At 41.7% G+C, this 72089-nt stretch overlaps 3 protein-coding genes, 1 long non-coding RNA gene and 1 pseudogene across 4 annotated transcripts; 4 read left to right on the top strand and 1 right to left on the bottom strand.

The window, feature by feature from the left end:
* Positions 1–10297: 10297 nt before the first annotated feature.
* Positions 10298–13857, top strand: LOC112844692 (uncharacterized). Its single transcript, XR_003217422.1, has 3 exons — positions 10298–10338; positions 10592–10653; positions 13661–13857. It is a non-coding gene; the product is annotated as an uncharacterized LOC112844692 (long non-coding RNA).
* A 4283-nt stretch (positions 13858–18140) lies between these two features.
* On the bottom strand, positions 18141–19502 carry LOC112846012 (putative nuclease HARBI1; annotated as a pseudogene).
* Positions 19503–26686: 7184 nt separating this feature from the next.
* On the top strand, positions 26687–51375 carry LOC112844659 (butyrophilin-like protein 10). The gene is made up of 3 exons (XM_025904290.1): positions 26687–26921; positions 49121–49450; positions 49521–51375. The coding sequence occupies exons 1-3, from the start codon at positions 26780–26782 to the stop codon at positions 49562–49564; spliced, it is 516 nt and encodes a 171-aa protein (XP_025760075.1). The 5' UTR covers positions 26687–26779; the 3' UTR covers positions 49565–51375.
* A 1973-nt stretch (positions 51376–53348) lies between these two features.
* LOC112844642 (butyrophilin-like protein 2) lies at positions 53349–57859 on the top strand. Its single transcript, XM_025904259.1, has 5 exons — positions 53349–53828; positions 54924–55274; positions 55688–56014; positions 56285–56412; positions 56601–57859. The coding sequence occupies exons 1-4, from the start codon at positions 53798–53800 to the stop codon at positions 56392–56394; spliced, it is 819 nt and encodes a 272-aa protein (XP_025760044.1). The 5' UTR covers positions 53349–53797; the 3' UTR covers positions 56395–56412; positions 56601–57859.
* A 7733-nt stretch (positions 57860–65592) lies between these two features.
* LOC112844640 (uncharacterized) lies at positions 65593–67459 on the top strand (the record flags this gene model as incomplete). The annotated part of the gene is made up of 2 exons (XM_025904255.1): positions 65593–65651; positions 66664–67459. Coding segments are annotated over exons 1-2 (855 nt in total), but the record flags the coding sequence as incomplete, so codon positions are not given.
* Between the last annotated feature and the right edge of the window lie 4630 nt (positions 67460–72089).

Genomic DNA, 72089 nt, shown 5'->3' with positions numbered 1-72089 from the left:
GCATAATGACTTAACTTCAGTTATAGTACACCAACATCTCTTAAACATTAGCATTAAGGGAACACTGAATGACCTGGTGGTTTTTGTCCATAAAACTACTCATCTAAGATTACCACAAAGTAAAAGATCTCTCAGCAAAATTATGCAACATTTTAGGCACACTTTTGTCCCTATCAAATCAGTGAGCTGGGATTTTTTTTATTCTAAACATGAATTACTGTTACAGCAACAGACATGGACTACTGGTGTCCCACACAACAACTCAATGTCCACTATGTGAAGGAGCCAAAGACATGCTTTCTCCTCTCGTTAATCTATAGCGCCAAAACATCAGTCAGTCACCTGTGACCTCGCCTCTTCACCTCTGTCTGAGCTACAACATGGCAGAGCTGCCTCTGTCACCTGATAAATAACAGTGAGACATTCCAAATACATGCAGTCACACATGTGCTTCAAATACAGTAATGAACCACCAAGTCATCATCCAATTTCATCTGTGATCTTGTATCACCATTGCTGTCTGAGCTTTTTTGTGTTGGTTCTTCTGTCATCTGACAAATAGGACATACATGACAATAAGAATAAAATGTGTAGCTGCTTCAGTGTTTCTGTCAATTTGTGCAGATCTTGACTCATCAGTAATGTTTGTAGGATGAGTGCATTTTTAAAACAATTTGTGCAAACTGCACTACAAGGTGGAACATTTGCAAAATCATGACTACCTCATGATATTTTGTCTCAAAAATAAACCCTATGAATATGTCAGTACCATTAGGATGAAATGACTGTGCTTATTAATTAGGGCTGCCACAAACGACTATTTTGATAGTCGACTAGTCACCGATTATTTTTGCGATTAGTCGACTAATCAGATCATGCATCCGTTGGACAAAAAACGTACAGCTTATTGCACCAGCATGCATCTGCTCTTATATAACTATCATTAGCTTACAGCTTTAAGTGTTTAAGATATGTGCTAACTAAAAATAAAGACAAGATGATAGTTTATTAAATTTTAATGAAATTTGCAGATTGTTTCGGTCAAGTTTAATAAACTCCTTGCTATCTAAAATATAACAGGACACCGGAGTGTCACTCGAGCATCTCACACTTCTGATAACCAGTTGTCTGCTTGACGTTTATTCAGCTGTGTAAAAACTATAACTTTAATCTCAGCCAAACCAATTTACTCAGGAACAAATTAAATACTAAAAAAAGCCAAACAATAACATTTTTAAGTTATCTAAGTGACTTATGTATGTTAAACCTGAGTAGCGAAAGACGGCGGTGGGTTTGAAAACGATTTGCCGGAAGTCCGGTGTTCTCAACGGCGCTAGTGAGCCTTGAACCCCAGCTAGCTATTGAGCTAGTGGGTAACAGATGTCTCCGAAAACGTCGGAGCGCTTTTGAAAATATGTGGTGTCTTGATAAACTGACCAGATATTTGAGGTTTACACAGTTACATTCTCGCCTGAAAATATGTTAAACGTTTATTTTGTGACCCAGAAAGAATAATAACAGTAATATTAAAACTAACTAGCTGCCGCCATTGTTGGAAACTGAGCTGGGCTGCGCTATGAATTCTGGGACAGAGCCAGTGTTGCCAACTCCTCAGTAATGAAAATCGCTATTGGCTGTCCTAAAAGTCGCTAGAAGTCGCCAAATGACGTCATCGCCTAATTTGCATAATTGGTCATGCTAATGTAATTGTAACCTACGTTGTTGGAGAGAGAAATAACATCGTGGAAGAGACATAAAGTGAGTAAAAAACGTCCTAAATGCATTTAGAGTTTATTTAGAGCTACAAATTAAATTTCTTTTAGCAATTATTGTTTTTTTTAATGTCACAATTCCAACCTTGCACCTTTATCCGGGCTTGGACCGGCAAAAGTGACCCGAAATAGGCACTCTGGTGGAGTTACTTTGTGTTTGTGTGTGTGTGTTCATAAGTAGTTTTAAACCTTGTGATCCACAAAACAGCATAACAGTAAAAGAAGAACTGACTGTGTTTGGCTCTCAGCGAAGGCGGTCGCACTTTTCTCCTCTCCTGCCCTTATCTTCCCTGCTTAGCTTCTTGTGTCCTTGTCTTGTCTGTGTTTTATTGCTTTCCCTGGAACACTCTCTCACAGTCTGTGTCTAAAACCTAAAAGAGAATTATGGATTTGATCAACTGGTCTCTGAACGCTATTGACACCATCTTCTCAACGAGAAGCCTGGGCTCGGGAGAGCCCGAGTGCCCTGGAGGGACTTTCCCTGCCGGATACACGATGGACGGGTGGCAGAACTGGAGGGTCGTGTGCCTGGCGGGACTGTCGATCGAGGACGCTGAAGATATCTACCTATTCGGAACCATGGTAACAGGGTTCTTGCTGATCGGAGCTGGCTTGGCCCTGGCTTATCGGAAAATTGAGAGAGCGGAGCCGGCTGTCCAAATCCCCACAAGGCTGCCCGCTGGGATTGAAACGATTGGACGAGGTGCGAGTTCTCAGAATGGGCTCACTGAAAGCAGCAGCATGGTTAAGAGCTTGGAGGCGCTTACGACTGCAGTGAATGCTCAAACTAACACCTCTGAGCGTATGTTGGATTACATCAGGAACGAATCCACCCGAAACAACAACTCAGGGAGGAAGCTGGACTACATCTCGAATCAGTTGGCTGCGGTCGTGAGGTCTCAGGATCTGCTTTGTGAGCAACAGAGTGACAAGATCTCGGGATCGATGGCTAATAACATCTTGGAGAAACTCGAGGCTATAAAAAAGGAGATTGAGACACCAGTGTCGGAGTGCTAAAAACAGCCTGAAATTCTTATGAGTTGTTTGCAAAGGAAAAATCACCATCATTATACGGCTACCCCCTTCGGCGCCAGCTGCGGGCTCAAGGCTGGAGCCGATCAAAAACAATCCCTGATAACGACTATGTTGTGACTGTTCCTTCCCATCCCATAAGGCCACCTGGGTTGGCTGGTAGACTGTTTACTTAGCCTGGCAGGGCGAAGGACACTGTCTCCGCTGAACTATGGACACGCACACACATACACTTACACTGATAAGCAAACACTGATCCCTCTCCCCTTCCAAACGCCTTCGATGCTTGTTTCCTGCGGGGGAACACGGCGGGCCTATGTGCCGCGCTGGAATGATAGCGCTGTGCAGGGCGGCTGCTGTGTTCGCTTCGGATAACTCCTCACCCCCCACCCATCCCCGTGGCTTGTCATGTCCTTCATAATGTTGTGCTGTGGACATTCATGTGCTTTTTGTGCAGAGGAGTTTTTTTGTTTCCTGTTCTCATGCTGTCCTACCATGGAAGCACAGCATGAGTAGGGGTCTCTTTTTTTCCTCTTGTACTTTCCCATTGTAATGTACATTTCAATGTTTTTCTCTAATGCTACCAATCTCCGACCTGTATCCCCATGTAATGTCTGTGTTTTATGTGTAAGGTCGGGGGGGTCCCATTTCACTGCAGGGCAACCTGCATGTGACGAATAAAGCTTTGATTGATTGATTGATTGATTACAGTCAGTGCGGGAGCAGCGGCTTCGCTCATGCGCGATTCATTTGCAGTTTGGACGCATAGGTTTAAACGTCTCCTGCCCTGATAGAAGCTGCGTGAGGACTATCCTCCGCCTGTGAGCCCTTTGGCACGGGCGAGGTGCCCATGGCAGCACCCGCTGCTTGTTGAGAGTAGGAGCGATACACGCTTTCACATCAAAAAGTCGTCATAAATAAGTCTCCAGTAACACCAGAAAAAGTCGCCAGATTTGTCGCTAGTCGCTTTTTAGAAAAAAAGTCGCTAAAGGGGTCTGAAAACTCGCTAAATATAGCGACAAAGTCGCTAAGTTGGCAACACTGGACAGAGCTACTTCTTCTTCTTCTTCTTCGGGGTTTAATGGCAGCTGGCATCCTTGTACATGCAGTGCTGCCATCTTCTGTTTCAGTCCGTTATTACACTCTTAAATCCTACTACTTATTCCTGCGTCTTTTGTGATCTTACAAAGCTTCAAACGACACGTCGACTATTAAATCAGTCGTCGACGATTTTAATAGTCGACGTAATCGTGACTAGTCGACTAATCGTGGCAGCCCTATTATTAATAAATGGAAATCTTTCTGATTTGAATGCCTAAAACAGTAGAGCCATGCTTTGAGCCATCCTCAGTCTGTGTATGAGAGCCATGTAATGTCCATGTGTGCATGCTGACTGTGCTGCTCTGACCCCCCATCCTCCTTTCAGGGTGGAGCCTGCTGGAGTCCGATGGTTGAGACCAGGTCTGAGGAAGTGTAAGTGTGTTTTTTTTCTTTTTTTTTCTGCAAATATTTTTATTGAAAAAAGAAAACAACACAGTACTTGCAGTTACCGAAATACAACTAAGTAAATATATTTATATAGAGAAAAAAACAACTAAACAAAAACACACTCTAAAACAAAGAACCCCACCCCCAACCAAGTCCCACAAGGATCAACATAACCATCAAACATATTACAGGAATATAACAGTAAAAGGGGTACATTTAAACAGGCAATACCTCTAGACTAGTAAAATAAGAAATAAAGTATTGCCACTTGTGGAGAAATTTGGCTGTGCAACCTTTCAACGTATATTTAATTTTTAAAGTTTTTTTTTTTTTAAAAACATGACATCTTTAAGCCACTGGGAAATAGTAGGATACTTCACAGACTTCCAATGCAACAATATTAGACGTCTCGCTATGCTTTTGTGTAAAGTGAGCGATCAGGAATCCCGAATATAGCAATCAGAGGACAAGGATGAAAAGTTACCATCTGGACGGGAGATGTGGACAGATCTCGAAGTGTCTGACTGTTTCTCACATTCTTATAGCTTTGGCCCCCTTCCACAGTCATAAAACCTAAACATCCACATTTGTTCTCTCTCTCAGTGAGCCTACGTTATGACCTTAGCTTCCTGTGCAGTATGTTCTGTTCTTTTCTAATCAGACAAATAAGGCCATGATTCTCTAAAAAACAGTATTTCTTATAACTCAGCAGTATAATGCATCATAAAAAATATAATTCATTCACAATAAATCAGCAGTCTAATGTAATACAAATCAGATTAATAAATGTAATAGTTATCCCCTTCTTCTAAGTCAGGAGAATAATGCAAACTAAAACTACATAATCATTTCACAATCTTTAATTAGGGATATAACTAGACTTGTAGTCAAGACCGCCTAATCCGAGACCAAGACAAGACCAAGACCAAGTAGACGAGACCAAGACCGAGACCAAGTCAAGACGAGACCAAGACCAAGACCGAGACAAAAAAGTCTTTAAACTGCAGCGATGCTGCTACGTTTATGGGTGTCAGGCATATTTATGTGTTTTTGCTTTCGCACAGCCCTCCTCACCGCTGTCTACTGTCTCACTCACTTACTGAGAGGACAGACGGATGCTCCACTTGACTGTCGCGACTCTCACCCTCTCTGTTTTTCACCTAATGATATTAGCCTATATCCTCGCATGTGATTGGCCACAACATGGAGGGCTTGAAGCATAGCTAAGCCACTGTGTGAGAGCTGAGCAGCGAAAGGAAATTAAGTGAGGGTAGAAATGACTGAAAGATTATTAGGCTCTGTTTTGAGTTTTGTTCAAAAAAGAATGACTTTATATATATATATATATATATATATATACTTCTATATACATATGCAGGACACCTTAAACTGTATCAAGACACGAGGACTGAACCCCAATTCAACCAGACCCAGAACAGATCCGGAATTCAAACAGGACTACAACAGTTCAAAATCAGGACTACTTAGGACTTAACCAAAACAGAACCAGAATCAAAACTAGATGATAGTAGCATTAAAAATCATCACAGACCTGCACTACACTTATTTTTTAATTCTACCAAAGTCCACTATTTAGAAAAGATTATATAATTGTTTAGCCTTCATAAGTCTGCATAACTTAATAAATATAGAATTTGAAAAGTAACAAATGGTATCTAAAAAGTTACACTGTGTACTAAATACATGTTCTGATGAGTTTTGGTAAACAACCATTTGACTAACGTGTCTGTCTCACCTGCTTCTGTTCCATCTCTGTTCTGTCCTCATTCTCCATCTCCCTCTCTGTTCCTCTCTCTCCCTCTTTGTGCTGACAATCAAACCAAACACCAACATCATCAAATATACAGTTGAAACCAGATATTTACATACTCTTCAGATAAAAACACAAACATTGTAACATCAAATCAGACTAAATGTTTATTTTTTTAGATTGATAAATCTAAAAAACATATTTGTTAACTTTTGTATTTTGTATTCAAACTGAGCCACACTTATGGAGCTCCACGATTCTTTTCCTGGTGGTTTGGTTGACATCTCTTGATTTTCCCATGTCAAAGAAACAGGCTCTGTGTTTTGCCTTATATGCATCCACAGGTGTGCCACCAATTTACTCACATGGACTCTACTAACCTATCAGAAGCTTCTTCAGCTCAGAATGGAATCGTCTGGAGTTTTCTTATTAATTAACAATAAACTTAGTGTATATGTACTCCTAAATTTGATAAAAGTTATTAAAATAGACAGCTCCCTCTTTTTATTCTGACATTTAACTAATTCAAAAGATATTTCAATATTTATTTATCTAAAACAAAACAAGTTTACTCTGAATTGATGTTTAACAGTTAAAAAAAAAGTTTTTATGTTTTCTCCCTAAAGTGTATGTAAATATCTGGTTTCAACTGCGAATATACTGCTGTGTATTGGAATTCCTCTTGTTTTGCATAGAAATATACTGAACAACATACAAAGCATAATATATAAAATAACATCTACCTGAGTTTTTTCTTTTAAAGAAGCTCCTTATGTCCATTGTTGTGTACATCAGTAAGATGTAGACAACATTTCATATTCTCAGTAAGAACTGAAAATATGAAATGTAAGCTAAGACTCTCTAAAAAAATCAGCATTGTCGTTCGGCTTTTTATTTATCCATTTGTTGATTCACTCGAAGAGCAAGTAACGCAACCAAGTGATCAGTTTGATATCAATCTTTTGTGATACACCGTCATATTTACATTATTTGTACAGTACGGATGATTTGCTCTGGTACCTGGTCAAAGTTAAGCTCTGCTCTGTCTGCAGCAAACTCGCAGGCAGCAGCTTCTCCCCCCTCGCTTACATGTGTGCTGCGCTCAGTTGCCTAGTGCCTGAGCTCGGATCATACCAAAACTAGGGGGAATTTACAACTGTGCGCTCTGTGTTTCGTGTGATATTTTTTGTTTTATACAGTTGCCAGTCAGGCATCTAACTAATAAATTACACTCCAAAAGACCCCATGCTTCTGAAAAAATGACCCTGGCTTTAGCCCAAATGCGTTGAGACCAAGACGAGACCAAGACCACATAAAAGTCTCGAGACCGGTCTCGAGACATCCAACTCTAGGTATAACGTGGCATAAGATAATATAATAATCTAATACGGGTAAAGAGGAATAGAGCAAAGCTGGTATAGAAGAGCCCTTATATGAGCCCTTACACCACGAGGAACCAGAATATTTTGTAAGTGTGTTTTTAATGTGATTCATGAAAACAAAGCAGCACACATTCAAACATCTTCATCATTCACATCTCTGATGTCAGGAGTCATCATCAACGTGTCAATCAATGAACAGATGATGGATCAATAACTGCAGCTCGATTGTGTTTGTTCTCTCCATCAGATTCCTGTCAACTCACAATCGACACAAACACAGTGAACACAAACCTCCAACTGTCTGACAACAACAGGAAGGTGACACGTGTGGAGGAGGTTCAGTCATATCCTGATCATCCAGACAGATTTGATGTTTGGGAACAGCTGCTGTGTAGAAATGGTCTGACTGGTCGCTGTTACTGGGAGGTCGAGTGGAGAGGAAGTGTTTATATATCAGTGAGTTACAGAAGAATCAGAAGGAAAGGAGGCAGTAATGACTGTGGGTTTGGAGGGAATGATCAGTCCTGGAGTCTGAGATGCTCTGATAGATTTATTTGTTCTGTCAGGCACAATAACAGAGCAACATCCATCTCCTCCTCCTCTGTCTCTAACAGGGTAGCAGTGTATGTGGACTATCCTGCTGGCATTCTGTCCTTCTACAGAGTCTCCTCTGACACTCTGATCCACCTCCACACCTTCAACACTGCATTCACTCAAACTCTTTATCCTGGGTTTTGGGTTGGTTCTTATCCTCTTCGTTCCTCAGTGTCCCTGTGCTGAGTTGAGTGTAAAGAGTGTCCTCCTGTTTGAGTCAGAAACACGTTTTCAGATTCATGGATTTAATCAGTTGATGTTTTAAACTGTTCTAAATGATTCCTAGTAAACTTCTTCCTCTTCAGTCCTTTAAATATGGAAGCTCCCATTATTCCAGGATCCACATGTTGTTTTTCTATCTTTTTCCACTCAAAGCTTTACAGTGAATATCAGTATGTTGTGTTTCTCTGAAGCTCAGTTCACAACCAGCTCCTCTGCATTTTCAACAAGTCTGAGCTCATTAAAATGAATCCAAATTTCTCTTTCTTAATGGGATGTTTCCATCATGGCTGAATAAGTGGACATCCAATAGTACTATTAAACCTGATTCTTTGATCCACATGATAGAACAGAGAGAACCCGACTCAGGAGTGGTCAAAACATTTATATTTATCTTTATTCAATCATCTTCCGGAAGAGAGAGCCCTGCACAGCCCAAAGCCAGTTGCAGAATCTCTAGCATTAGAAGTTAATAATGTGTCTCATATAGGTGTTATTTTGGTCCTTCACACGTCACACGTCACACATAGTTTCGATATAAACAATTCCTTGTATGTTACCAGTTCCGCTTTTTTTGTCTAGTTTCCTGTATTTATTAATATACTTCTGCAGCTCTACCCTAGACTTCCTGTTTTTTCAGTCTGGCTAAGCACTTGGTTTATGAGTCAAAAATGGCCTTGCTTTACAAGCCTTTATTATTAAAATACATAAAACAATATAATCAGAAAATAAGCACTAAGAATATATGTTTATTTTGTAACATTCCCCCTTTTTAACTAATTTTATTAGTTAACCTAATTAACTGACTCCCTCAATAACTACTGTGAACTAAAAACAGATATAATTAGCTTTTTCTGGTAAAAGGTCCCAGATTACTTTTGTCAATCTGTGGAAACAGTCTCTATTGGTTAACCCGTTTCCTCTTTTAAAAATTTACTCCTGGTTTCTTCACCCCCTTTAACGGGTAGTGCATATCCGGCCTGAACACTGTGTTTGGGCAATTTACATAACATAGAAATCCTACAAACTTTTACTAAACTAAAGGTTTCATACAAAATTTTCATACCTTTTTAATTTCACATCGATCCTGTGAGTGTCATGGTACTTGACATGGGACTTTATCAGAGCTAACCAAAATAGATTTGCTTTCTTTACTTTGCTCCTTTCTTCCTCCAGTACCACCTCGTATCACATACCTTTACTGTTTGTGCTCTTTTTAATAAGTTACAGTTTTAAAGGGAAAAAAACTCGGTCCCTTGGATCAGTGTTTGTTATTCCATAACTGCATTTTGAATGTAATAAGTCTACCATTCCCTATATAACTCACAACTATTGCTTTGGTACTGACTATTTTCCTTCTATAAAATTTAATTGACTTCTACCGTGGCCTGCTTTGGTTAATGGTAACCTGAGTAATATCAACTCCAAAGCAAAGCATCCACCCTTCTCTTACCGACGTGATGAATTGCTTGTCAACATTTATTCATCCTAACCTTGGTCCAGTCTTTGTCTCAGTATCAAGTCAGTCAAAACTTTAGTCCACATCATCAGTCCATCACAGTTCAGTCACACACATTCACTCATTCACACACATTCACTCAAAAGAAAGGATCATCGAGTTCAGTTTCAGAGTCGGTGTGTCCACGGTGTGCCAGATCACCCCCCCCCGGTAGCGACGGCCATCTGGGACTGTCTAGTGGACGACTTCATGGCTTTGCCTTCACCTGGAGACTGGTGGTCCATCACAGAAGGATTCCAGGAGCGCTGGAACTTCCCTCTCTGCTGTGGAGCTCTGGATGGGAAGCACGTCCAGACAAAGGCACCCCATATATCGTATAGGAGATACATGTAACGGGTGTATTAAAAAATAATTTATATTTCACCAAAGATCCATCCTGCAGTGTTATTTTGCTTTGCCAGTATTGGTTATGTATATGTGTTTGTTTATATATCTTTATTTTCTGTATTTATATTTTTGGGAGCTTGTATTTTGTTTGTGTGACCTTTGACTTCCCGCGAAGTCACTTCCTGTAGCTGTGCGCTATTTTCCTCAGTCGCCTAGAGGTCCCGCTGAGGAGAGGTGAGTGTATGCCAGTGTTCTCAGTTACAGAGCGAATAAACACAGATAAAGTAACTAAAAGTAATTCAAACACTGCTTGTTCCCTTTGTACATTTTGTCTCACAGTTCTGTTCGATGTTTTAGTGTGAATTATTGTTTCTCTGTCGAGTACAGCACTTTATTGTAACATGCTAGTTAGCCATTCTCAGATGAGAGCATATGAGCATGCAGGTGGCTTCTCATGTGGTCCGCTATCCTTCTCTCTCCCTTAAAGGTGTACATGCAGAAGTCCAGTAAAGTGAAGTCGCTGTACTGTTTTATTTTTATTTTAAACAGGTATGTGAGCTCCCTCTTTTATTTTTGTGTCATGTGTACTGGTTATATCTTTTGTTTGTGATTCATGTTCACTGTTTCAACTTACTGTTAGATATATGTAACTAAAAAAAATATGTAAAATTGCCCCTGGTAAATGAAGTCTCCCTAAACTATAATTTTGTTGTTGATCATCATCATCATTATCATCATCATCATCAGCTTTATTTATAAAGCACTTTAAAACAACCACAGCTGACACAAAGTGCTGTACATTAGAACTGTAAAAAAAAAAAAAAATTACATTAGATATAAGTAAAAACCAAATAAAAGAAGAGTGAAATCATTAATTAAATAACTACTTCAATTAAAAGAGAAACTAACTCTCACTGAGGTTAAAAGCCAAGGAATAAAAGTGGGTTTTAAGACGCGATTTAAAAGTGGACAGTGAAGGGGCCTCTCTAATGTGCATGGGCAAATTATTCCATAATTTTGGAGCCACAATAGAGAAGGCCCTGTCCCCTCTGAGCTTCCTCCTGGATATCGGTACCTCCAGGAGCAGCTGGTCAGCTGACCTTAGAGACCGACAGGGTGTGTGGAGATGAAGAAGCTCAGAGAGGTAAGGCGGGGCAAGACTGTGAAAGCATTTAAAAACAAACATAAGAATTTTAAAATTAACTCTAAAAGACACAGGCAGCCAGTGCAGAGAGGCTAGCACGGGGGTTATATGCTCTCTTTTTCGAGTTCCTGTTAGGAGTCGTGCAGCCGCATTTTGAACCAGCTGCAGACGTGAGAGCAATGACTGGCTGACCCCGACATAAAGTGAGTTACAGTAGTCCAGGCGGAAAGAAATAAAAGCATGGATCACTGTTTCAAGGTGCTGCCTTGAAAGAAAAGATTTTACTCTTGCCAGTCGCCTTAAATGATAAAAACTGGACTTCACCACTGCTCTGATTTGGTTGTCCAATTTAAAATCACTGTCCAACTTAAAACCAAGGTCAGTAACAACAGGTTTAAAATAGACTTCCAGGTATCCTAAAACAACAGAGGAGGGCTCACAGGGACCACTGGGTCCAAACACCAACACTTCTGTTTTCTTTTCATTGAAATTTAAAAAGTTTAGAGCCAACCAAGCTTTAATGTCATCAGAAGACCCGTATGAAAAGAACATCGAGGGAACAGTTTACCCTGCCCGGGATAGGGTTACCGGGGCCCCGCCCTGGAGCCAGGCCCGGGGAGGGTGCCCGAGGGCGAGCGTCTGGTGGCCGGGCCTTAGTCCATGGGGCCCGGCCGGGCACAGCCCGAAGAGGAGACGTGGGCCCATCCTCCGGCAGGCCCACCACCCGCAGGAGGCGCCATAGGGGTCGGGTGCAATGTGTGTCGGGCGGCGGCCAGGAGCGGAGGCCCTGGCGGACCGATCCCCGGCTGCCAAGACTGGCAATAGGGAGATGGAATGTCACCTCTCTGGTGGGGAAGGAGCCTGAGTTAGTGCGTGAGGTTGAGAAGTACCGGCTAGATATAGTCGGGCTCACCTCTACGCATGGCTTGGGCTCTGGAACTAGTCTCCTGGAGAGGGGCTGGACTCTGTCTCAGTCTGGAGTTGCCCCTGGTGAGAGGCGGCGGGCTGGGGTGGGTATTCTAATATCCCCCCGGCTTGCTGCCGGTACGTTGGGGTTTTTCCCGGTGGATGAGAGGGTTTGTTCCCTGTGCCTTAGGGTCGGGGAACGGGTCCTGACTGTCATCTGCGCTTATGCGCCGAGTGGCAGTTCAGAGTACCCAGCCTTCTTAGAGTCCCTGGGGGGGGGTGCTGGAAGGTGCCCCACCTGGAGACTCTGTTGTCCTACTGGGAGACTTCAATGCTCACGTGGGTAACGACAGCGAGACCTGGAGGGGCGTGATTGGGAGGAACGGCCTCCCTGATCTGAACCCGAGTGGTGTTTTGTTATTGGACTTCTGTGCAAATCACAGTTTGGCCATAACGAACACCTTGTTCGAACATAAGAGTGTCCATAAGTGCACGTGGCACCAGGACGCTCTAGGCCGCAGGTCGATGATCGATTTTGTAATCGTATCACCAGACCTGCGACCATATGTTCTGGACACTCGGGTAAAGAGAGGGGCTGAGCTGTCAACTGATCACCACCTGGTGGTGAGTTGGATCAGGTGGCGGGGGAGGACGCTGGACAGACCCGGTGCACCTAAACGCGTAGTGAGGGTGTGCTGGGAACGTCTAGCAGAGGCCCCAGTCCGCGAGATCTTCAACGCACACCTCCGGCAGAGCTTCAACAGCATTCCGAGGGAGACTGGGGACATTGAGTCCGAATGGACCATGTTCAGCGTCTCCATCGCCAAAGCTGCTGCATTGAGCTGCGGCCGCAAGGTGGTTGGTGCCTGCCGTGGTGGTAATCCCCGAACCAAATGGTGGACACCAGAGGTGAAGGGAGCCACCAAGCTGAAGAAGGAGTCCTATCGGGCTTGGTTAGCCTGTGGGACTCCGGAGGCAGCCGACAGGTATCGACAGGCCAAGCGGAATGCGACTCGGGCAGTGGCTGAAGCAAAAACTCGGGTGTGGGAGGAGTTCGGAGAGGGCATGGAAAAAGACTTTCGGACTGCCTCGAAGAGATTCTGGCAAACCGTCAGGCGTCTCAGGAGGGGAAAGCGGTGCTCTACCTGCACTGTGTATAGTGCTGGCGGTGCGCTGCTGACGTCGACTGAGAAAATTGTCAGACGGTGGAAGGAATACTTCGAGGACCTCCTTAATCCCACTGACACGTCTTCTGAGGAGGAAGCAGAGTCTGGGGATGAGGGGAATGACCCGCCAATTTCTGGGGTCGAGGTCACTGAGGCAGTTAAACAACTCCTCGGTGGCAGAGCCCCTGGTGTTGATGAGGTCCGCCCCGAGTTCCTCTTGGTTGAGGTAATTGTCACTATATGGTCACGATACAGTGCATTTTCATTTGTTATATATGATTATAAATACGTTTTAGCAGTATTATTTGTTAATTGGATTTGTTGTGATGTTGCACCTCAGTCGCCTAGAGGTCCCGCTGAGGAGAGGTGTACATGCAGAAGTCCAGTAAAGTGAAGTCGCTGTACTGTTTTATTTTTATTTTAAACAGTTCTGGGAGAATAAATCCGTCCAGCTGGCAAAGTGAGAGCTGACTCCTCTGGTCATTTGCATAACACAACGCAGAGAGCTAACGGCAATCAGAGTTTAAGGCCAGACCGGCTACATACACACATTGATATACACTAAATATTTATTCCATTTCTTTTTTTGTGGTGCCCAAATTTATGTACCTGGTTGATTTTGTTTAAACAATTATTGCACACTTTTTGTAAATCCAGTAAACTTCTTTTCACTTCTCAAATATCAATGTGTGTGTGTTAGGATGCCTGGGTCGTTGACCCAGGGTTTTGAGTTTATTATATTTATCATTTCTAGTCTTTGGTTTCTTTGAAGTTCTGTCTGATGGTTTATGTCTCTGTGTTATCCTTAGTTGCTGTCTCCCCTGTCGGCTATATCCTCGTGTCCAGTCTGTGTCTGCCCTGTTCCCACCTCTGTTCCCTCTGTAGTGCTTGCCTGTGAGTCTGTGTCTGTAAGTTCAGTCTGTGTTACTTCCTGTTTTACTTTGAAGGTCCGGGTCTTATGTGAATGTGTCCTGCTTTGCTTCCTTGTCTCGTTAGTTCTGATTTCTCCCAGCTGTGCCCTCCTTCTGTGTCTCATTCCCCTCGTTACTTCCCAGTGTACTTAAACCCTGTGTTTCTTTGAGTCAGTGTCGCGTCGTCCCCCATGCTGTGTGGATCTTCCTGTGTTTCCCGTGAGTTTATATTGTTTCCCAGTTTAGTTTAGTTTGCTTTGCTTTGTATGCTTGTTTCCCTGTGCCAGCAAATAGAGCTGAGTATTTTGAGTTCATCCCTTGAGTCTGAGTCTGCACTTTGGGTCCACCACTCCTCCTTGCCAGCCTGCCACACAGCCAACCTTAACAGTGTGTCTCCTATACGATATATTTAACTGACATTTTTTATTGTAACAACCAACAATTTATACAGGAAAATAATGACTATTAACAAGGTTGCCCAAACTTTTGCTGTATTAGTATATTTACATGTGTCAAGTCGTGTGCCAACATTTGCTGTGTAGTAGAACTGAGACATTAGTCATTATAAAAATTTATTTGAAATAATAATAAAATTTTCAAACAGAAAAACATTACACATAAATGTATAAAATGTAAGTATTTACAGAGAGACAGGAATAAAAAGGACCCAGCTGCTCTCCAGAGCAGGAGCAAGGCTGAGGAGGAAATGCTCCATTGGAGACTGGCGTGGCCTCTTCAGGGACACCAGGATGGCCAGCTCCACCGCCGATGGACCGTCCTGGGACCCGTCCCTCATCTGCCTCGGAGCTGTCCTCCTCTGTGGGCCTGTAAAACAGCACAAAACACAAAGAAATGAGAAGGCTGATGCTAGATTTTCATGTCAACATTGAAAAAAAAAACAACAACAGGATATAATCAGATTGGTTGTAGATATTTAGTAAAGGTGATCACCAGGGAATCGCACTGAGTAAAAAGCTATCAGTGCTGCTGTACATCTGATGCTACAATTACATACCTGTGGGTGCAGCAGCAGGAGCTCAGGGACTGGGGAGCAAGGAGACAACAGGTGATGGCTCTGCTGCAGAATCAGCTGGTTCTATCAAGACAATATTAAAAGTTAACAGGTTGAATACAATAATCATAGAGAAAGTATATACAGTGGTCCCTCATTTATTGCAGCAGGGGTTGTCAGAATAACTAGCCCCTCACCATGCACTTGATACACTTTTTTCCCCACACACATGAACATTAGTCACAGTTCTCACAAGTTGATTCTCAAAGTGCAAACCTTTGTAGATTGCAAAACGTAAAAGTATTATGCCGTGTTTTGTCTTCATCTGCCTGCCACTTTCGTGCGCCTTTTTCCCTCGCGGTGCAGGTGTCTATTTCCGAATGAGGGTCATAGTTATGGGTGTTTTTGTGCTGTTTTTTCTATTGGATGTGATGGTTAGCAAAACAAAAAAGCTACCAAACAGCCATCATAATTCGTCATACAATGAGAACGGGACAAATAAACAATTGACAATATTAAAATCTGTTACATAATGTATTGTTTGGAGTTTAGTCTGTTACTGTTACTATTTTTACCATTTCTTCTTGGAGCAACTGTAACCCACATAATTTCCTTAGGGATTAATAAAGTATTCTGAATATGTTTCTGATTGTTTCAGTATACATGACCTGCCATTATCCAATGACACGTCTGCTTACCTGTATCTTTTGCTCGTTTCTCCTCCTCTTCTTTTCTCTCTTTTTTTTAAACTGAGCACCTGATGGCTTTGAACTTTTCTTGTCCATCTTGGTTTTAATTTTGCACTCCAGTATGAACACAAATCCCCCAACCAGAGGATCACCACAACATAACCTAATAGACCTACATCTTAGTTCACAGATTCACTTTCTCTAAGGTTTATTTCTGGGATTTCGCACAACCCAGGATTCAAATCATGAATACATAATGGGCTTGGATTTACAACATCATGAATGAAATGTGCTCTATTTGGAAGCAGCAGGGCCCTGTTTCAGAAAGCGGGTTTAGAAAACTCAGAGTTAAAAATGATACTCAGGGTTGAGTAACCCCGAACTGTCCAACTCGGAATATTTGGTTTCAGAAAGGCTGATAACAATTAGTTCAATCAATGCGGAGTTGCTTTAACACCAAGTTAAGCACGCACGAGGATACATAAAGCCCTGATTAGTGGAGCACAGATTAAGCAAGTCACCATGGAGACGGAGGGAAAGAAGGCGCGGTCAATGTATTTTACAGCGCTTGAGGCCGAAATTCTGATGGCAGCATGCCGATAACATGCAAATTTTGCGGAAAAAAAGTAACACAGCCTCAGCTGCAAAAGAAAGGGAGCATGCATGGCAAAACATAGCCGACAGAGTCAATGCGTGAGTGTTAATTTAAACATTGATCTAGGGATTTCCACCCATTTAACACGTTATTTTATTATATTTCATTTTATTTTTTATTTTATACATTTTATTTTGTGATGTGATGTGAGCGCAGGTGCAACCCAACAGGCCCCAAACGTTCCTGGCAGCAAGTAAAAATGAAATATAAAAATATAGTCCAAACAGGTAAGGTGTAATTGTATTATGAGCCATAGTGCTTGGTCTGTTTGTCCTATGTAAATCAATTGCAGTTAGAGGCTACATTAATTTTCTTTCTGTAAGCACTTATTGAAATTATCTGAGCACATTACAAGTACATATTTGCTTAGTCTGTATGCTCAAATGTGACCCCTTATAGGCAACAGAAAAAAAGCGGAGGCCCGAAAAACAGGTGGGGGTCCTCCACCACCACCACTCACAGAGGCTGAGCAGTTGGCCCTCAGCCAAAACAGTGGGCGCCCTGTGGCTGAACGCATCTCTGCGGGGACATCCTCAGAGTCAATAACCCCGCAAGACACAAGTGCCTACATAAGAGGTAAATTCAAAATAATACATGATGTGCATACATCCTTTCTTCACAGTCACCTTTGCAGTGCTACTCATTCATTTGATAAACTCTTTACCATAATGAATTATTTTGTAGTGAAGTTATCTTCCTACTGATTTTGCCTTCCCTCAGTCTTGGTTGTCTTTGAGAGCATAATGACAATGAAGTGTAAGGTGATTGGTATATGTTTGTTAATTGCCATTTGGTCCCTTGTAAGTTATAAGTGACCTGTATAAACCTCATACTCTATCAGTTGATGGTGATCGTGTACTGCATCTGGTGCAGCCTCCTGTTAAGCCAGACCAACATGCAGTTGTGAGTACTCTTAATACTACACAGATCATATGAGTTTACAGTAGAACAGCAATGTTGTTAATTTCTTTACTACAGGAAAATAATGAAGAAACATTGACAGCTGTTACAGAGGAGGAAGCAACAGAGACACTTCATGAGGTTTACATCTTACAATGGAAAATATAATTGAATAAAATGTGGTACTTTAATAAAACCATGGACTTTCTATGTCTCTAACAGAGTGATGATGGAAATGCAGAGGAAGAGGGTCCAGCCACTTCTCCAACAAACCTTTCCTCAGTAAGATGTTCAGCACTGATTTACAACCAACCTAAGTAGGCATGTACTATGCATGTCAATGCTATTTTCTGTGTTTCAATAGCTCCCTGTAAAGCAGCTGTACAAGACCTATTTGATCAAGAAAATAGAAAAATGCGACTTGGAAATGGAACACTTCAAGCAGCAGATCCAAAAGACCAAGATTGAGATTTTACTGCTGGAACATCAGTTAAGGGTGGGTGAAGTGGTCAGAGATGGACGAATTATTTCAGTGTTTGAACAACATACTAATATACTTATTAATACTTTGTGTACAGGAAATACAGGCGACCAATAAAGCCAGTTGAACAAAAAATCTGTTTATTCTTCTTTCAACATGTTGAGGTGATGGGTCAAAGGAAATGATTGTGACATATGGTGTCTCTGACTGCTCTTCCATCTTGTATGTCCATGGGAGGGTCAGGATGTTCATGGTTTGGATCACTGCTGATGTTTGGTTCAGAAGGACGGTGTTCTCCTCTAATTGTGGCAATGTTGTGAAGAATCACACATGCCACAATAATGTCACATGCCCTTTCTGGGGTGACCCTGAGTCTTTGAAGGCACTGGAACCGGGCGTTAAGCATTCCGATAGTCATTTCAACTCTGGCTTTTGTCCTGCAATGAGCCAGATTATATCGCTGCTGTGGGCCCGGTTCAGGGTCAGGGTAAGGGGTAAGCAAATAGGGTAAACATGGATACCCCCTATCACCAAGCAAGTAGCCAGTGAACTCTCCTAAGACAGAAGGATACACTTCAGTTCAAATGTCCCTGTAGCAATTGGTCTTTATATATTTTAAAGTATTTTCAACTCACCATGTCCAAATTTTGTGCTCAGTGTACATTCACGAAAAATTCGTGAATCATGAACAGAGCCTGGCCACTTGGCTTCCACATTTGTGATAATGTTGGCAGCATCACATATGATCTTCACAGTGCAGAGAACACAAATTAGCATCCATTACCATAATGGAATAATGTGTTAGTTTGAAATGCTACAGGGAACTATGTACCTGTACATTAATGCTGTGGAAGACTTGCTGTTCACATAGTCTCCTTCATTTACTGAAGGAGCAATGATTGGAATGTGAGTGCCATCTATACAGCCAATCACGCCTGGGAACCCTGAAAATAAATGTAAAATCTAAGTAGTAGTTCAAGTATCACCACATCATGAATTAGGTTTTGTTCATCCTGATACCTGCAATTTTGTGGAATCCCTCTTTGATAAATCTTGTGGGTCTATGACCGGGGAACACCGCAAACGAGTACAGGAGACGTTTCAGTGCAACTGTAACATTCCTGACTGCCCAACAGACGGTAGCCTTGGAAACGTGCTCAGCGTCACCAATATTATACAGAAAGCTCCCGTTTGCAAAAAAACGAAGTGCAATACAAATAATATGTACAGAACTGAGAGAATGTCCGCGATGTGTCACATGAGCAATATAAGGCCTGAGGATGTTATTCAAATAAATTATAGATTGTGCTGAAAAACGGTAACGTTCACACAGAAAATCATCAGGAAATGATAAAATGTCCAAACGCGCTCTAATCACTCTCTCCCGGCGGAGAGCTCTGCGGAGAATTTGGGCTTCAACATCTACTGGCTCTTCAAGGAAGGGGCACGCCATGTCTGACACTTCCTACAGTCAGGTTTCCGACAAAGAGGCGGAGAAAGTCAGGGTTAGTTGAAGTAAACCTGCTAGGGGGCAGGTTAGTAACTCACTCAGAATTAATCTAAACTCGCTTTGTGAAACCGAAGACCCAGAGTTTTCGTTAACTCAGGGTATACTTACTCAGAGTTTGAACTAAACCGGCTTTCTGAAACAGGGCCCAATCAGTAATTAGTTACTGATTACTTTTTACAAGTAACTTGACCAACACTGCTCATATCTAACTTGGTGTATTTTTCTCCTCCCGCCAGCCCCGCTATCATGTCCTCCATTCGTGGAATGGGGTATTGTTCTACAGGCGACACCTTGTTAACAGTCAGTTTGTAGTCACCACAAATTCTGGCGCTGGAGTCTGGCTTTAGTATGGGTACAATGGGTGCAGCCCACTCTGAGAATTTCACTGGTTGGATGATCTCCTCCTTCAACAGTCTCTCCAGTTCCTGCTCCACTTTCTTTTTCATAGCAAACAGAACTGATCGGGGCTTATAGAAGCACGGTTTGGCATCACTGGCTACATGTATCTTTGCTGCAAACCCCTTCAGTGTTCCCAACTCGTCCTTAAACACCGTTTCATGTCTGGCTAGTATCCGCTTGTCAGGAGTTTTCCTGTATTGCAACTCAGGTCAGAATAAAAACGCTCAGACAGGTTTAACGTGTACACGGGTGAGACTCAGGGAGACTCGCGCCCTGCAGTAAAAAGAAAGAGTCTTTATTCAGAGAGCACATACAGGAAGAGAGAAAATAGAACTGTGCAGGCTTCCTGTTGAGTCTGCACTTCCCCATTTAAGTGTAACTTCCCCATTTAAGCCAAACACTGAAAGAGCAAACACATCTAGATAATGAAATGTACTTTTAAGCATAACATAATAAAAATCCTAAAATCCTAAAAAATCTCTTAACACCGCTGTAAGGCATCATCTCTGCCTTCTATCTTATGTACAGGTTGCCAGTCTAATTGGAGGGCCTTAATACATCCCCGACCCATCAAACTAGTTCCAGCCCCTTCAACCACCACCACATCCAGTTTTTTTTTACTGTCTCTGAATTCCACCTGCACTTGGGCTGCTCCCCACACGGGTACCTTGTGGCCTCCATACGTTCTCAGTTTGATTCCACACTTGCTTACTTTGGGTGCATTACTGCCTTCAAAAAGTTTTTTAAATGACTCCTTTGACATGATAGTGTAGCCACAGCCTGTGTCTACTTCAAATGTCACATTCTGTCCATTTACTTTTAGCTTCTGTCTGATGGGTTCCTCCCTTGGGATGCTAATCTCCTCATGCACATTATGCATAGTCACACTACTTGCCTTTATGTGGTGCATTTCAGTTCCTTCTTCCTCACTCTCCACATTCTCCTCTTCCAAGAAATGGGCTTGTTTACCTTGTCTGCCACGCCCTCCTTTTTGTTCCATTTTCATTCGGCAGACCCTTTTTATGTGTCCCACCTTTCCACAGTTGTGGCATTTTTCTGAAACAAACCTGCAGTCCTTGGCCACATGATTTAGCCCTCCACATCTGTAGCACTTCCTGATAACCTGTTGTGACGTCGAGCCACCGTCCTCCATCTTGTTCACCGCTCCTAATCCTTTAGCGAATCGCGACTGTTCCGTCATGCTCTTCAAGTCCACAATGTCTCTGTTAGCCGCCTCCATTGCTTGAGCAAACTTCAGCGCCTTTTCAAATGTTAGCGAATCCTCTGCTAACAATCTGCGCTGTATCCTGTCGTCGCTTATTCCGCACACTAAACGATCCCGCAGCATCACCATCAGGGAATCTCCAAAGTTACAGTCCTGTGCGAGCTTCCTCAGCTCCGCTACATAATCGCCCACACTTTCCTCCGGCATTCTATTCCGTGTGTTAAACTTCCACCGCTGCACAATTTCACTCGGCTTAGGGTGAAAATGATTGTTTAACAATCCCACCAACTCAGCATAAGAACGATCCCCTGGCTTGACCGGACTGAGTAGGTTCCTAATCAGGGCATAGGTCTGTGCGCCCACGCAACTCAACAGTACCGCTCGCTTCTTCTCCTCCTCCTTAATATCATTCGCCACAAAGAAGTAATCCAAAATCTCACAATATTCCTCCCAGGATTGCAGCTCGCTGTCGAACGGTGCCACCGAGCCCACTGTGGTAGCCATTATTCCACACCAAGGGTTACGCTCCACTTCCAACAGATGCTATCGCTGTACCACTTGCCAACCTCACTTCATAAGTCACTTATCATGGCGTAACTTCACAGCAACACCTGGCTTTTACCCTCGTCGCCATATGTAATATCCTAGGACTAAGGAACCACGGAGACCATGTTTAACTCACAGTTACTTCTTTATTGAGAGCGCCGGGGCATGCGCCCCACAGACTGAAAACTCTCCAACAACTGTTGCCCCCTGGTGGACAAATCCCTGCCACAACATAACACCTTGTTCCCCTGTCAACTGTTTCCGTTTCGAAGCTAGTGTCCGTTAGCAACATTCACTTCTGGTCACACGGAAGTTACCAAAATAAAAGCACAAACGTTATATTACGTGTATATGAGCTAGCTTTACAGATCCACCTTTACACTCCCACTAAATTATTTGCTGTTACAAACGAAATAAAACACAAATAATTTCTAAACAGGTAACGTAACAATAATAATATCTTTATATATGCAACAACTAATATTTCATTGCATTTTAACTTCTTAGTGTTTTTGGCCCATTCCGAACCAAACAAGCAAGAAAAGAAAAGAAAGGTCACGCAGGTGGAGTATGGGAACGACAAATAAGAACTTGTCAGAAAGGTCAAAATAACCATTGCACAGAAAAAACCTTAGTAAAAAGGGTGTACATAAGATGTCTACAGTAGAACGCCCAGTTCATAAGTTAATTCTACTGTTAGAAAGTTGTGGAAAGCAAGATGCATTCATACAACAGTATGTGAAAGGCGGAGAGTGTTCGACTCTTTCTGTGGGGAGATCTTTCATTTTTTGTCCTTCCGCAGCTCTTATTAGTCTCCGACATGTCACACACTGACGGATGTAGTCTGATACTGTTTGACTTATCTTGGGAATCCAATAACCGCTGGACTGTATTTCGCTCATTGTGAAGCTCTTTCCTTGATGATTTATCCTTTCGTGACAGTGAGCGATTATGAGTTTTGTAATATGATGGTCTCTTGGAATGACAGTTGGATGTTTGAATGTGTTCGGAAGCGATGAGTGTTGTAGCCTTCCTCCCACCTTGGGCGCATTGTCTTTGGCCAAGAAAGGATCCAAGTTGTACATTTTGTTGCTCTCAGGTAATGGTCTTCCTTTGCTTAATGTCTTTATCTCATCTGAAAATGTTAGTCTTTGTAAGTTTTTGATGATCACCATTTCAGCGTTTTGTCTTTCAGTTACAGTGCTGAGTGACTCTGAACCCTGTGGAACACCATAATTGACCTTAGTGTGTGAAGAGGACTCTCCATTTACATGAACAAATTGGAGTCTATTAGATAGAAACAGTACCTGTAATACCTACAGCGTGCTCTATTCGCTCTATTAGAATATTATGGCCAACAGTATCGAACAAAGTACTGAGGTCTAGCAATCTGCCCCATGGTCATAGGTGAGGAACTACTGATTGGTATTTTGTTGATGGCTCTTTGTCAGCCACAACATGGGATCAGGGAATTGGTGCACTGCTACTAGTGATACAGATGCTGTAGATTTACAGATTTCTTGTAAATTTTAAAACCTATGCACAAATTTTGCAAATAACAAAGTTAAATGCAGCCAAGGCATTTTTTAAAAATAACCTGCAGGCCTGACAACAGCAGGTGTATCACTCCTCCTGTTTTCTACCTGGAAAACTGGTGATTTTTTGTTTTTATGGGCCGATGGATTTTTGTTTTGTTTTGTGGGGATAGGTTAATTGGATAATCCAAATTGTATGGGCTCAAAATGTGGTCATAAATATTTTGTACTTGTAAATCAGGATTTGTATGTGTAAAAAAGATTTGTGTGTGTAAAAAAGATTTGTATGTGTAAAAAGAATTTGTGTGTGCGTAAAAAAGATTTGTGTGTGGACTTAGCCAAAAAACACCTGCAAGTTACAAGTATGAATTTTGACCCTATTTTTCTTCCGTTCATCTGATTGGTCAATGTCATGTCAATCACAAATGTAACAATCCAATCGGAGAACAGATGGGTTTGGCTGTCGGAGGGTCACTTTTTTGAGTTTATAGTCAGTATTCACTCACTGTCTTTAATGTTTTTCTAGCTTAATGGCCTCTTAACCTGTTCCTCCTGCACTTTCCTGCTCATTGTGTCAGATGTTTAGTTACTCCTTTGCCTCCTTTAGCAGCAATGATACCTGTAATAAATGTAGCCAATTAGCAGCTCTGGAGCCCAGGATTACTGAATTGGAGACTTGGGCTTCACACCCTTGACAAACCATCATTTGTTTAAATGATGCTTTTTGTTATACAAGTAAAACATTTATTACCAACCTGAGAGTTTATCCCCTGGTCATATGACATGATGAATGACTTCTGAACATTTAATCTGCCCCACCCCAGCTCAAGATGCTATAGGTCCGCTCAGTAACACTCTGGGTCTGCAGGTACAATGTATTAATCTTTTAATTGGCGCTCGATTACTGTGCGCCTTTCTCGCAGGAACCGCATGCAAGTCCCAAAAAAATGAATTGAGAAGTGAATTTGAAATTATTCAAAATAAAGTTTGAAAGCAAATGAATTCATTTTCAAAACATAAAATTCAATTTCAATTTGGTGACTATCATTTTCAAACCAATACAATACAATAATACCAATACACTGGATGTATTGGTAGCCATGCTGACAAAAAGTCACTCTATTGAACCAACCATCCCTTTTACGTTAACTAGTAATGACTTCATGCATTTCTTCACAAATAACTTTTAATCATTAGAGAAAAAATTACCAATAATCACCCCACAGATGTAACATTATCTACAGCTACTTTCAGTACCATTGATGTTCATTTAGACTCTTTTTCTCCAATTGATCTTTCTGAGTTAACTTCAATAATTACTTCCTCCAAACCATCAACGTGTCTTTTAGACCCCATTCCTACAAAACTGCTCAAAGAAGTCCTGCCATTAATTAATGCTTCTATCTTAAATATGATCAACCTATCTCTAATAATCGGCTATGTACCACAGGCCTTCAAGCTGACTGTAGTTAAACCTTTACTCAAAAAGCCATCTCTAGACCCAGCTGTCTTAGCTAATTATAGGCCAATCTCCAACCTTCCTTTCATATCAAAAGTCCTTGAAAGAGTAGTTGTCAAACAGCTAACAGATCATCTGCAGAGGAATGGCTTATTTGAAGCGTTTCAGTCAGGTTTCAGAGCTCATCACAGCACAGAAACAGCTTTAGTGAAGGTTACAAATGATCTTCTTATGGCCTCTGACAGTGGACTCATCTCTGTGCTTGTCCTGCTAGACCTCAGTGCTGCGTTTGAGACTGTTGACCATAATATCCTATTAGAGCGATTAGAACATGCTGTAGGTATTACAGGTACTGCACTGCAGTGGTTTGTATCATATCTATCTAATAGACTCCAATTTGTACATGTAAATGGAGAGTCCTCTTCACCCATTATGGTCAATTATGGAGTTCCACAGGGTTCAGTGCTAGGACCAATTCTATTTACATTATACATGCTTCCCTTAGGCAGCATCATTAGAAGACATAACATAAATTTTCACTGCTATGCAGATGACACGCAGCTCTATCTATCCATGAAGCCAGGTAACACACACCAATTAGTTAAACTGCAGGAATGTCTTAAAGACATAAAGACCTGGATGGCCGCTAACTTTCTGCTTCTTAATTCAGATAAAACTGAGGTTATTGTACTCGGCCCTGAAAATCTTAGAAAAATGGTGTCTAACCAGATTCTTACTCTGGATGGCATTACCTTGGCCTCCAGTAATGCTGTGAGGAACCTTGGAGTCATTTTTGACCAGGACATGTCCTTCAATGCACATATTAAACAAATATGTAAGACTGCTTTCTTCCATTTGTGCAACATCTCTGAAGATAGAAATATCCTGTCTCAGAGTGATGCTGAAAAACTAGTTCATGCATTTATTACTTCCAGGCTGGACTACTGTAATTCACTATTATCAGGATGTCCTAAAAACTTGCTGAAAAGTCTTCAGCTAATCCAAAATGCTGCAGCAAGAGTCCTGACAGGGACTAGAAAGAGAGAACATATTTCTCCTGTTTTGGCTTCCCTTCATTGGCTTCCTGTTAAATCCAGAATTGAATTCAAAATCCTGCTCCTCACATACAAGGTCTTAAATAATCAGGCCCCATCTTATCTTAATGACCTTGTAGTGCCATATCACCCTATTAGAGCACTTCGCTCTCGCTCTGCAGGCCTACTTGCTGTTCCTAGAGTATTTAAAAGTAGAATGGGAGGCAGAGCCTTCAGTTTTCAGGCCCCTCTTCTGTGGAACCAGCTTCCAGTTTGGATTTGGGAGACAGACACTATCTCTACTTTCAAGATTAAGCTTAAAACTTTCCGTTTGCTAAAGCATATAGTTAGGGCTGGACCAGGTGACCCTGAATCCTCCCTTAGTTATGCTGCAATAGACGTAGGCTGCCGGGGATTCCCATGATGCATTGAGTTTTTCCTTTCCATTCACCTTTCTCACTCACTATGTGTTAATAGACCTCTCTGCATCGAATCATATCTGTTATTAATCTCTGTCTCTCTTCCACAGCATGTCTTTATCCTATTTTCCTTCTCTCACCCCAACCGGTCGCAGCAGATGGCCCCGCCCCTCCCTGAGCCTGGTTCTGCCGGAGGTTTCTTCCTGTTAAAAGGGAGTTTTTCCTTCTCACTGTCGCCAAAGTGCTTGCTCATAGGGGGTCATATGATTGTTGGGTTTTTCTCTGTATCTATTATTGTGCGATCTACCTCTACAATATAAAGCACCTTGAGGCGACTTCTGTTGTGATGCAATTTAAATGCCAATATAACTTACTCAAATTCGGTTTCTGATGGCACAAAGTTCTGCCCAAATGACTGTGATTTGGTTTGTGTGACAAACCCACAGCATGCAGTGAATTTTTGTTTCTGTGTCCTCAGTTTCCCAGCATGCCCTGGCTGTGGTAGTGGAGGTGAATGAAGGGGAACGATCTGTCCTGCTGCCCTGTCAGTTGTCAGGTATTATACCTGAGTACCCTGCAGTGATTTGGACTCGGAGTGATCTTCATCCCAAATCTGTCCACCTACAGCGAGAAGGAAGAGATGATTTTGGAGGGCAAAACCAGCGTTACAGCGGGCGCACATCGATGCGGTCTGATGCTCTGGACACTGGAGACTTCAGCCTCACTCTGGGAAAACCTACAAAGACTGAGAGCAGCAACTACACCTGCTCCATCAGTGATGGACGAGAAGAACTGAGAGTGACAGATATACAACTGCAGGTCAAAGGTCAGCAACAAAACCAGGAAGTAAGCCATTCAGTGTGAGAGATATTTCTCTGCTTTATCATCAAATCCATCAAGTCATGTTTTCCAGTTCAGTAACTGTTTCTGTCAAAGAACCCTCATCGCTAGTATTGTTAGAGATTAAGGTACATACACCGAAACATCACACACACTTCTTTGTGCCGTTCTATCCTGCCCAGTATTGGTATCGGTCTGATCCTGACCTAAATTACTGGATCGGATATCGGGGAGAAATAAAAAATGCAATGAATCCATTAAATATAATAAAAGCACCTGACAACACTTGCGACATGGCGTAACCCAGGTAGTAACCTTGGCAGTCGGAGCAGTATGCGTCATGTGATAGAGCGTCCTGCCAAACCGGGATTTAATCTCTGACCAAGCTATCCTAGAGAAGTAAAGCAAGTGTGTAAGTTCATCACTGAATTTTTGTGTTAAGCTTAACAACCGATTTATGGAGCTTAGACATCTCTGTGTTGTCATTGCTAAGTCTGATTCAAGTTTTACTTTGGAAAACGCAGTGTTGCAGGCTAAACAGTTCTGTGGATGTCTATTTATGCTAAGCTTTAAGTATAAAAGGGTTCATTCTACCACTTGTTTTTTTTAAGTTATTGAATGTAAACATTATTTTGTGCTGATATTGCACTTCTTTTTTGCATAAAATTGCATTTTAAATTACTTTTTGAATATAACTTTGAATACTTAGATTTAAAGTTCTGATAAAAGTTTAATTGAAAAGATCATGATGAACTATGAACTTGTTAAGAGATTTCTTAGGCTTTTGGGATTTTTATTATGTTATGCTTAAAAGTACGTTTCATTATCTAAATGTGTTTGCTCTTTTCAGTATTCAGCTTAACCTCTGCAACTCTGTGCAGACTCCTAAATGGGGAAGTTACACAGGAAGCCTGCAGTCCTATTTTCTCTCTTCCTGTATGTGATCTCTGAATAAAGACTGTTTCTTTTTACTGCAGGGTGCGAGTCTCTCCCTGAGTCTCACCCGTGTACACGTAAACCTGTCTGAGCCTTTTTATTCCGACCTGGGTTGCAATACAGGAAAACTCCTGACATTTCTTGGTCCTTCGAGCCGGATGGGACACAGCATTTTTGTGTGACCCCACAGGAAAGCCTCATCGAGCCCTGCCGTCGTGAGAAGCCCGCGCTGAAGTCTGTCGACAGCTCCTGTCCAGGTACAGGATAAAGTCCAGAGACGTGAATTCGGGTTCTGGCCAGCGTTCTTATAAGTGGTCCACGGCGGTGGGGGTCGATGAGGTAGACCTGAGAGACCGGCAGCAACCAGGTGAATATAAACACTCTGAGACACCTCGCGTAAAATAAAATAGAGCTCGTCAGGGACTGGTAGCTCCCCCATAGTGGGTAAAGTAGGCTCGCCCAGAGGGGCTGGTAGCGTTTAAAATAAAGATTGAGCTCGTCTGGGACTGGTAGCTCCCCCGTAGTGGGTAAAGGTAGCGCGCGTGAGTAGACACACGGTGTCCGTGTTTTGTTTTTGTATTGTTTTATTTTTGTTGGTGGAATAAGTTGATTTTACAGCACAATAAGGAGGCTGAACTATTCCACTGTTTTGTTTGCTGTTGGCTACCCAAGTACTGGTGAAAAGAGAGAAACAGGTCGTGTTGACACCGCTTTCAAGAATAGCTTGAAAGTAGAAGGCCGTGTCAACTACCTCTCTCGATTCTCGTGCCAGAGAAGGTGCCGCAGTTGTGTAGTTGTAAAGTGTTAAAAGAATCAAAAGGATTAAAATGGGTAATGAAGCTTCAAAACTCACTGCTGACGAGCAGTGGTCAGAAAAGAAATGTCCAGGTGCCGGACAAATTAGTGCATATAGATGGAGAAATCCAAAGAAAACCTAAATGTCCCACGTGGGAGGGAAAATGCATTGACAAATTTAAATACTGAAAAGGAAGCTAAAAAGAAAACAAAGAGTACACAAGAGTTGTAATATTTTAAAGCATGGAAAGTGGAATGAAGTGGAATAAACAAAAGGTTAAATTAGGGTTAACTTAACTTAAAGTAGAGCTTATCTAGTGATAAGCATGATAATAGGAGATCATAGGAAGGTTAACAACCTGTAAACTGGTATTAACAATGAAACATAGTTGGCATGACGACCGTGCCTAGAATGAATAGAATGCATGAAACCAGATAATTCACACGAAAATATATCAAATAAAAAAGAGAGATGCATAAGGTGTATTAAGGCTGTGTCATTGTTCAGCCAAGGAAAATGTCTCCAGCTTGGGAAGGTGTGAAGCTGCAGATTCGCACAGACCTGTGATGGATACATAATAAAATATAAACTAATATACTATTGTATATTAGTAGTGAAGTAGTGTATTGTAATATACTATTGCTGTTATAAAAAAGGAAAAACAATACAATGATAACATTAACAATGACATACTATTAATAAGAAGAGGCACCTCAGTCAGTTATGATGTGAGGTGGATGATTGTTAAAAGTAGTCTAAATCAAGCTTAAGGTTTGCTCAAACTCAGTACAATGATATATATGAGATGAAGGAAATAAGGAAATAACTACACTAATCAGGTGCATAGAGACACTTGACCTGCTTGTAAACCTGTCATCTTAGATGAGACTTTGTTAAGATGAAGACCTATACTAACAACTAATGAGAAGCTGAATTAAATATGTGGACACTACCATGCTAATGAGGAGCAGTGACGCGCATGGACATGCTGGTTTTGCTCACTACAATTGTAGTTAGAGTTTGAATACATTACTGTGGATGTACAGTGAGTGACCTCTATATATCTTGAAAAGCATGTCTGAAATACTCGTATGGAAGCATATTTTGAGTGATTCTAACTGTGTAAATGCTGTGAGTAGTAGGTTTTGAGTGATTGAGTGATTTGTACAAAAATAATAAAACATAAGTAATAATAACACTACAAAGGTTCATAGTGAAAAGGCAGTGTGTGTGATGATACCTGATGTCTGAAAGGGCTCTGTTCAGGAGTGTGAGCGTGACATAAAGGTGTCGGTTTTAGATCAAGATTTAGCAGAATTAAAGAGGGTTTATAGACTATGAATACAAAGAGAAACAAAAGAGTTCGATTAGTCTGCAGAAACAGGAAATATGTATATAAATATATATGTGTGCCTGTGGTGTGTCAAGACAGCCCACAGAGAGAAACAGAACTCTATGAATAGTGTTACGTTCTTTGTTCGGCTGTTGCAGTGAAGAATATGTACAAGGTGAACAAAATACCCGGTTGCTACTTGACGAGACTATTTACAACTATTTACAAAACCAAAATACTAACACCAGACACACGAGTGGAACATAGTGGATACACAGACGGACCAGCCAAACTACAAAGACAGAGGACGCGACTTAAATACACACAGGGAAACACAGGGAGATTACACACAGGTGGGGAACACAGCTGGGAATAATCAACAAGACGAGACAGAGGTAAAACTGAACACACTCACATGAGACGCAGACCTTCACAATAAAACAGGAAACGAGAACAAATCCTTAAACATAACATAAAACAAAACACTGACAACATTAAATCGTAACATTTCCCCCCACCCAAAAATCAAACATTTAACCCCAAATGAACAATGTTTGATTCATGACCTAGGGAGCCATGAATGCTGTAGTCCTGGAGGACCAGCGCACAAGGCACTGGCCGCTATTCTGCAGGCAGACTGAATGCTGAAGCGGTCCTCCGGACCCTCCAGCGAAGACAGACGAAGGCTGGACAGGCCCCTCGGACCCTCCAGCGAAGACGGACGAAGGCTGGACAGGCCCCTCGGACCCTCCAGCGAAGACGGACGAAGGCTGGACAGGCCCCTCGGACCCTCCAGCGAAGACGAATGTTGGCTGGACAGGCCCCTTGGACCCCTCCAGCGGAAACGGAAGGCTGAAGCGGTCCCTCGGACCCTCCAGCGAAGATGGACGAATGCTGGACAGGCCCCTTGGACCCCTCCAGCGGAAACGGAAGGCTGAAGCGGTCCCTCGGACCCTCCAGCGAAGACTGAAGGCTGAAGCGGTCCCTCGGACCCTCCAGCGAAGACTGAAGGCTGAAGCGGTCCCTCGGACCCTCCAGCGAAGACGGAATGCTGAAGCGGTCCCTCGGACCCTCCAGCGAAGACAGACGAAGGCTGAACAGGCCCCTCAGACCCTCCAGCGAAGACGAATGTTGGCTGGACAGGCCCCTTGGACCCCTCCAGCGGAAACGGAAGGCTGAAGCGGTCCCTCGGACCCTCCAGCGAAGACGGAATGCTGAAGCGGTCCTCCGGACCCTCCAGCGAAGACGAATGTTGGCTGGACAGGCCCATTGGACCCCTCCAGCGGAAACGGAAGGCTGAAGCGGTCCCTCGGACCCTCCAGCGAAGACGGACGAATGCTGGACAGGCCCCTCGGACCCTCCAGCGAAGACGAATGTTGGCTGGACAGGCCCCTTGGACCCCTCCAGCGGAAACGGAAGGCTGAAGCGGTCCCTCGGACCCTCCAGTGAAGACGGACGAATGCTGAAGCGGTCCCTCGGACCCTCCAGCGGAGACGGACGAAGGCTGGACAGGCCCCTTGGACCCCCCAGTGGAGACGAATGCTGAAGCGGTCCCTCGGACCCTCCAGCGAAGACAGACGAAGGCTGGACAGGCCCCTCGGACCCTCCAGCAGAGACAGACGGATCCCGGACGAGCCCCCAATTCTGTTACGTTCTTTGTTCGGCTGTTGCAGTGAAGAATATGTACAAGGTGAACAAAATACCCGGTTGCTACTTGACGAGACTATTTACAACTATTTACAAAACCAAAATACTAACACCAGACACACGAGTGGAACATAGTGGATACACAGACGGACCAGCCAAACTACAAAGACAGAGGACGCGACTTAAATACACACAGGGAAACACAGGGAGATTACACACAGGTGGGGAACACAGCTGGGAATAATCAACAAGACGAGACAGAGGTAAAACTGAACACACTCACATGAGACGCAGACCTTCACAATAAAACAGGAAACGAGAACAAATCCTTAAACATAACATAAAACAAAACACTGACAACATTAAATCGTAACAATAGACTCTATGAATAGAATGAATAGACAGCACATACTCAAATTGTTATATGTGAAATTATTTTTGGAAAGGGTCAGAAGAGATAATTTGAACTTAGAACTCAGTGATATGACGCATGAATTAAACCTTATGGCAATAAACACTTGCAATGAAGAAAGCAGCTTACACTCAATTAATATGACCGCAAAGCCTTAGGCCATAGGCAATTTGTTTTGTTTTTGTTTGTTTGCTTAGTGAGTTTGGAAAACAAATTTGTGATCATACTTGTGATCACAAATTTGCAGCAGCACAACAAACTGTAGACACATTAATGTCTGACTCCTCAATGCAAATACCACTTGATGTGCTTATAAACGAACAGAAAGCTGCACCAACTAGAGAACAAAAGAGGTGGTTAAAAGGTGGAGCACAGCCAGAAAATGATTTGATGACCTGTAATAGCAAACCAATACTACCAAAGTCCCTACACATATCAGCAGCATTATTGTCAACAGGAGGGGGGGTAGGAGTGGTAGATAAAATTTCGGAAATTTGTCGGAACATGCATGATTTGCCAAAAACATAATGCACATAATGCACATAATGCACACCACCTCATCCTTTTCATACAATCCACATGAGTTTTATTGAGCTAAATGAATGCCAAGGCTCAAAATACGCCCTAGTGATCATAGACGTGATCTCAAAATGGCCAGAAATCTATCCAGTAAAAAAGCAGACGCCATCTCAGTAGCAAAATGTTTGTGCAACCAATTTATTTCAATATATGGCATCCCCACTCTGATAAGATCAGACAATGGGACACATATTGTTAATGAAGTAATCAGTAAGGTCTCTGAAGCACTAGGAAATAAAACAGAGACTGAGTAAATGCATGGAAGTAACAGGGAGACCATGGCCTGAATGTATAGGCCTGGTAAAAATGTGGATGTGATTGACACAAAGTTCTCAGAAACTCACACCTTTTGAAATCATTCACGGTAGACTATTTCCACTACCAATCACAAGTGAGCCTATAGATAAGTCAATAAGAAAAACTACACTAGCCGAATGGATGACTAAATTACTTGAAAATAAAGAGATTGTTCTAAACAACTCTCCAGTATCTTGCAGGTTGAAACCAGGTGATTGGATCCTGATCAAAGTACTCCAAAGGAAAAATTGGAGTTCACCAAGGTGGGAAGGTCCTTATCAAGTGCTACTCACCACACCTACTGCCTGCAAAATAGCAGAAAGACCGTCCTGGATTCATCAAAGCCACTGCAAAAAAGTGAGTGACAACATAGACTAAGAGACGCCGACGCCCCTGCCTGTAGGTGATCTAGGAAGGTGGAGAGAGGGCTGTTTGGGTAGAATCCCGCCCTGTTCTTCTCGCCCCTAGTCTACTCACCTATAGGATTTGGTGCGTCTGGTCATCATGAAGACGCTCGTCCTCCTAGTGGCTAGTATTGCACTCCTGGTGAGTTTATTAACACTCACCCGAAAGAAAGAAGATGGACACATGACAACTCACATCTTCGTGACATGACACAAGACCACATTCACCCATGGATGAACAACGCATGGTATCGATATATACATGACAGCGCACCCAGACAAGACTGCTATGTTTGCTCCTATATGCCCCCAACGACACGGTACGCCACCTTGTACGCGAAGGCAATGGACATAATTCAGGCAAAGTGTGCCGCAAGCTACGCCAGCCTTGGGTATCAATTCCAGGGAATCGTGGTCAACCATGAGGAACCTCTCCAGATAGGACTACGAAACGGCACATGTGACGAATGGTTCTGGGTTGACCTGAATGTGAAGCACAGAAGTAGGGCTAAATCATTCGCAGTCTTTCTTGAAAACAATGGGAATTAGAGCCACAGCCCATGCTACCGCCAAGAGAACGGATCCACGCCAATGGGAAACACCACCGCCAACTGCAAAGCAGTACAGACACACGCTCCTGGAGGGCCCGTGAAGAGCAGCAACATCTCAGATGGCACCTTCTGGGTGCAAGGGATGGCCTGGGATATCCTTCCTGGGAACTGGACAGGTCAGTGCGCTCCCATTTTCATATCTGACCACACTTTCAAGATAACCATGGACGCCACGTCAACTTCAACGTCAACAACAAGGAAAAGACGAAGCACCCCGGACCTCAAGCAGCATGATTCCATATGGGGTTCCGATGTCCCAGAGGAATTTAAACTTTGGACTGAAAGACAAAAGGTTCTGAATGCTTCATGTAAATTCAACGACGAATGGGATCAGGAGATTGATGCTCTGTGCATTGCAGTAATGCTCCACAGGGGTAGCATTGGACATGATTCTCGCCGAGAAAGGAGAAAGGTGTCCTCTTTAACAACATGTTGCACATACATTCCAGATAATGTGCACTCACCGAACATGACTGATGCTCTGAAAATACTCAGACAACTTCGGGATGCACAACAATGAGACTATGCCGCAAACACAGAAGACTGGCTTTTGTTGGTGTTATAATACTGTTATTCTGCTTCAATTCATGCTTACATCACCCTGTCACAGAATGAAGAAGATGATAATGAGATAGACACTTAGATATAACATATAAAACATATAAAATAAAAATGTTTACAAGTGGCCATAGACTGATACAACAAGCTATGAACTGTACATATACATATGTACAACAGGAGGGAATGTTAAGAGATTTCTTAGGCTTTTGGGATTTTTATTATGTTATGCTTAAAAGTACGTTTCATTATCTAAATGTGTTTGCTCTTTTCAGTATTCAGCTTAACCTCTGCAACTCTGTGCAGACTCCTAAATGGGGAAGTTACACAGGAAGCCTGCAGTCCTATTTTCTCTCTTCCTGTATGTGCTCTCTGAATAAAGACTCTTTCTTTTTACTGCAGCGGTGCGAGTCTCCCTGAGTCTCGACCGTGTACACGTAAACCTGTCTGAGCCTTTTTATTCCGACCTGGGTTGCAATACAGGAAAACTCCTGACAGAACTTGTACAAAATGCAGGAAGACATTAAAAAATATGGGGCGATCGTGGCTCAAGAGTTAGGAGGTCGCCTTGTAATCGGAAGGTTGCCGGTTCGAGCCCCGGCTTGGACAGTCTTGGTCATTGTGTCCTTGGGCAAGACACTTCACCTGTTGCCTACTGGTGGTGGTCAGAGGGCCTGGTGGCGCCAGTGTCCGGCAGCCTCGCCTCTGTCAGTGCGCCCCAGGGTGGCTGTGGTTACAATGTAGCTTGCCATCACCGGTGTGTGAATGGGTGGATGACTGGATATGTAAAGCACTTTGGGGTCCTTAGGGACTAGTAAAGCGCTATATAAATACAGGCCATTTACCATTTATATATTTCTGATTCATATCGATATCGGCAGATACCCAAATTTATGATCGGACATAAAAAAGTGGTATCGTGCCTTCTCTACGAAAAACCCACCGACTAGCCCACTCAACTGACTGAGTTTCCTGGATAGCGCACACACTTAAGGTGCTGCTTCACTAAAAAAAACAACTTGTTTGTGTTTACAATTTTTCCCACTGCTAAATTCACGCAATTTTCCAACCCTGAACAGATATCCGCGTAACCCCCAGCACTCTTGGCCATGTGCCCCTTGTAGTCTGGTTGGACACTTTCCCTGAAATCAAAACAGCTCACCGTTCGGATTCTTTTCAGTTCCTCTCTCTTTCTCTTGGTTTTTTACCGTTTTGGTTCATCAGAATTCCCGCATTTGTGAGTTGATGGAGTGCGTCCTGCAGTTCCCCCTTTGTTAAAAACTTTTGGGTCCCCCGACACAAACAGAGTAACATAGTGTACGCTGTTAAGTTCCAGGAGGATTGCCAGGATTTATACATCGGGGAAACCAAAAAACCTCTGGCGAAGCGGATGGCACAACACAGAAGAGCAACCTCGTCAGGCCAGGACTCTGCAGTCTATTTACACCTACAGGCCAGTGGACACTCTTTCAATGATGAGGATGTACACATCCTGGACAGGGAGGAACACTGGTTTGAGCGCGGAGTCAAGGAGGCCATTTACGTGAAAAGGGAAAGACCATCTCTGAATCGAGGAGGGGGCCTAAGGGTACATCTGTCACCATCTTACAATGCTGTGATTGCAGCCATTCCCCAACTCTCTGTGAATGGTACTCATGGCCAAGCTATGACTGTATTCTTATCACTGGTGATTTTAATATCCATGTTTGCTGTGAGTTGGACCCACTGGTCAAGGACTTTCTTGCCCTTATAGACTCTTTTAACCTTACCCAGTGGGTCAGTAAACCAACCCATATTAAGGGCCACACGCTGGACTTGGTACTGTCCTACGGCCTGGACATCTGCATCACGGACATTTACAACCCTGGGATCTCAGACCATTTCCCGGTTTTGTTCAATGTCAACATGTGTAATATGGAGCTGAAGCATGAGGGTCCTGTGCAAAATATACGTATGATCAACTTGGAGACTATTGACCAGTTCTCTATGGCCCTGACTAACTCTGCCTTCTACGATGCTAACTGTAATACAGCTACACCGGTTAACGAACTCGTTAACTCTTTCATTGCCACTTGTACTTCTATTTTAGACACTGTGGCTCCTTTAAAAACTAAACGCTGTAAACCGTCTCGCCAACCATGGCTGAATGACTGCACTCGTACTCTCAGACGTGAATGCCGCCAAGCCGAGAGGAGATGGAAGAAAGACAAACTTCAGATCTCCTTGGACATTCTTCATAATTGCCTGAAGAAATATCAGAAGGCTGTCAAAACCGCAAAAGCCTCTTTTCTATCGGAGATCATTGCGACTAATAGTCATAAGCCACAGGTTCTTTTTAGCATTTTTAACTCGTTGATAAGTCCACTCTCCGCCATTCAGACTGAGACCTCCCAAGCCCTATGTGAGAAATTTTTAAACTATTTTTTAGATAAAATCACAGCACTAAGATCCTCATATTTACCCACTGTAGACACATCTTCAACATCTGAACCCTCATCGGTCTTAGAACAGTTTGAACCTGTATCCTTTCTAACTCTTAAGGAAATAATAGGTCAAACGAAAAACTCTAACTCACGTCACGATGTGCTTCCCTCTCGCATTATCAAAAATGCCCTGAACACTATAGGACCCTGCATCACACTTTTAATGAATTCATCACTCTTATCAGGCAGCTTTCCTACTGTGTTCAAACATGCAGTCATTCAACCTGTTATCAAGAAAAGTAATCTTGATCCTAATGTCCTCTCAAACTATAGGCCGGTTTCTAAACTTCCTTTTATGGCTAAAGTCTTAGAGAAAATTGTTCTTAAGCAACTGCAATCCTTCTTAGAGGCAAATGGAATCAATGAAAAATTCCAGTCTGGTTTTAAACCTCACCACAGTACCGAGACAGCCCTACTGAGAGTTTTTAATGACCTCCTCGTAACTGTTGATACGGGGCGCCCTGTGGTTTTAGTTCTTTTAGACCTGTCCTCTGCCTTCGATACGGTTGATCACGACATCCTCCTTTCAAGGCTTGAACATGTAGTTGGCCTTAAAGGCAAAGTACTTGCATGGTTTAAATCATACTTAACTGAGAGGTCATTCTCTGTCTCTATGGGGAATCATTCCTCCCCCTCCGCACCCCTCCGTTGTGGTGTGCCCCAGGGGTCTGTGTTAAGTCCTACGCTGTTCTCTTTATATTTGCTACCCCTGGGACAAATTTTCAGAAATCATAATATTTCTTTCCATTGTTATGGGGATGATATCCAAATCTACTTCCCACTGGATTTGGATCTCCAGTCCCCGCTATTGCCATTACTCAACTGCCTGTGTGATGTTAGAGACTGGCTACTGCACAACTCCCTCACTCTTAATGAAAACAAAACAGAAATTATCATCTTTGACAGTCACATGCCCTTGAATCAGCTATCGGAGACCTTAGGATCCTATGCCAGTCATCTATCGTCTACTGTCAGAAACCTTGGAGTAGTGCTGGATAGTTCCCTTAAATTAGATAAGCAAGTGGCTGCAGTGGTGAAAACCAGCTTCTACCAACTGCGCCAAATTTCTAAGGTAATGCCCTACCTACGACACAATGACCTTGAAAAGCTCATTCATGCTTTCATAACTTCAAGACTGGACTACTGTAACTCTCTTTATTTAGGTCTCCAACTTTCCCTTATCCAACGCCTGCAGTTAGTCCAGAACGCCGCAGCACGCCTTTTAAGCGGCACCAGAAGACATGACCATATCACACCCATCCTTGCCAACCTTCATTGGCTCCCTGTCAAATACCGTATCGTTTTTAAAATTCTTTTATACACTTTTAAAATTTTAAATAACCTGGCACCCAGTTATTTGATCGACCTCCTTAATCTATACATCCCCACGAGAGCACTCAGATCCTCTAACCAGGGGCTCTTAATGCAACCAATGTCTCGACTGAAGACTAAGGGGGATCGTGCTTTTGCTTTTGCCGCACCAAAACTCTGGAACAGCTTGCCGTTTGATGTCTGTGCGTCGGAATCTATCCAATCCTTCAAATCACGGTTAAAAACCCATCTGTTTAAGCTTGCCTTCCAAAGAACTTAGTTTTAACCTCTCGCTGGTTCATGCTTGCTGTCACGTCACTATTCTATAACTGTATTTCTTTTGCTGTCAATTGTATTTTCTGCTCTTTTATTGCTGTAACCCGCAAATGCGGCTCATCTGTGAAGCACTTTGTTGTACTCGTGACTTTTAAATGTGCTATAGAAATAAAATTGAAATTGAAATTGAAATTGAATTGATCAGTGTTCTTTGATCAGTGGGTTTTGGTCAGTGATTGTTGATCAATGGTCATGGGAATTTGCATAATTATGATTAAGGAACTGACCTCCCAGCCCATTGTTCCTTCAGTGGGCTGGTTTCAGTCATTATGCAAATGTACTGTTTATAAGGTTTGGGGAAACCTGCAGTCAGCTGAGACTGAAGAAGTCACTTGGATGAGTGACGAAACGTTTCTCCCACAAAACGCTACGTCCAGATGAACAGATTCAACTTTTGAGGATGTGTCGAATCCTGCTTCGTTACGCCAAATTGTCGTGGAAACTTTAAATAAACTGCAAACATTAGATGAGTGTCTTTGAAAATGGCTTTTAATTACATGCTACAGCACAGAGAGAAACACTAAGGTCAAATGCCAAAGTGGTCTCTAACAATGCCCGATCTCTTAAATCCACGCACAGACAAAAACATTCCTTTCAACTCTTACACGCTGGCCCCTCTCACAGGGGGTCTATGCCTTCAGCCCCATCCTTGGAGCCTTCCACTCAGAGAGAAAGTTATGACTTTGTTTTTCACTTAGCTGTCGCCTAAAGATTTACTTCCCAAATCCTCCCACTATTCCTGAGATAAGGACAAGGAGTCTCACTGTCTGTTTAAAGTACCACAGGTCTTAATGGCTTTAGAAGGGATGATAGCATGTCATGTTTCCTGAATCCAGCATGAAAGTTGAATGAAAATAGCATTTAGTATTTGCTCATGTGAGAGACACTTATTAAATCTAAATAGAAAGATTTTTTTTTTTTTTTTTTTTTTTTTTTTTTTTTTGCTGTGGTGGAGAAAGAACCAGTGAATGTTTAATGAGAAGAGTTTAGAAGAGAGAGAACCTCTCTACTTTCAAGATCAGGGATCAACCTTTCACCATCCCTTAGTTGGCTACTGTAGACTTCCCATGATGGACTGAGCACTTCTTCTTCTTTCCCCTCTTTTCACCTCAAAATCCAATCCCTATGCATTCATATTACACCACTGCATGTCATTAAATTGTACTGTAAATCTCCTACAGGTTGGGGTTTTGCCCCATTTACACCCTTTTTTGTTTCCTTTGTCCCCCTCGCCCTCCAACCAGTCATTGTTAAAGGCTATCCCTCCCTCAGCCTGGTTCTGCTGAAAATCTCCTTTTAGTGTTTCAGTGCTGCTCAGTGGGGATTGTCTTATTAAAACAGTTCTCTCACATATTGCAGAATCTTTACCTTAAGATTCAACAGGAGAAGACTGGTGCTATATAAATATTAGAAGGTAGATAATTATTCTTCACTCAGAAATCTTCAGCAGTAAAAGGACAGAGTCAGAGATCAGGAATGTAAATGTTCATCATGCTCCAGTTACTACCACAGTTATACTGCACCATCTTTTATGGTTGATAATGTAGTTCTTGTCCTCATAGACGACCAACTGGAGGTGACAATGGGGAAAACATCAGACTTCATCATCCTACCGTGCAAAACAAAACCTGAGCTGCCCGAGGACTCTAGAGTTGAGTGGACTCATGCTGACCTAGTGGTCCATGTGTATTCAAACAGAAGTGATGACCTTAAGAACCAGGATGACCGTTACTGTGATCGCACGAAGATGAACAAAGACCTGCTGAGAACTGGAGACCTCCGTCTGACCCTGAAATACCCCACAGAGAGAGACAGTGGAGGATACATCTGCACCGTCTACAGGGACAAAGACATCCTGAGACAGAAAGTAGTGCTGCAGGTCAAAGGTCAGACATGTAAATACAGGTCAGAGGTCAGTGTTGTAGATTTAGGTCAGAGTTCAGTGTTCATGTCGTTAGATTTTCTATTTCTCCACAGAACCGTTTCCATCCTGGGCCGCAGTTCTCCTGGTTCTCTTGGGCCTCCTGGTTCTTCTTGTGGTTTCCGGAGGACTCATATATTATTTCCGGCACTATTTCATATCACGTGAGTGTCTCCTACTACACTACCCATAATGCCGATGGTTAGCAGGTGTCCTCTGGTGGCTCCTTGACTGTGGCTCACACAAACTTGTTCCAGAAGCTGAAAGAGTTGAGAGTTACAAACAGCTGATACAGAGAGCTGAAGAGAAACTTCCAGGTTTGTTCCAGAAGTCAGAAAACCTCCTTCAGACTCAGTCATTGATCAGTGAAACAGCTCCACAACATGACTTTACTAAACAGTGTGTGTGCTTCACTGCACTGATCTGACACAGAGGCTGCATGTGTACAAGCTGTTCTTCTTCTGTGGTGGTAAACAGCAGGCTGACATGGAAACATGTGCTGACAGTAAATGTTGCAGCAGCTTCAGTAAATGTTCCTCCTTGAGTTGTGCTCAGTCATGTGGTGGAGAGCTTCAGATGTTCAGAGCAGACACATGAGATCTTCATGGTTTCTGTGCTGATGTGTGTGAGACATGGCCGACTGTGGAGGCTCAGTCTGTCTGTTCTTCTGCTCTTCATCCAACATGTCTGCAGCACTTTACAGGACGCTGCAGACTAGTTACCAAAGAACGAGTCAGGAACACATCAGGAACAAACTAAGACACAATCTGACTGAGACTAGAAGACAAGGAGGGGACAGGGAGGTCATGTGACCATCACAGCTGCTAATGAGGTCATCATGTTGTGCTTTGATGTCCTCTCAGGTTACAAGGTGAAGGTGGATTCAGGGGTGGAGTCTGTCCTGTTGCCCTGCAAAGCCAGGGTTTGGCTGCCCAAACATGGCAAAGTGGAGTGGAAGGACAAATATAACAGGAAGGTCCACGTGTATAAGAACGGCTCTGACCAGCCTGAAGAACAGCACCCACATTTTAAAACCAGAACCAAGATGAAGAAAAATCTGCTGAAGCTTGGAGACTTCAGTCTGACCCTGAAAAACCCCACATTCGCAAACACCTACACCTGCACCATCTGTGACCGGCAGGAAAACATCATCCATCTCCTGATGGAGAAAAAAGTGGAGCTGAAAGTCAGAGGTCAGTGCAGTAGATAACGTTAGTTAAAAATGTATAAGATAAGATAAGACAGATCTTTATTATCACTGTTACCAGAATGATGAAACACAGTTTGGCATCTCTCCATTTGCAGCTGTAGGTTTTTACATTCAATGTTATTTGGATAGTAGAATGAGATAAATAAATAAACATTTACATTAAACATTTAAAGGAATATCTCATATGTAAGGCTTCATTTGGCTGTGCAACAACCACTGTTGCCAGTAGATGTTATCGATGAATGTCAAGTAGTGTATCAGATTTCATCTGGTGGCCCATAACGCCGCGTTTTGACACTAACATGAAATAAAGGTTTGTCTCTGGACACCTCAGCTCTGCTGCTGATTGGACAGATAAAGACGAACTGTTTCTGGTTAGTGGAGCAATGGGACATATTCAGACTCCAACCAAACATCACTTCATCCAGTCAAAGAAACTGTACTCAGTGCTGCTGATGTGTGTAGAGGTCATGTTGTGTTCTGATGTCCTCTCAGTCCCCCAGGTGGAGGTGGATTCAGGGGAAGAGTATGTGAAACTAACCTGCAAAACCTCTTTAGATTTTACCCTACTTTACAACGCAACTATTGAGTGGACAAACACATACAACACGAAGGTCCACGTGTATCAGAATGGCTCTGACCAGCCCCAAGAACAGGACAAGATCTATGAAGACCGAACAGAGATGAATAACGACCTACTGACATCTAAAGACCTCAGTCTGACACTGAAATACCCCACAGATGCAAATACAGGTATCTACACCTGCACCGTCTACGACAGTGAGAGAAACATCCTGCTGAAGAGAAAGGTGGAGCTGAAAGTCAAAGGTCAGTGCTGTAAATACAGGTCAAAGGTCAGAAAATGAATAAAAATTAAAAATAAATAAAAACAAAAGTGACCCAACAGACACCAGCTGACAAATCAAAACTACTCACTTTCAGCCCTACTCTCCAAAGCTGATCCTTAGATCCACTGATAGTGGTCTTCGGACTATTAGTAAGTAAAATGTATTTATACAGCACATTTCACAGATAAAAATCACAAAGTGCTTCACAATAAAATCAGAAATACAAATAAAATAATATAAAACAGTGAAAAAATTAATTAAAAGCTTGTTTGTATAAAAATGTCTTCAGCTGCTTTTTAAAGGAGTCAATGGAGTCTAGACAGCGTAAAGACGACGGCAGGGAGTTCCACAGCCTTGGTGCCTGTAAAGCCCAAACCCCACGTGTTTGAACCTAGTACGTGGTACCACCAGTAACCTCTGACCTGACGACCTAAGTGCTCGGGATGAAGCATGAGGTTTCAACAGGTCAGAGATATACTGGGGAGCTTCACCGTACAGAGCTCTAAAAGTTACAACCAAAATTTTACAATGAACCCTAAAATTTACTGGGAACCAATGAAGAGAAGCCAAAACTGGAGTAATGTGAGACCTCTTGTTTGTGCCAGTTAAAATTCTTGCCCTGGGATTTTGTACAGTCTGAAGGCGATCCAGAGCTGATTTGTTGAGACAAGTAAAAAGACCGTTACAATAATCCGAACGAGAAGAGAGAAAAGCATGAATAATAATCTCAAGTTCTGCCTTTGACACCTGTAGTCGAAGTTTAGAAATGTTTCTTAGATGATAAAAACAGTTCTGGACAAGTAGTTTAGAGTGTTTCTCAAGAGACATTGAACTATCAAATATAAAACCCAAGTTTCTGAGACTCGACTAAAATGAGGGGTTTAAAAAACTGATATGCTGCTTAATTTCTGAGAGCCTGTGATCAGGTGCAATAATCAAAGTGTCTGTTTTATCTGCATTTAACTGGAGGAAAATGTCATTTAACCATTGTTTGATTTCTGACAGACAATTATTTAAACATGAGAATTTATAATTTTCCACAGACCTATTTGAAAATGAAGGGGGGTTGCGCTTTAAAAAGCCCAGCTCCAATACTGTGGAAAAGTTTACCTGCCTTGCTTCGCACCATGAACTCTGTGGTGCTTTTTTTTTTTTTAAAGCAGCTTAAAATGCATCTGTTTAGACAGGCATGTGGGTAATGTTTGTGTGTAATATGTTGTTTTGTTTGATATGCTTTCATATTTATGGGCAGAAATCTGTGCCATCAGAAACTGAATTTGAATAAGTTAAATTTGAATTTGAATTACTCGGATTGAATCTGAATTGTAACTTGAATGAAAGCTTTTGAAAACTGAATTTGAATTAGTCTAATTTGAAATTGAATTTATGGTTTGAAAATGAATTGATTTGCTTTGAAACTGCATTTTATCCTTTAAAAATTCAGCTCTCGAATAATTTCAGATTCACTTCTCACCATTCAGTTTCAGTTCTACAATTCAATTTCAGTTCCAAAATTCAGTTTTTTGGGACTTACATCCGGTTCCGGTTAAAGCGCAGATTAATAGAACTACAGACTGATAGCGTTACTGACGGAATCTACAGCGTCTTGAGCTGAATTAAGACTTCAGAAGTCATTCGTCACGTCGAATGACCAGCGGATAAACTCTCAGGTTGGTAATAAATGTATTACATGTATAAGAACAAGCGTCATGTTAACAATTGATAGCCGTACAGTAACCTTTATGCTTATTGTAGCTGCTAGCTAAAAACGCTAATTTAGCGTAGTTTGCCCTGAATTCAGCTTTGACAAACAAATATGATCGACTGTTTCTAGTAGAATTCCAAAGTTGTCATCTTGTACCCTGTCAGAGCCCTGTATGCTTGCAGAGACCCCTACAGTAAGGAAACATGCAAAACGGTGTCCAAACCTTTGTATTTGAGCTTTATTTATGTCTTACACAGCATCCCAACTCTTTAGCTAACTTAATAACTTTAGCTAAAGTGAGTAGTTCGTCTAATTCATTAGTGCAGCTTTACTGGATCACCTCTGTTTGAAGTAATATAATATGATATACAACTATCACTGTGTTTAACTACCATAATAATTCTTAGGGTACTGAGTGCATGCTTAATTAGATTTTTTTTTTTTTTTTAAACATACTGCTCCATTGCTATGTTTGACAGGCTGAAGTTGTCGGGTCACCTCCTAAATTGACCATCTTTTACAGGTGTTTTGTGCCAGAAATGGAGTGTCCACTGAAGACTGAAGATACTGAATCTCTACGCCGTGCCATTGATCCCTCCTGTGCCTTCATCTAGACAAGAGACATTAACTTAACCACTCTCACATGCTCTGTACCTACATCACCTTCCCTGACAGTCGTAGCTTGGCTCATCTGAGGGTGAAATTATAAGAATGTGTTATTTTGCAAAGTGCTCTCTAGGGTTCCTAAATAAAATATGGCATTGAGGTCATTTCTTTTGAATTAATCCCTTCTTCTGAAATATAAGAACCTCTCCTGGTTTAAATGGCACTTTCTGTTCCTTACTTCCTGTTCCACTCCCAACCCCAAATAGATGCTGACAAGCTGACACAGTAATATGGAAGAGGGAGAGAAGCTGGAAAGGACTACTACAAATAAACCCAATGCCTAACTTGAAAAATGTAAAATAAGAACAATAATAATAATAAAGATAAAAGATGAAGTAACAAGTTTTTTGTTTATTCCAAATGATCATCCAGATGTCTGTGACATGTGATGACAAACACCATAATGGAAGGCCTTTGTCATCACATGCTTAAACTCATATATTTTTGCATATGCTGAACAGGCAGTCAGACATGCTGTAACTGTGGGGTAGAAAACTGCATGAACACCATACAGCAGGGGTCTCAAACTCCAGTCCTCGAGGGCATGGAAAAGTTGCATGACACCGGCCTTTGAGGAATGGAGTTTGAGACCCCTGTCATATTCCATATGACAGGTGTGGTTGAACTTCATGAAGACTCTGAAGTTTCTCTTCTCTTCTGGCAGGATAGGAATGTCGCCTTGTCCTGTGAGCCACCGTAAGGATGTACTTAGAGTAGAACTGGAGTGTCACTGGCCTCAGGCTCTTCACCTTTTCAAAGACAAAGCAGTCATTTAGATAAAATATTAGCTATTGTTTACCTGTAAATGCACAAAGAGAATTTAGAAATGTAATTATTGTCAAGAGTGAAAAAGCACTGATAGTGTAATTTACAGCTGTGGCCAAACGTTTAGAGAATGAGAAGTGTTGTTTATTTACAAAGTTCGCTGTTTCAGTGATAGTTGTATATCATATTATATTACTTCAAACAGAGGTGATCCAGTAAAGCTGCACTAATGAATTAGACGAACTATTCACTTTAGCTAAAGTTATTAAGTTAGCTAAAGAGTTGGGATGCTGTGTAAGACATAAATAAAGCTCAAATACAAAGGTTTGGACACCGTTTTGCATGTTTCCTTACTGTAGGGGTCTCTGCAAGCATACAGGGCTCTGACAGGGTACAAGATGACAACTTTGGAATTCTACTAGAAACAGTCGATCATATTTGTTTGTCAAAGCTGAATTCAGGGCAAACTACGCTAAATTAGCGTTTTTAGCTAGCAGCTACAATAAGCATAAAGGTTACTGTACGGCTATCAATTGTTAACATGACGCTTGTTCTTATACATGTAATACATTTATTACCAACCTGAGAGTTTATCCGCTGGTCATTCGACGTGACGAATGACTTCTGAAGTCTTAATTCAGCTCAAGACGCTGTAGATTCCGTCAGTAACGCTATCAGTCTGTAGTTCTATTAATCTGCGCTTGAACCGGAACCGGATGTAAGTCCCAAAAAACTGAATTTTGGAACTGAAATTGAATTGTAGAACTGAAACTGAATGGTGAGAAGTGAATCTGAAATTATTCGAGAGCTGAATTTTTAAAGGATAAAATGCAGTTTCAAAGCAAATCAATTCATTTTCAAACCATAAATTCAATTTCAAATTAGACTAATTCAAATTCAGTTTTCAAAAGCTTTCATTCAAGTTACAATTCAGATTCAATCCGAGTAATTCAAATTCAAATTTAACTTATTCAAATTCAGTTTCTGATGGCACAGATTTCTGCCCATACATATTCCCCATGTGAAGCACTTTGCAATAGCTTCTTTTCTTATAAAGGGCTATATAAATAAATTTCACTTACTTACTCACAAAATAAACCACAGTGGCTTCTACAAGTTAAACAAGTAAAATAAATAAACATACTGATGACTATACACAGAATGCTAATCATGCTAAACATGGTGCAATGCTTTAGGAGCATTTTGCGTCTCTAGCCCATGACTGCACTGCATCAAATGCAAAACAAAACAAGAAAGACGCCTTCGAGTGAAAGTGTTCCATACCAAAAAAACAAATAGGACAATAGGCAGAGCAGCTATGCCTCAGCTTACTCTTGGAATTGGGTGGGACCTTAAGAGCACAACATAACATGAAAAAACACAACGTTCTTCGTGGTACTGCTTATATTATTTAGGTAGGTGAGTACCAGTAGTGATCCCAGATGATCTGGGGATGACTACTGGTACTGTTATCTCATTGGAACAACACTTTAGTGCTCAGATAGTTTAAAACGCAAGCATTAAGCTCCACAGAGTATGCAGTGAAGCTTCGGTCTTTGTTCTGTAACTGTTCGCAGATGTTACCTGATCATGGATTAATCTCTGCCACAGTGTTGCTGACAGAGCAATGTTTGGTGAACAGGATCTTCTTTTCATGTCATAGAACATCATTAACATGCAATCCTTCACAAACTGCCCACGGTTAATGGTTTTCATGCCTCTGCAATTAGTTCACTAACCACATAACTTGTTTTAACCGCAGCAAACTGGAACAAAAATACTTCAGCGTCCTTCTTTCTTGATCTTTTCCCTGTTTGTCAACCACTTTTCCTTTTAGTGTTGGAAAGCAGCATCTGCTGCTTCTCCTACTGCCCGATCTCACCAAAGACTGCACTTACTTTGTAATGTTTTTGCATTTAATAAAATAAATGAGTTTTTTATTACACAAGAAATGGTTGTCCTCACTGTGAGAATAATTGAATTAAAATTAAAACGGACAAATTGCATTATATTTTTTATCTGAAATCTCCATATTTTGTTATTAGAATTTTTATTTGTTTAGAAGGAACTCAGTCCAGTCAGTGGGCAGTAAACTGTGTGATCACTGAACCAAGTGGATGTTACGTATGTGAAGGTTCTCAGTCATCCAGGTCATCGTAGTTTAAGGAGCTTGGAAAGAAAAGCATCTGGACTTCTTTAAGTTGCTTGAAGACGTTTCACCTCTCATCCGAGAAGCTTCTTCAGTTCTAAGGGTCAATTGGTGGAGAGTCCCAGATTTAAACCCAGTGGGAGTTTGCCCCCAAAGAGGGACAAAGGACCCCCTAATGATCCTCTAACTAATCACATGAGCCAAGGTGTGAAAGTGGGTGTGGGTCACAATCAGCCAGGGTTTCGGGTGAGCTCATTGTGAAACCTGGCCCCACCCTATCATGTGAATTCCTGAGGTCAGATGGCCCAGGATGTGAGTGGGCGTTAAGGCGTCTGGGGAGGGAACTCAAAACTGGATTATAGATGGCAGACAGTTGGTGTCGTAAACCACCGCCTCTGTTCAAAGATGGTCGCTCACAGTGGACATAGATGGCCTCTTTCACTCCTCTTTCAAACCATCTGTCCTCTCTGTCCAAAATGTGAACATTGGCATCCTCGAAAGAGTGACCTTTGACCTTTAGATGCAGATGGACTGCTGAGTCTTGTCCCGTGGAGGTGGCTCTTCTATGTTGTGCCATGCGCTTGTGAAGTGGCTGTTTGGTCTCTCCAGTGTAGAGGTCTGGGCATTCCTCGCTGCACTGTACAGCATACACCAAGTTGTTCAGTCTGTGTTTTGGAGTTTTGTCTTTCGGGTGAACCAGTTTGTGTCTGAGTGTGTTGCTGGGTCTGAAGTACACTGGGATGTCGTGCTTGGAGAAAACTCTCCAGAGTTTCTCTGATAAACCTGCTACATAAGGGATGACAGCGTTGTTTCATTTTTCCTTCTGATCCTCCATAGTTGGTGTCTGGTCTTCTTTTCTGTGCATCTTTGCTGATTTGATGAAAGCCCAATTAGGATAACCTAATTATCTTAATTGGTAACATTAATGGATGTTAGGAATGAAAGATCCTGACAGAAGACATGTTTGCTCTGAACTCTTCTTTTCTTCAATGATCCACATTAAATCCACACTGACAGCAGACATTACTGTGAAGCAGCACATGGACAGAAACCTCACAGCACCATCACAATCTGATCGTCTCCACAAGCTTAAAGAGCTGCTAGATCTCTGTCCTGTTTCCTTCTGCTCTGATCTGCTTCTGTCCTTCAGCTTTCTCTACAACTCTGAACACCTGCTGCTGCTGTCTATGAAGGTAATGTTGTTTGTTGTCCTCACAGACTGTCTGGTGGAGGTAAAGGAGGGGGAGGAGTCTGTCCAGCTGCCCTTCAAAACCACAGGAAACCTGCCCGAAAATGCCACAGTAGAGTGGGAATACTGTGAACCTGAATGTCGGAAGGTCCACGTGTATGAGAACGGCTCTGACCAGCCTGACAAACAGGACGAGAAATACAGAGGCCGAACATCAATGAATGAAGACCTGCTGAAAACTGGTGACCTCAGTCTGACCCTGAAAGTGAAAGACCCCACAGATGGAGACAGTGGGAGATACAGATGTGAAGTCAAGCGTGGCTGTAAACTTCTCAGAAGGAAAATGCTGTTTCTCAAAGGTTAGAGTGTGTGTGTGTGTGTGTGTGTGTGTGTGTGTGTGTGTGTGACTGTCTTGTGTCTCCTCTGCAGGGACATCAGGAACAGAAGCAGCTCCATTGATCCGACTCCTCTGATGGCTGATCAATCAGTTTGATGTGTGTTTGATTAAGAGTGAAGTTACTGTGGAGAGTGTTGATCAATCAGATGATGAAGAAGAGTCACAAGTTTACAGCTGATCTGCTTGCTGGAAGTATTTGGAAGAAAAACCTGGCTGACTGTTTATGAATGTTTAAAAACAAATAGAATTATTTCACTGTTTCATTGATTATTTATTGGTTCCTCTCCTGCAGTTATTTTATCTGTCAGCCTCATTGTTTCTGCATTTTTTAATACCAAGAAGCTTTTACTTAGTTTTAAAGTTACCACTTGCATGTGGAAGGTCGTGAGTTCAGGTACAACATGGGACAGTTTTCGCAATGACATCTTTTTTTTTCTATATAGTGATTACACAACAACTTTACACAGAGGTCTTTATTTTTCCTCACACAGAAAACTGTGAACATTTTCATGTGTACTAAAAGCTTCCCTGCTGCAGAGGGACGGCTTTACTACACACTGTGAATGTTCTCCAGTAGTGATGGTGATGAGTGTTTCCATGAGGTTGGAATAGCTGCTGTCTCAGGAACAGCACACGTGTGACCTGTTAAAGTAGCTGTTTCATGTATTTATTATCCATCTCACTTCCACTTTGTTAGTCGGCCTCTTTATCACCAACTTTTTACCTCACAGTCGACCAAGTCCACCATCAGGAACAGTCCCACTGGTATTTCTCCAGAAAAAGTCTAGTCTAGTTAATATTATGTTTAAATGAACTAAATAATTATTTAATGTTGTACATATGTATTTAATTTAGGTATTTTTGGTCTACAATATAACTGGAGAAAACTTTTTGGGAACTTTGGGGGAGTGAAAATAAATATAGGGAATGAATTCACTGCACAGGCATATTACATATATCCTAACCCAGTAGGCCTTTCTGTAATATGCCTGGCAGTATCCAGCCTTCCTCCTCTCTGTCTGTCCGTCAGGAGGGGGAAGAGGATGATGATGATGACGAAGAGCTAGTTGAATTTCCCCTTTGATTCGTGACCTCAGTTTGCTTTTTAAATACAGGCCTAATCTTACAAACTCCTAATCACATAAATACAGTCTACATAATGTCTCCAATCTCAAAGTAAACCCATTATAGGCCACGTCTTACTTTACAGTTAACACTGTATTCTTTATTATTTATTACATCTAAAAATGTTCTAGTCCTGTTCAGCTGTAGACGTCAGTAAGTAAAGTAAGTAAAATTTTATTTATATAGCACCTTTCAAGATAAAATCACAAAGTGCTTTACAGAAGCAGAAAACAGACATTAAAATCCAAAGCAAAACAAAATTAACCAAAAGCGAGTTTAAACAGATACGTTTCTAACTGCTTTTTAAAAGACATGACTGAGTCCACAGATCTCAAACTCAAAGGAAGCGAGTTCCAGAGTCTGGGAGCCACTGATGCAAACGCTCTGTCACATTTTGTTTTTAACCTTGTATGAGGGACAACCAGCAACCCCTGATCACAGGACCACAGGGACCTGCTGGGGTGATAAGAAAGAAGAAGATCACTTAAGTAAGTTGGAGCTACACTGTGCAGGGCCCTATAAGTCATGATTATGATCTTAAATTGGACCCTGAGCTTGACAGGGAGCCAATGCAGTTGAATCAGCAGGGGAGTGGCATGGGAGTGTTTGTGATGCTTTGTCAGAAGCCTAGCAGCAGCATTCTGAACACCCTGCAGTCGTTCCAGGGAGGCATTACTTAAGCAAGTAAACAAGGAATTACAATAGTCTAAGCGGGATGAAACAAAAGCATGAATAATCATTTCCAATTCGGAACGTGACACAGTGGGACTCAGCGATATTTCTTAAATGGTAAAAACAAGAGCGAACCAAAGATTTAACGTGTGTGTCCAGCGTCAGAGCTGGATCAAATGTAACACCAAGGTTCCTAATGGATGATTTAATATAAGAAGCAAGAGCGCCTAGATTTTTAACCACGAGAGGAACAAATTTCTCAGGAGCAAAGACAATGACTTCTGTTTTATCAGCATTTAGTTGAAGGTAGTTACCAGCCAGCCAATCTCTAACGGAATCTAAGCAGGACTGCAAGATTTGGAGCTTAGAAACATCAGGTGGCCTAAAAGAGATATATAGCTGAATATCATCTGCATAGAAATGATATGAAATATCAGAGAAAGAGCTAAGAAGTTGCAGAAGAGGGAGTAAATACAACAAAAACAATAATGGTCCCAAGACAGAGCCCTGAGGCACCCCATAGGCAAGAGAGCTGACGGAGGACCTGAACTTAGAGGTAGCCGCAGAGAAAGATTGATTTGACAAATGGGATTTAAACCATTCCAATGTGGTACCTGATACACCCACCCAGTGGTTTAATCTATCTAACAAAATAAGATGATCAACGGTGTCAAAAGCAGAGGTCAGATCCAGATTGAAATTTATCAAGAACGTTGTGTTCATCTAGAAAATCCGTGAGTTGCTTGGCCACAACCTTTTCTAAAATCTTGGCAATAAAAGGTAGTTTTGAGATGGGTCTGTAACTGGAAAGCAAAGAAGGATCAGCACAGGTAAACTGTAACTCAGAATGATTTTTATCAAAAACGTGTTTAAAGGAAGGATTTTTGATTGGATAAACAGGATTACTGGTAGAAAAAGAAGGAAGGGGTGGGATTAAATTAGCTCAATTTTTTTTATTAGGATTAGGATATTAGATTATGATTATTTTGTTCTCCTTGTGCTGTTTTGGTTGATGTGTTTTTTCTTAGTTGTTTTATTATTTTAACATGTTCAAAATAAAAGCACACAAACATTAACAATCTAGAAGTTTTAGAATATGTTTGATAACTAATTGGTTTCTGTGTTTGTTTGAGTCTAAGAACAAAGGCTTCTCCTAAACTAGCTGCACACCTTTGAGCTGACTCATGGTGTGTAAAGAATAAACATGTCTTTGTTTACTGTATGACATCCATGTGTGAAACACTCGTCCATATTCTGATCCTCAGAAACATTCAGCCTTCATAAACCCACAGCTGATGTGAGACGTGGCAGCAGCAAAAGAAGACGACCGATTCTGAAGTATCTCCAAGTTTAAGAACAAATGTACTGATAACAAGTGCTGTAAATGTTTTGGTTAAGATGGTTTTAGTGTAAATGATCACAGAGACAGCCTCCATTTTAAAAAAATCAATAAATCAGTCTGGGCTCTGTCTCTTGTTTTGCTTTTAGATAAGCTTCAGTAAACTTAACAGAAAATAGATTAATCCTTCAGTTAGTGAGATTTCCTGCTAGCTACAGACACATTACATCAGTGTGTCCTCGGGCTTGTTTTCTGTGTGAGTATGATTTAGCTTTCGAAGAGGTCAAACAACAGTACAGACATCAGGGCAGCAGCCTGCAAGCATTTAACTGAGATGGACTGTAACCCCGGTACACTTACAGATGAGCTCTGTGCTGTAGTCACAAATACAGTTCTGAGTTTGCTGTGTAAGAAAATACAACCTGCTGACTGATTACAGGGAGATAAAATATCAACATATGGAGCGTTTCCTTCACAAAGCTCAGCTAGATTATTACACACAGAGCGCCTCTGAGGGTCCCTCGTCTTTCTTCTTGGATCCTTCCTGTCTTACCCACACAGGCCACTTGAGGCACTATATCACAGCCCACGATACATCACACACACGCGTCCTTACACTTAGTTAACAACAATAAAAGGGCCTGTGTTTCAAACTGAGACAGAAAAGGAGAAGTTTAAAGATGGGAAGCAAGAACAGGAACTGAGTCAAGATGTGAGTTCATAGAGCGTTACTGAATTTTTTACTTTGATCGTCTTCAGAAACAATGAAATGTGTTTATATTTGTAGTAAAGACACATCAGTCCACTTCATCACTAACTTAAAGTGAAGCCAGTGAGTTTGTGTGTAAAGAAAACACTGCTATAAAGAAAACTTTAATCTGATGTTTGAATTGGACAAACAGGTATTATCTAATGTTACACTGTAAAAAATCTGAACACCTTTTACTGTCTAACTATCAAATCGGTGAGATGTTGTTTCCAGTGTCTGCAGTACCCTCGTGTCTCATTGTTCCTGAGTTGTGGTTCACACATTGAGACTTTTTCTGGAAGTGAAAGTAAACTTTTCTTTGTGCGTCAGCAGTGTCTGGTGACATGTTAGCTGTTCTGGCTGTCAGTGAGTTTAGGTTGTTTCATTGTGTTTGCTGAAGATTTAACAGAAACACCAGGCTGAAGATGTTTCTGCTATTTCTGCTCCTCATGAACGGTAATGTTATTATCACAGGTGTTATATATGAATCATTTACTGTATTTATACATGAGAAATGCTGTTACTGTTAATGATGCAGTGATTGTGATCATTATTTATAATCTAGTCACAGCTGTGGTCAGAACAGGCATGAATATGCTGGTAACTTGGAGGGTTTGATGATTCATTCAACTTGTTTGTTTTTAGGGTGGAAAGATTGTACAGCATCCACCTTTACTGAGTTTAAAATTCGGTGCACAAGCTTTAATATATTTTATTGTTCTTTAATCTACACGAGGCCAAACATGTACGTACATTACATGTAAACTCAATGACGTAACTTAACAGTCACAGAATTTGTATCCATAAGAGAATTTTGCACCATTTCTAAACTAAATACAGAATAAGGAGGAATAAGGAAAGAGCACCACGGGCTGTTAATAATGACGGTCTTTGATGCTGTAGATTGTACTATGAACCCCAGTACAGGACAGTCTGGAACAGCTCTCTGCTTATAGGTCGAAGTCTCGGATCCCACGAGTATTACTGCCAGTAGGGAAACAGCTCAGCTGGAGCAGGGCAGGAGACTCACCCAGCTCTGACTGCTAGCTGTCCGAATGTGGATCCTGCTTTCACTAAAGCTGTGCTTGCCAGGATGATCTTCCAGTCAAACACCTTCAGTCACATCCATCATCAGCTGCTCTAAATCTGTGAACTAGATAACTAACCAGGTTATAGTTTAGTCGCCTGTAAAATAGGCCCCAAGGATCTGTAGGTTTTAAGGCCAGAGGTTTTACCAGGTTATCAAATCACCTAAATTATTCTTATCTAATGAATCTACTAATGGTGATTTCTAATGTTGACCTAGAGAGGAGAGAGGATGAGGAGCACATCGAGGCCTGGAGATGCACTAATCTCTGATCTGTGTCGATATAATCCCACAGGAAGGGAATCAAATCCTGGGAGGTTAAAATCCAACACGGTAAAAATGAGCAGAGAAAAAGCCAAAATGATAAATCATCTATGAGTTCATGTCAGCTGCAGTTCACCGCGTGGACACTGGGGAACCCACAGCATGCGGTTAATTTGTGTTCTGTTGTTTTGTGTCCTCAGTTTCCCAGCATGCTCTGGCTGTGGAGGTAGAAGGAAATACAGAGGCAGAGTCTGTCCAGCTGCCCTGTCAGCACTCAGGTTTTATACCTGAGGACAATCCCACAGTGACGTGGACCCGCAATGATCTCGATCCCACAACCGTCCACCTGCGACGAGAAGAAGGAGATGATCTTAAAGGACAAAACCAGCGTTACAGAGGGCGCACATCCATGAGGCCTGATGCTCTGGACTCTTTAGACTTCAGCCTTACTCTGAGAAAACCACAACTGACTGACAGCAGCAACTACACCTGCTCCATCAGTAATGGAAGAGAAGAACGACAACTGACAGCCGTTCAGCTAAAAGTCAAAGGTGAGAAATAAACATCCAAGACATGCTGTAATTGTCAAAAGTCAGTATTGTAGACAACGGTGAGACGTAATTTGTTCTGAAACACTTGATAACATCAACACAACACACAATAGAAAAAACTTCTACAACTTCTGGTATATTTTATGTATGTTGAGGATTTCATTCAAAACCACAAGACCCCAGTTCAGCCACTGGTCATCACAAAACTATATAAATTCATTTTGACTGTGCAGGAGCTGAATATCACAAAGTCCATCAGTGATCTTCAGTTCTTCACTTTCAATTTAAATCCTGCATCACAGTTCATCAGAAAGGACACCTGGTTGATCTGCAGGGTCAAATTAGCAGAAAAGATGAACTTCAGCATTTTCTTCTGTCTGTACAGCTCATGTTGTGCTTTGTTGTTCTCTCAGCTGACAGAGAGGAGGTGAATCCAGGGGTTAAGTTTGTCCAGCTGCCCTGCAATACCACACTTCATCTGGCTGAAGATGCTAAAGTGGAGTGGATGGACAGTGGTGATCATAGGATTCATGTATTTCAGAATGGCCTGGACCAGCCAGTTGGACAGAGTAAGGATTACAGAGGACGAACAGAGATGTATGCAAACCTGGTGAAAACTGGAGACCTCAGTCTGTTCCTGGAGCGCCCCACAGAGAAAGACACAAACATCTACACCTGCACCGTCTACAGCAGGGAGGGAAACATCCTGCTGATGAAACAAGTGAAGCTCTATGTCAGAGGTCAGTGCTGTAGATACATACTGATATCTGAATCAAGTGTTATGAGTGAAGCAAAAATGAAGAAAGAAATAAAAGAAATGCCACCATCAGTGAAGACAGAAGGTACACTTGTAACCTAACAACCAGTCACAGCAGGGCAACGCTCCTGGTGATCCAATCTAACAGTCAGTACTAAAGATCCAGGTCAGAGTTCACGGTAGGCAACGTTGGTGGGAAATTTTTTTCAGATGTGCTGTTTGATTTTGTGTTTCTGTCTTTTCTTATTGACAGATTACACATCCTCAAACATAATAGTAACCACAATGGTAAGCTTCACTGTTGTGTTCATCATTTCTATTTTTGTGGCCTATTACCTGGGTTTACGCCAAGGTCGATGGTAGAAGACGGCTAAAAAGAAGGTATGTGAGTCTGTGTGTCTTTAGCAAAAAGCAAACCGCCTTATAGATCAAGCAGTTGAGCTTTAAGTCAGAGAAACACTGAAAGCAGGAGTGAGGAGCTGCTGGTTACACAGCAGAGGAGATGATGGAGGATCACACTCACATGTGTCTGTCCTTATGCTCTGCTCTGTGTCCTTTCTGTTCTTTAGGCAGTGGAAGTGGAGGTCGGCCCTGCCTCAGGAGGCCACAGTGGGGTGAAGACAGTTACTACAAATATGTGATGGTCCACGTGTGTCAGTGAAGCCTAAAATAGACTGATAAACCAGCCTGTTAGATTGAGCTCAAAGCAGTTTGTCCTTAATACTGGATCTCATTCTGTCCACTGGCTGCTGGGATCTCTTTCTGCTTCCTACAGTCCAAAGACATGTTTGACATGTCCTGCAGCAGCTGAGATAAGTTCCTGAAGTTAGCGTGTTTACACTGCACTCATGTAACAGTTTAGATAATCTCACTGTTTAACAACTGAGCGTACATCAGGAGAATGAACAGCACAGGAGGCACAGAGAATGAAAGGAACACACACTTTATTTACAGTGAAGTAATGTGAAAACACAACGGCTGAACTACACACAAGATGCCTGATGATTTAACCAATGAGACTCCACAATAAAGTAACTATAACTAAAGTCTGTAAGTCTGAAAAACTGTGGGCAAAGTCAAACTAACATTTCAGTAGGAATAAACTGGGAGCAAAAGCCAAAACTATGATCTCTGTGAACTACAACAATACTATGATTAACCTGGAGCAGAGCTATGATAGATGCTGTGTGCTGTAAATTCACTCTAAACTAAGAGTCCATGGATTGAGCCTGAAGGATGGAGAGTTCCAGGGCTGGGAACCCGATACGGGGTAACAGCCCATGCAGGAACCCAGAGGTGTGGGGGTAAGTGAAGGGTTAGAAGGGTAACGGAGCCGGGGAGCTCAGAGTCACGGCAATGAAGGGAAACAGATGTCAAAGAGAGCTCCAGAGGCCAACCCAGATTGTGCTGGTCTTTGAAGCCGGCAGCCAAACTACGTCCAGGTACTGCCTGTCTGTGATGACGCGGCGACTCCGCCCAGAGGTGAAATCACTGGCACTGTGGAAAAAGCCGGCACTCACCCGGACCATGACAAGGAGGAGTTTCTATTGCAATGTAACTCTGAGATCAGCAACGTTCCTGTAAACTTATCAAATTTCCACAAACAGATCGTTTGATTATGGAAAATGATATTTATACACCACTCCTCTCTCCACATGTCCTCCCTTTGGAACAATAGTATCGCTGAAACTGGTTTGAGGGTGATGCATTGTTAGTGATTGATTCACTGAACTCTGTGTTTTTTAATCAAATATAAGCAGTGTTGGGAAGGTTACTTTTAAAATGTATTCCATTACAGAATACTGAATACATGCCCCAAAATGTATTCTGTAACATATTCCGTTACGTTACTCAATGAGAGTAACGTATTCTGAATACTTTGGATTATTTAATATATTATCATGTTGTTTACAACTACGTGAATGTACTATTGCTGTGATTTATTACTGTTACTGAAGGTCCGCGGCTCCGAAACGTAGTAAAGGGACCTCTGGCTAATACCGTGGGTTCCGTGTCGGGCTGGTAGCTGAAAACTAGCTTTACTTTGTTGTCTTGGTCAACTTTGCTTGCGGGAGACAGAGAGAGGCGTTGAAAGGCTGCTTCAACGGAACTTATTTTTTCCGGAGGAAAACACGAACACAGCGTACAGTCGAGTCTTAATAGCTTACTTACAAATGGGCTCGTCAGGCACTCTTCTTGGCTGCAGTGGTTATTATTATATTTACATGCTTCCAGCTCCCGTTTTTGCTCCGTGACAGCTCGGACTTTTCCTTTCTCTCCCTCCCTCGCTCACAGACACATAACGTGTATGGCAGTCCATTCTCGCTGCAGCACGGACTACACTGCCCATGAGGCTACATTCTTTAGGGCCATGCCTGTAGCATTCTGCCTTTTAGCTTAGCACAACAACAACAACAAAAAAGCGCTCTCTCACCCAGGAAACACGCAGAGAGAGAGCGTCACCCTGTAACCATGGCAACCGTAACGCTGCCGCCTGGAACAACATTACGTAGCTGTCAAACAAACCCAAACAATCCTGACCCGCGACAATATGAAACAGGGAAGTACCGCCGTGTAATCCATTTATTTCAACAAAGTAACTGTATTCTGAATACCACCTTTTTAAACGGTAACTGTAACGGAATACAGTTACTCATATTTTGTATTCTAAATACGTAACGGCGGTACATGTATTCCGTTACTCCCCAACACTGAATATAAGTTGCACACAAAAAGATTACAGCCAGGCGTCCTATGCCATCCCACTGGCACTAAGGCAGTTAATCTGTAACAGCACATTACATTCAGATGTCAAACCAGTGATGCCAAACTTAGCACTTGGCAGCTGTAATTTAAATGATGGTTATTTAGGCAACATGTAAATAAACTCTCTTCCATCATTTTGACTCATCATTTGCAAGCTTTTAATGAGGATCAGTCAATTATGGAAAAGGCTTTTTCTAAATGTGTTTGCATTTCTCCAAAAATTAAAGAAGCATGTTTAAAGATAATTACATTTACCCAGTGGCAGTGTTTCTAAAAACAAGACTCAGATTTGAGGTGGACCTCTGTTGTTGTTTGATTAAGTTTGTGAAACATTAAAATAGTTGTTTTTGTCGTGAACTGATTCAACCGTATTTTGGTTAGACATACACAGCTGCTTATCACTCAAGTTTGACAGCATCCCTCATTCTGATATATCTCATTTTATTTACTACATTGATAAGTTAAAGCCATCTGTCTCTGACATGATTGGCACTGTTATTCTCTCAGGTTCTGATTTAAGCCTCCTGTGTCTTTTGGCCTCTGCCTCTTATTTTGTTTATCTTGCATTATTTTTTATTCTGTGAAAATTAGTTAAAAAACAAATGTTTTCCAACACAGTTCTCTTTGGTGACATCTGGTGGACAAAATATGAAGAGCAGTTTGCATCTAAAATATGAACATGAACTGCTTCATTATGATTAACTCTGCAGAGCTGAGCTCACAGCTTCTGTTTAACACCGTGTGACAGTTATGAGATCAGGTTACTGTTCATGTTCCATTTTTTTCATAAATAATTTGATGAATAAACTTTCCTTAGTTAAACGTAGCCTAGTTTGATCTAACTGTGCTTGTGACTTCTTGACATTTGGAAACATAACAGATAAAAATAGATTATAGGTAGTAATATACAACAGATCCTATAACAGGTTGTTTGTGCTGTGAGGCCTCCACATGGTTATGTAATGAACCATTAAGCAGGTACATTTCAATATAATATAAGATAAGATAAGATAGATAAGATAAGATAACCTTTATTAGTCCCACATGTGGGAAATTTGTTTTGTCACAGCAGGAAGTGGACAGTGCAAAAGTTATGAAGCAAAAATTAGAATAAAATAAAATAAGAATAAATACAGTACACAACTGTACAGAATAGAATAAAATAAAATACTATATACAGTAGAATAAAATAGAATAGAATATACAATGAGATAAAAATAGAATACAAATGCTATATACAACTGAGTAAAAAATACAACGATGCCAGGAAGATTATTGCACTTAGTGTTATTGCACATGTGTGGATGTGTGTGTTTGATCAGTTAAAGTCTTTGTTGTGGAGTCTGACAGCAGTGGGGAGGAAAGACCTGCGAAATCTCTCCGTCCCACATCGTGGGTGCCGCAGTCTCCCACTGAAGGAGCTGCTCAGTGCTGTCACAGTCTCCTGCATGGGGTGGGAGATGTTGTCCAACAGGGATGACAGCTTAGCCGCCATTCTCCTGTCACTCGCCACCTCCACTGGGTCCAGAGGGCATCCTAGAACAGAGCTGGCCCTTCGGATCAGCCTGTTCAGTCTCTTCCTGTCCCCAGCAGAGATGTTGCCGCCCCAGCAGACCACACCATAAAAGATGGCTGAGGCCACCACAGAGTCATAGAAGGTCTTCAGGAGTGGGCCCTCCACTCCAAACGACCTGAGTCTCCGCAGCAGGTACAGTCTGCTCTGCCCTTTCCTGTAGAGGGCGTCTACCTTTTATGTATGGTGTATTTTTCACGTATTTTGACCTGGTGGTCGAATTACTTATATATTGCTAAAATAGAAACATAATATATATAAGATTATTCTATTTGATGTTGATTTATGAACAGGCTGAATGTCCTCACTGTCTGTCATTATGTCTCACACTGGTTCACTCTCTCACATCTATAATCATCTCCTCATAAACACTGTAAAAACATTTAGATCACAAACTGACAACAATGAACCTGGAAGTGCTGAAATGGTTTATTTTGAAATGAAAACAGTTAAATATTGATTGAATGTTGAACCTTCATCAGTAATTTCATGAATTGTGGAAGCTTATTAATAACAAAAATATGTACAGCTGAATTTTTGATGAACTGCAGGAGTGAAAAACACAAGATAATAAACTGTATGAAAGTGAACAGTTTATAATTTATAATAACAGACAAGCTTCTGAATAATCAATCAGTTCTGTTTGTGTTTGAAAATAAAAGCCCCTGCGCGTTTTATTTCCTGTAAATTATGAAATCTATTTTGTGAACGTTTTAATGATGAATATGTTAGTAATGATGCTGCAGCGCCATCCTGTGGACAACTGAACAGGTGTCACATGTTTACCTATGGTCACTTTTTGAGAGCACATTTTGAACTTCACTAATCTGTACAGTCCAGCGTATGGGCTCAAAATGTGGTCATAAATATTTTGTACTTGTAAATCAGTTTTGTACTTGTAAATCAGGATTTGTATGTGTAAAAAGAATTTGTGCGTGCGTAAAAAAGATTTGTATGTGTAAAAAAGATTTGTGTGTGTGTAAAAAAGATTTGTATGTGTAAAAAGAATTTGTGCGTGCGTAAAAAAGATTTGTATGTGTAAAAAGAATTTGTGCGTGCGTAAAAAAGATTTGTATGTGTAAAAAAGATTTGTGTGTGGACTTAGCCAAAAACCCCCCTGCAAGTTACAAGTACGAATTTTGACCCTATTTTTCTTCCTGTCATCTGATTGGTCAATGTCATGTCAATCACAAATGTAACAATCCAATCAGAGAACAGATGGGTTTGGCTGTCGGAGGGGCACTTTTTTGAACTGCAGGTCCTTGAAGGGAATAAATGCCCTTTTACATGCCAACCCAGCGTTTTCCTTCATCACCACGAAGGAAAACAGTCTGTGGTCGTCCGAGTTTGGTGATTTTTGTGTCACAGGTCTACGTGCTTTATACAGGGACTTCCACAGCCTTTTCAACAGCGCTGCGGACCGCGGGGGGGCAGTGTTTTGGAAATGACAGTCTTCATTACAAAGCTTTCTTCGTTATGAATTAGCATACATGTTTTTATTGAACATTTGAAGAACTAGCAAAAAAACCAGAAACTGTTGTAGGACATAAAGTCAGAGATAGAAACGACAAGGAGCAGGTGCATCTAGTACAGGTAGAGCTGCTGCAAAAACCCACAGAGCTCAGCAGCCAGCGCAACAAATTCTGGATCCTTTGCTTTTAGTTAGCAGTTAGCATTAGCAGCACATCCTGCGTCCGATGTGAAAGGACCTTTATGCTGCGCACTGTGACTCACAGCAATGGTCCCGGGTCAGCCCTGACTTTGTGTTAAACTAATCCTAAAGTAATAATGGTATTTCTAACCACTGACATACCACAACTTTATCCTTTCAACAGCTGCTGAAAGTAAGGGGACCTAGCTGCTATCGGATATTTATATAGAGATCCTCCAGCTTCAAACTGTATTACCCTTCAAGGACCTGCAGTTCAAAAAAGTGCCCCTCCGACAGCCAAACCCATCTGTTCTCTGATTGGATTGTTACATTTGTGATTGACATGACATTGACCAATCAGATGACAGGAAGAAAAATAGGGTCAAAATTCGTACTTGTAACTTGCAGGGGGGTTTTTTGGCTAAGTCCACACACAAATCTTTTTTACACATACAAATCTTTTTTACGCACGCACAAATTCTTTTTACACATACAAATCTTTTTTACACACACACAAATCTTTTTTACACATACAAATCTTTTTTACGCACGCACAAATTCCTTTTACACATACAAATCCTGATTTACAAGTGCAAAACTGATTTACAAGTACAAAATATTTATGACCACATTTTGAGCCCATACTAGCGCTCACAGACACTGACTCTTGATGGCGCTGTCACTTGGTGTTCGCTCGCTTTGTGGTAGAGTATCACTTCCTGTTCCTGCTCAAACACAGTGGTGTTTCTGAGTAGCTTTTCTGCTTAGCAATTTAATTTAAAGCTTTTGATACATCCCTTTTTCATAGTATAATCTTAACGTGCTTCATCTGAATCACCCTTTCTGTGTGCTCACTGCCTAATTTATAGCCAAAGTATTCACTCACTGTCTCTTTACTGTCTCGCTAGCTTAGCTTAGCTCGTAGCCGACTCGTTCAATTCAATTCAATTCAATTCAATTCAATTCAATTCAATTTTATTTATATAGCGCCAAATCACAACAAAAGTCGCCTCAAGGCGCTTTATATTGTACAGTAGATAGCACAATAATAAATACAGAGAAAAACCCAACAATCATATGACCCCCTATGAGCAAGCACTTTGGCGACAGTGGGAAGGAAAAACTCCCTTTTAACAGGAAGAAACCTCCGGCAGAACCAGGCTCAGGGAGGGGCGGCCATCTGCTGCGACCGGTTGGGGTGAAAGAAGGAAAACAGGATGAAAGACATGCTGTGGAAGAGAGACAGAGATTAATAACAGATATGATTCGATGCAGAGAGGTCTATTAGCACATAGTGAGTGAGAAAGGTGACTGGAAGGGAAAAACTCAATGCATCATGGGAATCCCCGGCAGCCTACGTCTATTGCAGCATAACTAAGGGAGGATTCAGGGTCACCTGGTCCAGCCCTAACTATATGCTTTAGCAAAAAGGAAAGTTTTAAGCCTAATCTTGAAAGTAGAGATAGTGTCTGTCTCCCGAATCCAAACTGGAAGTTGGTTCCACAGAAGAGGGGCCTGAAAACTGAAGGCTCTGCCTCCCATTCTACTTTTAAATACTCTAGGAACAACAAGTAGGCCTGCAGTGCAAGAGCGAAGTGCTCTAATAGGGTGATATGGTACTACAAGGTCATTAAGATAAGATGGGGCCTGATTATTTAAGACCTTGTATGTGAGGAGCAGGATTTTGAATTCAATTCTGGATTTAACAGGAAGCCAATGAAGGGAAGCCAAAACAGGAGAAATATGCTCTCTCTTTCTAGTCCCTGTCAGTACTCTTGCTGCAGCATTTTGGATTAGCTGAAGGCTTCTCAGCGAGTTTTTAGGACTTCCTGATAATAGTGAATTACAGTAGTCCAGCCTGGAAGTAATAAATGCATGAACTAGTTTTTCAGCATCACTCTGAGACAGGATATTTCTAATTTTAGAGATGTTGCGCAAATGGAAGAAAGCAGTCTTACATATTTGTTTAATATGTGCATTGAAGGACATGTCCTGGTCAAAAATGACTCCAAGGTTTCTCACAGTGTTACTGGAGGCCAAGGTAATGCCATCCAGAGTAAGAATCTGCTTAGATACCATATTTCTAAGATTTTCAGGGCCGAGTACAATAACCTCAGTTTTATCTGAATTAAGAAGCAGAAAGTTAGCGGCCATCCAGGTCTTTATGTCTTTAAGACATTCCTGCAGTTTAACTAATTGGTGTGTGTTACCTGGCTTCATGGATAGATAGAGCTGCGTGTCATCTGCATAGCAGTGAAAATTTATGCTATGTCTTCTAATGATGTTGCCTAAGGGAAGCATGTACAATGTAAATAGAATTGGTCCTAGCACTGAACCCTGTGGAACACCATAATTGACCTTAGTGTCTGAAGAGGACTCTCCATTTACATGTACAAACTGGAGTCTATTAGATAGATATGATACAAACCACTGCAGTGCAGTACCTGTAATACCTACAGCATGTTCTAATCGCTCTAATAGGATATTATGGTCAACAGTATCGAACGCAGCACTGAGGTCTAGCAGGACAAGCACAGAGATGAGTCCACTGTCAGAGGCCATAAGAAGATCATTTGTAACCTTCACTAAAGCTGTTTCTGTGCTGTGATGAGCTCTGAAACCTGACTGAAACTCTTCAAATAAGCCATTCCTCTGCAGATGATCAGTTAGCTGTTTGACAACTACTCTTTCAAGGATTTTTGATATGAAAGGAAGGTTGGAGATTGGCCTATAATTAGCTAAGACAGCTGGGTCTAGAGATGGCTTCTTAAGTAAAGGTTTAACTACAGCCACCTTGAAGGCCTGTGGTACATAGCCGATTATTAGAGATAGGTTGATCATATTTAAGATCGAAGAATTAATTAATGGCAGGACTTCTTTGAGCAGTTTTGTAGGAATGGGGTCTAAAAGACACGTTGATGGTTTGGAGGAATTAATTATTGAAGTTAACTCAGAAAGATCAATTGGAGAAAAAGAGTCTAACTTAACATTGATGGTACTAAGAGTAGCTGTAGATAATATTACATCTGTGGGATGATTATTGGTAATTTTTTCTCTAATGATAAAAATTTTATTTGTGAAGAAGTTCATGAAGTCATTACTAGTTAACGTTAAAGGGATGGTTGGCTCAGTAGAGCTCTGACTTTTTGTCAGCCTGGCTACAGTGCTGAAGAGAAACCTGGGGTTGTTCTTATTTTCTTCAATCAGTGACGAATAGTAAGATGTTCTGGCTTTGCGGAGGGCTTTCTTATAAAGCAGCAAACTATTTCTCCAGGCTAAATGATGATCCTCTAAATTTGTGACACGCCATTTCCTCTCCAGCTTACGAGTTATCTGCTTTAGGCTACGTGTTTGAGAATTATACCACGGAGTCAGGGACTTTGGATTTGAGGCCTTAGTTTTCACAGGAGCTACAGTATCCAGAGTCGTACGTAGTGAGGAGGTAAAATTATTAACAAGATAATCGACCTCTGTTGGAGTAGCGTTCAGATAGCTGCTCTGCTCTATGTTGGTACAGGGCATTGAAGATGATAACAGTGGGTGGATTATATTCTTAAACTTAGTTAGCACCATGGCTACTTCACCTGTCCCTCCTGCACTTTCCTGCTCATTGTGTCAGATGTTTAGTTACTCCTCGGCAGAGATGGGCAGTAACGCGTTACTTGTAACGCGTTACTTGTAACGCGTTACTGTAATCTGATTACTTTTTTCAAGTAACGAGTAATGTAAGGGATTACTATTGCAAAAACGGTAATTAGATTACCGTTACTTTCCCGTAGGAACGCTGCGTTACTGCGTTACTAAAACCGTGATTTTTTGCGAGAACGTCTCATGACAGTGACTTGAGCGAGTGCGACGTTCGTGACAACAGCTGTCTGCAGATCATGCAGCGTTTAAAGCGTGGAAGTACTGACCTTATTTTGAGTTTGATTCCATAAAAAGTGACAAAAACATTAGTGTCCGTTGTGCGTGGGAAGAAAACTTCTTTTTACAGCGAAAAAACCCCTAAACTTCCAAGCAAGCACCGAGTGTACTACGACGTAATGTGAAATTCACAGAGAAACTCGCGGATTCTTCCACTGACCGCTGCGGCACACCTGCACCAGGGTAAACCTCCTCCGCCTACCCCAGTCCTGCTTTACAGGTGAAAATAGAGCAACAGGACCGCTAGTCTTTGATTTTATTTATTTTCTGCTGTGTTTTACTTGCATCTATTTGAAAGAGTGAGTGTAAACACAAAAATATATTTTATTTTATGTGCTGGAATGTGCAGAAAATAGGTTTAAATGTTAAACAAATTTCTTCCAGTCAGAGAATGTTGCATATAATTTAATTTTTGCTTGATGCATAACGTTAAAAGATTAAAACTAATAAAACAAGTTTTAAAAAGAGACTTTTCCATTTGATTACATTTTGTATGATGAATTATGCAGAAAAAGTAGAATTGGGCTGAAAGATCTATCGCTTTATCACCTATTCAGGTTGTAAATCGTGTTTTTAAAAAGTAACTAAGTAACTAAGTAACTAAGTAATTGACTACTTTTGAAAATAAGTAATCAGTAAAGTAACGGGATTACTTTTTGGGGGAAGTAATCAGTAATTAGTAACTGATTACTTTTTTCAAGTAACTTGACCAACACTGCTCCTCGGCCTCCTTTAGCAGTAATGATACCTGTAACAAATGTAGTATATTTGCAGCTCTGGAGGCCAAGATTACTGAATTGGAGACTCGGCTTCGCACCCTTCATTCACCCGTAGCTAGCCAGGCCCCTGTAGCTGGTGCAGCCGAAGATAGCATAGGCCCCGCTAGCTGTTCCCCGGCAGACCCCAAGCAGCTGGGGAAAGAGGGCGGCTGGGTGACGGTGAGGAGGAAGCATAGTCTTAAACTGAAGCCCCAGGTACACCACCAACCTGTTCATGTGTATAACCGTTTTTCCCCACTCGGCGACACACCCGCCGGGGGTCAAACTCTGGTAATTGGTGATTCTGTTCTCAGACATGTGAAGCTAGAGACACCGGCAACCATAGTCAATTGTCTTCCAGGGGCCAGAGCAGGCGACATTGAAGGAAATTTAAAACTGCTGGCTAAGGGTAAACGTAAATACAGTAAGATCATAATTCACGTCGGCAGTAATGACACCCGGTTACGCCAATCGGAGGTCACTAAAATCAATATTGAATCGGTGTGTAACTTTGCCAAAACAATGTCGGACTCTGTAGTTTTCTCTGGTCCCCTCCCCAATCAGACCAGGAGTGACATGTTTAGCCGCATGTTCTCCTTAAATTGCTGGCTGTCTGAGTGGTGTCCCAGAAACGATGTGGGCTTCATAGATAATTGGCAAACCTTCTGGAGGAAACCTGGTCTTGTTAGGAGAGACGGCATCCATCCCACTTTGGATGGAGCAGCTCTCATTTCTAGAAATATGGACAAATTTATTAAACCCCCAAAATATGACTATCCAGAGTTGGGACCAGGAAGCAGAGTTGCAGTCTTACACGCCTCTCTGCAGCTTCTCTCCTCCTGCTACCCCCCCAAAAACCCATCTCCATTGAGACTGTGTCAGCTCCCAAAAAGACAAAAAAAACCCAAAAACCAGCAACAAACAACTTAAACATAAAAAATCACCAAGAAAGAACAATACAGTATCCACATCTGAACCAAAGAGTAAAACAGTGAAATGTGGATTATTAAATATTAGGTCTCTCTCCTCCAAGTCTCTGTTAGTACATGACTTAATAATTGATCAACAAATCGATTTACTCTGCCTTACAGAAACCTGGTTGCAGCAGGATGATTATGTTAATTTAAATGAATCAACACCCCCGAGTCATTCTAACTACCAGAAATCTCGAAGCACAGGCCGAGGGGGCGGTGTGGCAGCAATTTTCACACCAGCCTATTAATTAACGAAAGACCAAGACAGACTTTTAATTCATTTGAAAGCCTGATGCTTAGCCTCGTCCACCCCAGCTGTAAAACTCAGAAACCAGTCTTACTTGTTATCATCTATCGTCCACCTGGGCCTTACACAGAGTTTCTCTCTGATTTCTCAGACTTTTTATCTGATTTAGTGCTCAGCTCAGATAAAATAATTATTGTGGGGGATTTTAACATCCATGTAGATGCTAAAAATGACAGCCTCAACATCGCATTTAATCTGTTATTAGACTCAATTGGCTTCTCTCAAAATGTAAAAGAACCCACCCACCACTTTAATCACACTCTAGATCTTGTTTTAACGTATGGCATAGAAACTGAACATTTAACAGTGTTTCCTGAAAACCCTCTGCTGTCTGATCATTTCCTGATAACATTTACATTTACAATAATTGATTACACAGCAGTGGAGAGTAGACTTTATCAAAGTAGATGTCTTTCTGAAAGCGCTGTAACTAAGTTTAAGAATATAATCCACCCACTGTTATCATCTTCAATGCCCTGTACCAACATAGAGCAGAGCAGCTATCTGAACGCTACTCCAACAGAGGTCGATTATCTTGTTAATAATTTTACCTCCTCACTACGTATGACTCTGGATACTGTAGCTCCTGTGAAAACTAAGGCCTCAAATCCAAAGTCCCTGACTCCGTGGTATAATTCTCAAACACGTAGCCTAAAGCAGATAACTCGTAAGCTGGAGAGGAAATGGCGTGTCACAAATTTAGAGGATCATCATTTAGCCTGGAGAAATAGTTTGCTGCTTTATAAGAAAGCCCTCCGCAAAGCCAGAACATCTTACTATTCGTCACTGATCGAAGAAAATAAGAACAACCCCAGGTTTCTCTTCAGCACTGTAGCCAGGCTGACAAAAAGTCAGAGCTCTACTGAGCCAACAATCCCTTTAACGTTAACTAGTAATGACTTCATGAACTTCTTCAGAAATAAAATTTTTATCATTAGAGAAAAAATTACCAATAATCATCCCACAGATGTAATATTATCTACAGCTACTCTTAGTACCATTGATGTTAAGTTAGACTCTTTTTCTCCAATTGATCTTTCTGAGTTAACTTCAATAATTAATTCCTCCAAACCATCAACGTGTCTTTTAGACCCCATTCCTACAAAACTGCTCAAAGAAGTCCTGCCATTAATAAATGCTTCAATCTTAAATATGATCAACCTATCTCTAATAATCGGCTATGTACCACAGGCCTTCAAGCTGGCTGTAGTTAAACCTTTACTTAAAAAGCTATCTCTAGACCCAGCTGTCTTAGCTAATTATAGGCCAATCTCCAACCTTCCTTTCATATCAAAAATCCTTGAAAGAGTAGTTGTCAAACAGCTAACTGATCATCTGCAGAGGAATGGCTTATTTGAAGAGTTTCAGTCAGGTTTCAGAGCTCATCACAGCACAGAAACAGCTTTAGTGAAGGTTACAAATGATCTTCTTATGGCCTCTGACAGTGGACTCATCTCTGTGCTTGTCCTGCTAGACCTCAGTGCTGCGTTTGATACTGTTGACCATAATATCCTATTAGAGCGATTAGAACATGCTGTAGGTATTACAGGTACTGCACTGCAGTGGTTTGTATCATATCTATCTAATAGACTCCAATTTGTACATGTAAATGGAGAGTCCTCTTCAGACACTAAGGTCAATTATGGTGTTCCACAGGGTTCAGTGCTAGGACCAATTCTATTTACATTATACATGCTTCCCTTAGGCAGCATCATTAGAAGACATAGCATAAATTTTCACTGCTATGCAGATGACACGCAGCTCTATCTATCCATGAAGCCAGGTAACACACACCAATTAGTTAAACTGCAGGAATGTCTTAAAGACATAAAGACCTGGATGGCTGCTAACTTTCTGCTTCTTAATTCAGATAAAACTGAGGTTATTGTACTCGGCCCTGAAAATCTTAGAAATATGGTATCTAAGCAGATTCTTACTCTGGATGGCATTACCTTGGCCTCCAGTAACACTGTGAGGAACCTTGGAGTCATTTTTGACCAGGACATGTCCTTCAACGCACATATTAAACAAATATGTAAGACTGCTTTCTTCCATTTGCGCAACATCTCTAAAATTAGAAATATCCTGTCTCAGAGTGATGCTGAAAAACTAGTTCATGCATTTATTACTTCCAGGCTGGACTACTGTAATTCTTTATTATCAGGATGTCCTAAAAACTCGCTGAAAAGCCTTCAGCTAATCCAAAATGCTGCAGCAAGAGTACTGACAGGGACTAGAAAGAGAGAGCATATTTCTCCTGTTTTGGCTTCCCTTCATTGGCTTCCTGTTAAATCCAGAATTGAATTCAAAATCCTGCTCCTCACATACAAGGTCTTAAATAATCAGGCCCCATCTGATCTTAATGACCTTGTAGTACCATATCACCCTATTAGAGCACTTCGCTCTTGCACTGCAGGCTTACTTGTTGTTCCTAGAGTATTTAAAAGTAGAATGGGAGGGAGAGCCTTCAGTTTTCAGGCCCCTCTTCTGTGGAACCAACTTCCAGTTTGGATTCGGGAGACAGACACTATCTCTACTTTCAAGATTAGGCTTAAAACTTTCCTTTTTGCTAAAGCATATAGTTAGGGCTGGACCAGGTGACCCTGAATCCTCCCTTAGTTATGCTGAAATAGACGTAGGCTGCCGGGGATTCCCATGATGCATTGAGTTTTTCCCTTCCAGTCACCTTTCTCACTCACTATGTGCTAATAAACGTCTCTGCATCGAATCTTATCTGTTATTAATCTCTGTCTCTCTTCCACAGCATGTCTTTCATCCTGTTTTCCTTCTTTCACCCCAACCGGTCGCAGCAGATGGCCCCGCCCCTCCCTGAGCCTGGTTCTGCCGGAGGTTTCTTCCTGTTAAAAGGGAGTTTTTCCTTCCCACTGTTGCCAAAGTGCTTGCTCATAGGGGGTCATATGATTGTTGGGTTTTTCTCTGTATTTATTATTGTGCTATCTACTGTACAATATAAAGCGCCTTGAGGTGACTTTTGTTGTGATTTGGCGCTATATAAATAAAATTGAATTGAATTGAATTGAATTGAATGCTCAGACCTCTACATCGGAGAGACCAAACAGCCACGTCATAAACACATGGCACAACACAGAAGAGCTGCCTGGCAGAAATCACAGTGGGCTCAGGCTGGGCTGTATAACTGTACTGGCATACCAAACCAACACATGTACAAAGACTTTTATAGACTTACAGGTTCCCTCATTCATCCATTGAGCATGTGGACTCACTGAATGTTTTAATGAACATGAAGATGGTGTTAATCATAAACTATGATCTTAACCCAGCTCAATACCTGTGAGACATTTTCAGAATCATCAGAATCAGAATACTTTATTGATCCCTAGGGGAAATTATTTTTTTGTTACAGTGCTCCATAATAAACAGACATTAACAAGACAGACAATACACTAACTAAGAATAGTACAATATATACAGGCATATATATACATAAGTCGTTTATTAATAAATAGCTAAAAAAGAAAAAGAAAGAAAAAGAAAAAAGAAACATGTGTGTGTTAAGTGGATGCGTTGTGCAGGGAGATGGCCACAGGCAGGAATGATTTCCTGTGTCGTTCAGTGGTGCTTTTCGGTAATCTCAGTCTCTCACTGAACGTGCTCCTGTGACTGACCAGCATGTCATGGAGTGGGTGGGAGGTGTTATCCAACATTGTCTTTATTTTGGACAACATCCGCCTCTCCGACACAACCTTGAGGGAGTCCAGCTCCATCCCCACAACATTACTGGCCTTACGGATCAGTTTATCGAGTCTGTTGGTCTCTGCGACCCTCAGCCTGCTCCCCCAGCATGCAACAGCATAGAGCAGAGGTTCCCAAAGTGTGGGGCCCGCCCCTAGAGGGGGCGCAGAGCCATTGCAGGGGGGCGCGGTATGAAAAGAAAAAAAAAAAAAAAAGAGCGCTTGGACACTGTGGACAGGTTTTTGACGGGGCTCCCACACAAACGCAAAGCAGGAGATGAAGCATCGCCAAATATGTTTCCAAACCAACTTCCTTCCAAGCCAAAGACTAGAAAATATGGTGAAGCATATCTTCCCTTTGGCTTCACCTGCACAAGTGCCAAGGTAGGTCT

Source organism: Oreochromis niloticus, linkage group LG3 (assembly GCF_001858045.2).
Source record: "Oreochromis niloticus isolate F11D_XX linkage group LG3, O_niloticus_UMD_NMBU, whole genome shotgun sequence".
Lineage (NCBI taxonomy): Eukaryota > Metazoa > Chordata > Actinopteri > Cichliformes > Cichlidae > Oreochromis > Oreochromis niloticus.
This window is presented reverse-complemented; position numbering and strand designations above follow the sequence as displayed.

Coding starts and splice junctions, on each gene's coding strand:
- LOC112844659 (XM_025904290.1), top strand. CDS start 26,780: ATGCGGTCTGATGCTCTGGACACTGGAGACTTCAGCCTCACTCTGGGA. Junction 26,922..49,120: donor TATACAACTGCAGGTCAAAG/GTCAGCAACAAA, acceptor TTGTCCTCACAG/ACTGTCTGGTGGAGGTAAAG. Junction 49,451..49,520: donor GAAAATGCTGTTTCTCAAAG/GTTAGAGTGTGT, acceptor TCTCCTCTGCAG/GGACATCAGGAACAGAAGCA.
- LOC112844642 (XM_025904259.1), top strand. CDS start 53,798: ATGTTTCTGCTATTTCTGCTCCTCATGAACG. Junction 53,829..54,923: donor ATTTCTGCTCCTCATGAACG/GTAATGTTATTA, acceptor TTGTGTCCTCAG/TTTCCCAGCATGCTCTGGCT. Junction 55,275..55,687: donor CGTTCAGCTAAAAGTCAAAG/GTGAGAAATAAA, acceptor TTGTTCTCTCAG/CTGACAGAGAGGAGGTGAAT.